This window comes from Bidens hawaiensis, unplaced genomic scaffold (genome assembly GCF_021521415.1).
Source record: "Bidens hawaiensis isolate Kalapana, Puna unplaced genomic scaffold, B.hawaiensis_p1.1 tig00003653_1, whole genome shotgun sequence".
In the NCBI taxonomy this organism is placed as follows: Eukaryota; Viridiplantae; Streptophyta; class Magnoliopsida; order Asterales; family Asteraceae; genus Bidens; species Bidens hawaiensis.
Window position 1 is genome coordinate 495,593 of NW_027491209.1, and position 72,089 is coordinate 567,681.

Below are 72,089 nucleotides of genomic sequence, written 5' to 3' on the forward strand. Positions count from 1 at the left end.
TAAACCCCGACATCTTATTTCACATCTAAATTACTTTACCACTTCACTAAAGAGAATGACCAACCTTTACCATATTAGTAAAATTATAAAAAAACAACATTGATTAACTTCCTAAATATACGTATAAATTATCGAAATAAAATATTAGTGCATTTTAAAATATAAAAAAAATAAAAGAGAAACTAAAACAGCACAAAAACCCAATGAATTTTAATGAAAACTCATGATGGGATTTGGGTCTAATTGCTCGACAAAACATATATAGCCCGTTCCTCTGAGTTGGTTAAAGTAAAAGTTCCTTATTCATACAAAAATACGTTCCATAACAATATAGCGGTCCATATAGTGAATAAACTATTGCCATCACATTCACAAAATACCAATTTTATTTTTTTTCATTATAAATAACATCGAATTGAAGTTTAGTGTATAAGAGCATTCATATCTCTTCCACCATATTTTACCCTATAGTTTAATTAAAAATTATACTTTTTAAATTTTTTTTCATTTAAAAAAAATCCCAACTCTCTATTTTTATCTTTATCATACTCCAAAATACTTATTTGATTATTTTTCTCATTTTATACACCCATATAATTTGATGGGGACTGAAGAATAAGTGTTAATATATAAACGGAGGTTACGGTGGAGGGGATAATGTGTATATGCATCCTACCTTGATATCAAGTATCAACTTGCTTTTGCGAATTTTAATTTGAAGTTGATGTTATTCTTAGTCACATTCACATAATTTATTTTCTTATATAAAAGAAAATTGGAAAAGCAATGATAAAATTGGTTGGTGAGGATGGGAGTAGTTAACAAGTTGATGTCATGTGTCCCAATAATTACAACACCTCAACAACGATCCTACTAATAATTATTTATATATATGATTTTATTATTATTTTTGTTAAAATAAACTCTTAATTATTTCTTTTGTAACTATTTTATCAATTTTGGTCAATACATGTACTAATCACACTGCTTATCCATGTGACTTCACCAAATTTCGTTGATATTTGATTTTTTGTCATTATTTTCTTTTTGAACAACGCATAAACAACTAACCCAATATGATAATTGTTAATGCATTTTAATATTCGGACATGAATATATTTTTTAAATAAAGAGAATTCATATGATGTAGATAGTCAATGGCTTAATTAGCTGGTGACTGAAGAAGGACCATCAATCATTTAGGATTCCTCTGTTAGAAATTAGGTGTGCTGTTGCAAATTAGGTTGCACATTGCTTGATTTATGCATGTGTTTTAGACTGTTAGTCTTCGATAGTTGATTAAGCCCATTCGGATTGTTTTGCGACTTCTAGGCTTTTAAAAGTAAGTCATCCGATAAACTAAAGAATAGCTTGAATTTGTTATCTCATTTTATGTTTCGAGTCTACTATATAAACACTTGTATCGTATGATAATATATATAATATAATTCAATATTTCAGTTAAAAAGACAAAAATGATGCATAGAAAATGAAAGAGAGAATTTGAGAAACATTATTTCACTATCAATCACCAAGTACGTTAAAATCATTAAGTTTTTATGTCCCTAAAATTCACTAGACAATATTTTTTTAATTAGTAAAAATAAGATATTAAAACACTATTCATTGGGTTCTAGTGGATCCTTCATGTAGGGTGTTCCAATTATATCATGTGCAAGTTGAATAGCTTTGGGCATATAACACTTGTTTAATTCCACTAAAATATTAAAGGAATCAACCAAGAGGATTAATGCTTGATTATCAATATTATGTGACAAATTTACCCTTCTCATGTTTACTTGATTATAAACACTATAATTGATGGTATTACCCTATGCTCAAATGTTGGATGGCTGGATACATATCATAGATATATCATCAGCATATTGGTTGGTCTATCCCTTTGTAGTTAATTTACACAAAAAAAAGTTACAAATTAAATCGTTAACTACAGTTTTGAAAAATGACAAATAAAACCGACTAAGTTGGGTGGGTGAATAGGATTGGACAGTTTTAACTGTTTTGGTGGCTTAAGTTTTTATAATTGAAAAGATCATTCAAGTAGAGTAATTATGTAATATCATCATCGAGTAATTACTCGATGATGATATTACATAATTACTCTACGTGTATATATAATTACTATACTTGATTTTTATATTTCGTACGTTTATTTCTTTTGTATTTGATCCACTCTTATAAATATATATTTACAAAGTTAGAAATAAATTTAAAAAAACTAAACAAAAGTTTCAGTTTACAGATCTACTTACTTCAATTCAGACAATTAAATCACTTTTCTAACTTTATTTAGTAGCTAATTCTGTAGATAATAAGAAACTAATAAGATCATTCCATATATTAAATAAAAATATCTAATTACAATATAGAGGTGGATAAGCGAGCAACAAGCTGCCCCGCCTTCCCATTTTGAATGACAAACCCGATTCTACTGAAAATAGTTCTTTGACGTCGATATGTCCATTAATACACGACATTAACAAATATAAACTTGACTCATTAAAGCAAATGTAGGGTAGCAATGAAGGACATGCTTATCAAACATAGTTGTTTGATAAAAGCCATGGAATGCGTTAATGTAATTTTGGGAAAGTGTTTATATTAGTATATAGTTTTCTAGCAATTGGTCTTATGGTCTAGCGTTTAGGTGATAAGATGATTTTATAATGTTTTAGGAAGGCTAATCCAAATATCGTGGGGTAGTCCAAAATGCTATTAAGAAAAAGTGTGAAATTTTCTAGTGAAGGACAAGATTGTAATTTGGATCTAGTGTCCAAATCATGTGTATTGGGATCTACTCCCACTAGGGTATTAAAAAAATATAGCATTTCATTTAGTTTCCTTGATGATAACATTATATAATTTAGTAGAATAAATATTTAATAGAAAAGTCAAAAAGGAAAGGATTAGGTTAAGGTGGTGGTGTGTAGTCACTAGGCATATTAAACTACATACACTTTGAAATTTGAATTGACAAAAAGGGTTAAAAAGCACTTTAGATTTGGAGTTCATATTGGAAGGGAGGTGGATGTGTCCTCACATGTCAACAGAAAGGGAGCACCACTTAAAGGATGCACCAAAAGGTTGTACAAATGCATTGATTATTTGGCCTATATCCCAAACATAACTACAACTCATATTTTAATCTTTTTACTTATATACTATACCGCTTGTGTGTCACTAGAAAGGAGTCATTGAAGCAGACACTACATTATAGAGGTGATGTGCACATAGGATTTCAACTTTGTGACGTGTGTTCAAATATAATCCCAAGCATTTGATCTCCATCTACTCCTTTTTCCAAAAACACTACCTAAAGTGTTACAACACCATATATTAGTACTGAGAAGTTATAATAACGTATATAGACCAAAAATACAAGGATGAAAATGAAGAACTTTAAAATTTCAACGAGGTGAAAAATGACAGATACTTACCAGCACTGACTACATCGCCAACATAGCCTACACCTCCTTCTGGCGTAGCTTATGCCCAGACCTACACATTTTGATCCATTATTATGTTTTAGCTCATGTTGGTTAGCACACTAACTCATACCTTGAGTCCGGGTCAATAGTTCGATGTATTACAAGATGTTTAGTTCATGTTGACCCCGATAGGATACTAATGCTTGATTTTAGAGGCTGTATATTATGTCTATAAATGATTACATGTTGGTGAATAGTGATTCATCGACCAGCGCTACAACTCACAAAGCATCTTGTATAACCATAGAACCAAGACTTACATGGGTAGGGTTTTTTTTAATCATTTTAGCTTTTATGTACATGCAAAAAAAGATGCTCGACAAATGGTTTTTTTGGTAGGGGTGGACCTACCTTTCAAAGAAGGGGGGGGGGGGGGGGGGGGATTTCACTTTTTCTTTATTCATATATGAAATTCCTATCGTTTCTATAAAATTAGTGTTAACCCCTTTACCAACACACATGAAAATAATTATTGAGTTCACCACTGTTTCTTGGTAGCGTTAGCCGTTGCTCCTCCTATGACCCAACCCATGAGTTCAACCTCCCCTACACCCCCCCCCCCCCCCCTGAGTACAATTCCGTTTTCTTTCTATTTCTTTTTTGATTTTCTTTTTGTTCTTTTATTTCATTTTGAGTTTAATTAATTTTTATGCATGACCTATTCTCTTTTTGAGTTTCTTTATGGTTATTTGTTTTTATGTTTTTCAAAAACACGTATCAACATACTATTGATCGTATCATGATTTTATTTATTGAATTTCTTTTCCGATCGCTATACTGAGCGTTAGTATCATACCAATAATGTGACTAACCAAACGGATACTGTCTAAACTGACCCGTCATAAAGCACAAGGTACTAGCTATTAGTTTATATTTAATGAAGACATTAATCATTTTATTACATTTGACTAGATTTCATTGGTTTGAAAGTTATTTATACTGTTGACTTCCTAAATCTTTGTTCTTGCTATTAAAAATTATAATACTTTATAATAGAATTAGGATATAGCCTATGTGATATAAGAGTGATTAAAAAAATAAAACAAAAAAGTTAAATTTAATAATATATATAATAACATACATTATAGATTAATAAGATATAAATAATGATAAACAAATTAATACAATTCATAAATATCTAAAAACCTCTTTAAATACAACATTAAATAGTGTCATGTGATTAGGAGAAAAGTTAAGATCAATATATTTAAACATATTCAAAGGTTAACTTATAACATACTAATAGGATATTTAATGAAATTGTATACGTATTTATTCATCTAAAATATTTCTATAACTTATTTATTGGAATTTTCAAATATAACATAATTGGTTGACTTGATAAAATAGAAAATTGCTTATATGACGTCTACAATACATCCTATGTACAGATCTTAAAATAATATCATGTAGGAAAATCATGTTTTAATAGTATAGTCAGATTAAATTAGATGTTATTTAATTTAATTTTTAAAGTTTTTAACTTTTAATAGCAGAACGAATGAATGATTTGAGTATATTTTATTTATTAAATCAGGCAAAAGACAAAAAGAGTTAATGGAAAGAAAAGGGTAAAGTGGTATTGGTCCCATCCAGAGTAGAATGCAGAGGTAGGATCACTAGTCAAAATCAAGATCCTCCAAATTCATGCAACCCTGCCATCTTCAGTTTTCACATCAATTTCCAAAATTTTGTAACTTGATATAATCTTTTAAGTAAAGCCTAAATCTATAAAAAAATGTAGTTTTTTTAGCTTAATCACTTTAAAAAAAATCATTTCTCCAAGTGATCTAGCAACAGTAATCTGGCACAGATGGGGCTTTGATGTAAGTCTCCAGCAATCAGGGATTCAGGAATAATAATTTGAGGGAGTTGCTAAACTGTTCACACAGTTGGCTGTTTTTCGATAAAAAAAGATAAAAGTTTTTTGAAAGCTATGTTAGTGATTGTATAATTGTATGTTAGACTATTTGGAAAGCAAGAAAAAACAAGATATTCTATAACAAGATGTCATATATTACAAGAATTCTATGATATATAAAGACCAATAGTTTTCTTTGGTGGCAAAATGTAGCAAAACTTCTTGTTTTCGATTGGTCAGGTTGATGTTGTTTTGATTTTACCCAATCTTTTGTATTGATTTTGTTGGGTGTATAGCTTATTACTAGTTTTCCGCTTAGTTAATTATGTATATAGTTCTCGGCATTTAAAAAATGGAATTTAAAACAAATCCAAAATCTATATATTACTACATGTAAGTTAAAAGAAAGCTGTTAAAATAAAAAAGAAGCTAAAAAGTACTCTATTCACCACCTTAACTCCTTAAAGTCCTTAATTGATTTTTTTCTTTTTCTTCTTCTTTTAGACAAATCCTTGAGCATGTTTTATGAAGGGTGCTACTAAACGTACCCCCTTTCTTTAATTTTGCTAAACACACCCCCCTTCTAGTATTTAGTAAATACAATTTAAACCTCTTATTTTTCTTTTTATAATTTGTATACCATATTAGTTATCTTCACCTTCTACAACCACTTTTTACAAATCATCCCACCTATCTACCATAATACATTTAACTTGATATAAATTTGAAAACTCAGAGTCATCTTGGTGATTACGTATTTTTTTAGTATTAATATTATAAATATTAATAATATATATTTTTTTAATTTTAATAGTATATATATTTATAATATCCTTATTTTACCTCTTTATCTTTTACAAAATAAACCCGAAATTCGAAAACCTAAAACCCTAAACACGAACCCTAAACCCTAAACTCTAAACTCTAAACCCGAAACCGGAAACCCGAAAACCTAAACCCTAAACCCGAACCCTAAACCCCGAACCCTAAACCCGAAACCCTAAACCCTAAACCCGAACCCTAAACTCTAAACCCGAAACCCGAAAACCTAAACCCTAAACCCGAACCCTAAACCCTAAACCCGAAACTCGAAATCATAAAAAAAAAACGCAACTTGTAAAAAAAAATATGAAATCTTTGTTTTTGTGCTAATTTGGTAATAATATAATTTCAAGGGGTAATATTAAAGTTGGTTTTTCAGGAGGGGAGGTATGACAAGCAACCGGGGGGGTTTTTCCACAATGCCAAATTTTCGTCTAAAATATGTTATACGATTATCGCATGTGGCATTGCTATATATTATTATTTTATTTACAAAAAACACCGAATGATAAAAACGATAAAAATACATATAAAATTTTAAAACGATAAAACTAAAATAGAACATTGGTATTGCTCTAATGAATAATATGTGTTGTTATGAGAATTGAACTAATTACCTTACTTTTAAAATATATGTGACATACCAACTCAACAAAGATAATTTGTTGTTATCCTTCTCTTTTCGTTAATAAATATGAATTTACAATCTTCCATTTTGCTTTCTTTTAATATACAAATACAAATTATTCTTACTAATATATTTATTTTGTAAAACATGCAATTACCCATTCATTAATATTCATTATGTAATATACTATCATATATAAAATTATAATGTTAATTATGTAATTCATATATGTATATTTGACGTTTTCTATTTTCCTCATTCGTGTGTTACACGGGACACTAACCTAGTTTTACATTATTTTACTTAACGTACGAGAGCTAATTTGCTCACTTATCCCAAATTCGTTACTTGTGTTTATTAAACTTGATTGAAGTTAAGTACAAGACAAAAACATATTATGATAAAAATATAATAAGAGTGTTCGGTGTTCATCCTAGACCCCAAAAAAAAAAAAATCAAAGTATCTTCATATCTACCTTATTGTGAACTTGTGAAGTAATTATTTATCATATTGATGAAGAATATGGATTTAAATCCAAAGAGAGTTGTTGCATGATTGATGATGAAGATTGAAGAATACAACCAACCCTTTTTTTGCATATTTGAATTGCACCAACTATACTCCTATTAATTATCGTATCATCAAACTTGCATGTTGCATGATTGGAACCATTTACCCTAAGGTTAGAGGAATACATCACTATCAGTCTATCACTAGAATGCCCATAGGGACATAACTAACATATTGCTTCTTTGTTTTGAGATAAGATGATTCATTAAGTAAGCTTTTGAGGTTCTTTAGCCTTTAGGTATAGCTGAAATTCTTCTCTTTTTTTTTCTCATTGTACAATGAATGTATACATTTACTATAAAAAATGGGTTGAGTAAAGCTATGATTTTTCGTAAAAAATATAAATATAAATATAAACATAATTAAAAAATTGGATGCACCGTTATTTTTTTCTTGGATAAAACTTCTTAATTTATGTTTAACTTGAACGATGATATATATTTTGAGCTTTTTTGTTCTATCTGTCAAGAATTGATTTAGAAAGAATAATGGTTTTGATTTGTAAATTTATGAAATTTAGTTTTTGATTTATAATATTGTTGAGTTTTATGATCAATCTAAGGTTAATTGGCAAACTTTTTGTAAAAAAAAAAAAAGGTTTATTGGTAAAAAAGGCGATATATAATCAATATGTTAAATAGTATTTTGGTTAAATAAACAAAAAGTGCATACAGTAAAATTAGGGATTTCTCCACAGTAATTTAAAGAAAATGCGTCATCCATGTTCCATGATTTCTAACGTGTCACAAAGACAGATTGTTGACTTTAAGCCCCGGGCAAAAAGGCCCATGCTTTAGATCCCTTTTTCTTAGGCCTTAATTATTTGTTTATTTTCTTTTGTATTCACAAGGGTTTGAAATTAACTAAAGACGTCAAGATATATATATCTACTAGTTTGATCATCTCGTGTTACGTGAGTTTATTCAAGTTTTTATTTTAATCATTTTGCTATTTTATGATGATTTATTTTATTTTTTAACGTAGTTTAGTTTTAATTTAATACATATATATTAGTTTGTTATTTTTAGATTTTTAACGAATAAACATAAACGGACACGCGCATGTTGATTTTTTTAAATGAACAAACATGAACACAGATATTTGTCTAATGAAAAAGGGGATGTTAATTTAGTTGACAATGGTGGGTAGTATCGGAAGTTAACCGGCGATGAATATGATAGACCAGCAACAAAGAACATGTAAAGGAGATAAAATAAATTAGGGTTTAATGATAGTGTAGACTAATAAATGATATCTTATAACCCAATTGAGGGCTATTAGGGTTTGGTAAGACCCATAACCCGTGTAAATTATTCTTTGATGATTAAGGGGTTATTTTACAAATAAATGATATGTTATAACCCGTTTAGGAGTTATCCGGATTTGGTGAGACCCATGACCAACAAAAATTATTGTTTGATTATGAAAGAGTTTCATAAATATATGAGATATTATAACCCATTTAAAGATTATCCGGGTTTGGTAAGACCCATACCCGTGAATTCGGGTCAAATGCATGAGAAGCCTCCATTTAGAAATCAAGCAATCTGGTGGCTCTAGAGAATGTGGGGGGGGGGGGGGGGGAACAATCTGAGAGTGACACATAAGATTTCATAGTAGACAATTATATAGATAGTTAGATAATATATATAAACGAAAATATAAAATTCCTATGTGTCGCGATGTGATCGCTCCCTCTTTTTTTGGAGTCATCAGATTTGCTTGATTTTTAAATGAATGCTTCTCATGCATTTGACCCGAATTCATGGGGTATGGGTCTTACCAAACTCATATATTCCTTAAACGGGTTATAACATCTCCATAAATAAAAAATTATTCTCACCAAATTATTGATGTAAAAATCCTATAAAATACAATATACTAAAAATTAATATCTTATTTATTTTAAAATAGATATATATATTATTTAAATTAAAAAACCAATTTGATAGTAAAAAAAATAAACTGGTCATTGGGTCTTATCAAACCATAAGTATATTATTAACTTTCATAAATATTATTTATAATTAAAAAACCAGTTTTATAGTAAAAGAAATAAACGGGTCTTGGTTCTCATCAAAACCATATAGTTTTTAAATCGGGTTATAACATCTCATTTATTTGTCAAACAATTTATAATCAAACCATAAGTATATTATTAACTTCTATACAATAAAAAAATATAAATACAAAAAATAAATAAATATTAGAACAAATAATATAAAACAACCCCCGTAATACGGGGGATAAAAACTAGTGTATATATTTAGATGAAAGATTAATAAATTAGGGTAAAGTTAAAATACAAAGGATGACACAAATAAAAAGTGTGAGAAGGATTTTTAACAACATAAAAAAATCTCTTAAAAATAAATTTAAAAAAAAATCACAACTCATAAATAAAAAACGAAAAAAAATAATAAAACCAAAATGTTTCCGCCATAATTCCTGTTAAAAAATAAATAAATAAAAAAGAATTGACGAAAAGACACAATGGTGTGATCAAAGACACAATGACGAAAATGAACAAAAGACACAGTTAAAACTAAAAAATAGCACAATAGATCGCAAAATATAACAAAATGGCGAACAAAATATAGCACAATGTTGAGTAATATAACACAATATAAAGAAAAATACACAATGTTATGAAAAAAAGACACAGTTAATGACGAAAATATACACAAAACACAATGATAAACAAAAAGACACAACGACTTTTTTCATTTACCATTGTTTTTTTTGTTTTTTTATGAGAACGAGAAAGACGGTCGAAATATTTTTGTGTTTTTACTTTTTTTGTTTTTTAATATATTTTGAGTTATGATTTTTTATTTAATTTTTTTGTATTTTTTTAGAGGTTTTTTGTATGGCTAGAAATCATTCTCATCATTCTCATTTTTGTTTCACTTTGTAGTATAACTTGAGTCTAATTAATTAATGAGGATTTGTGATATATGAAGTCACAATCTACTCCTTTGTTTTGTTCCACATCCAATATAAGATATACGTTGGTATGCTAGATGGACATGTCTTATCGTTTTATGATGAAATCATCTTGTTGCATTATGTCTTTGTCTTCATACTTAAATGTTGACTTTCTATTACGATTTCACAAAGCAACTATGGTCTTTACTTCTTTAATCTTCACTTCGTTTCTCACGTTCTTCAACTTTTATCATAGATTTCTACCATTCTAACTCAATTACTCCATAAACAACACTTAACTAGTTGATCTTTCAAAAGTTCATATTATTTTGCATATTGGAGTAGTTATTTAGCATCTAATCATCGGTTCATCACACTTCTGTAACACTCAAGTTTGAAAATAGCTAATTATTTTAATGCAGAAATTAGGTCCCAAAATATTTTTTCAAACAGCATAAAAAGTTGTTTTATCAACCAAATAACAACTAATAATACCTACCAAACAAAAGCGTTTAGTTTAATTACAAACATTAACAATATATTACTGAGAAATTGGTTATCCACATTGTAAATCCACGTTTATAGTTTTCCCAAGGGCATTACAACATCATGATTATTGTTATTAGTTTACAAACACCCCCCCCCCCCCACCCCACCCCCTTCCCACCGCCACCACCACACTAGTTTGAGTCCCCTTAACATGTTACGGAGGTTTATTTAGGTTTTTATTGTTTTGCTATTTTATATTATGTAATAATTTGTTTTAGTTTTTAACGTAGTTTTGTTTTAATTTAATGCGTATATATATATATATATATATATATATATATATATATATTAGATTTTACGTTCTTTATATTTTTTTAATGCATGGGCTCTTTCGATTGAGATGTGTAGATTTTTAGTTTTCTTACGAACTAACATAAACGAACACGAACATGTTAAATTTTTTAAACAAACAAACATGAACACAAATATTTATCTTATGAAAAATGGCCGGTTGATGTAGGTGATGTGGTGTATAAAATGTTGATCGGTTTTCACACAAGATCGTGTTTTAAATTTATAAAAATGATTTCTACTAAAAATAAACCACACACGTATAGACAAGTGTAGCTATCATATATGTAGGATAGTATTGGTAAGAATCAAGTATCGATCCATGTACACGAATAATTTCTAATAATAAATGTTTGTTTTAAATTAACCAGAAGTAATGATCATTTAAGGTTGGTTTTGAACTAATTCTTTTTAAATAGTAAAGTAAAATAGGTGAACAAGTAGATGATTTGTAGACGAGAAAATCAATATGTAAAGATCACCATCTAAATCAAGAATCCACTAAACTCTTTTTCTGATGATTAATATGATGAATATATAATCAACTTACTTTAATAATATAAGACTGAATAACCCCTCATTGCTAAGTGAATTTCCCAATAACATAAAAGAAATTAGAATGCATAACTTCATGTCTACCACTAAAATGTCAATTTAAGTAAGCATGTAGTTTAGTGAAGTATAAAGATTAGGATTGACTTCGATTTATCAAACACCAATTTAACAACTTTGGGTGATTATAGTTTATTCACACAACCTCCCATTGGTTGATTTAAGTAGACTATAATTACACATTCCTTTAACATATGATTTCTTTAACTAGCATGGCAGGTTAATCAATCGTATTTAACAATATTGTTTTAAAATTACCAAGACTAAAGAAATTAATCATAGCATGTATCTCATTTTTTCAAAGTCCAACACAAGGAAATATGTTTTGTTTTAAAATATCAAGATTTTCTTTTTATCATTTCTAGTTTTCAAGAACATGATTGAATCGTGAATGATTATAAACATTTTTATTAAAGATTTTAATCATCAATCTTAATTAATGGATTATAATGACAGAACATATTTCATCAAAGGATAAACTGCAACTAATCATGTATTTCATAAAAACTAAATCACATCTTCAATATAATCATCAAATGGAATCAAGTTTCATCATAGATTTAGATACTGAAAATTTGATGATTGGAACTCATGAATCGTTTGAGTATTACCGTTCATTTGAGAGTGAAAGATATAACCAACTAGTATTTAGTCAGCACGACAATGAATCAACAAGTTAAAAACATACATAACTACCACATGTAAAAGGTATTAAAATTACATAATCAACATTCTAAATAAAATTGTAACAAAAAATAATCTCATTGGTTCATCTTATCTTATGATATTAACTCATCCTCTCTAGCTTATGATTTGACGTTGAAATAGCATTATTTCTTGTTGCTTTTATCAAGAACATTGAAAGGTTAATAAGAGTAATACCTATTCTTTTTTTCATGAAAATGTTCCGATTTAAGTTTAGTTATAGTCGAGGCACAAGTCGTTTTAGGCCTTTAAAATTGTTGAGTGGTCCTGAAAAATGATTTTTGTAATTCACTCTTAAATTTATATGGCTAATCATATATCCTTAATTTTTCTATGGTTTCACTAGTTTTTTAGGTTGATATTTAGTAAACATTTAATTTATCAGCAAATCACATGGACTGTGTTTGATGAATGATGAATCCAAGTTGTAGCTTTTATATATGTATCATAGTTTGACAAAGTAATTGTAGCCAGTAAATATAAAATGACCAAAAAAAAAAACTAAAACACACACACTTAAAGGGAGGAAAATTGAGTAATTTAGTAATATTAGTCTTTAGAAGCTCTTTTCTAAAAGTATTATTGATGTGAGTTAAATTTTCAAAGCTCTAAAAATTAGCTTTTGGAACCAAACAAACTATCCAATGCCCTATACTTGTCAAGCATATGCTTAGCCGAAAAAGAATTATATAGTATGATCAAGATGTTATCTGCATTTGATGCAATGAATTAGTGAAAACAATGGATGATCTTTTAGTGCATTGCTTTTGATCTTACTGAAATTGGTAAAATCTCTATAAATGGATCGCTCCTTAAGCATTACGTAAAGGCGATTGCAATCATATCACATGAGATAAGGATAAGGGTCTTCAAATACTTGTGTCTTATTTGTCCAATAGATACCATGGGCGGTTAGCCAGAAAAAAACATATAGACGTTACAATAATCTTTAAAAATGTGGTAAACCAAAACCGATGTTTTTAAAGTTACTACTTGTAACAACTATATTTTATAAATCATTTTATGTGAAACCCCAAATACATTTTTAGAACTTCTTTCAGTATAGTTCTTAATATAAAAAAAATACATTTTTTTCTCTACAAAGCAAAAGATTTCACTAGTAATAGAAAAACAATAAATCCAATATCAAAAGATTTCACTAATAATAGAAAAACATCTAAGCCTTAGTCAATAGCAAAGACGAGATAATAAATATTACAAATTAACATTAAAGTTACACTAATCCTTCTACGAAAGTAAATCGACGTCATCTCCTCCCCTTTGTAAATGTTGTTCAAGAGATGTCATTTCTTGTCTTCCAAGTGAACCACGTAGTGATTAAAATTAAACTTTGCCCGTTATTTTAAACATTTTGATTCCCATATATTTAGTTTCGCAAAATTAAGTTTCTCCTTAACTAAGCAACCTTTCATAACTTCAATTCTGCATCACCCCTTAACCAGTTAAGTGCATCCCAAATTTGTTTTACAAAGCATCAACCGACTAGAAGATGAACTAAAGATTCCGGATCCGACACGCATGGTTTTTACAAAAATGTTTCCTCTTTTTAGGATCCTATCCAACTCGGCTATATTGATCCAATCTTATATTTTAAATACATATTACAAGTTTTTATAAATTAAACAAGAAAAAAAAAACGTATAAAAGTATAAAACGCCTTTATTTATAGCAAAACAGTGTCATTAAAAATGGGATGGGGCATTTAGGTACAGTTAATGGCAGCCGATCTTTCCTAAAATTAAATATATTGACCTCGTAATAAAAACTCTGCCCAAGAAACAAATTAAGATGCAGAGACTCTAATATTTATATTTAATTCAATTGCTCCCTCTACTCATCCAATCCACCTTTTCTATATTCTGCCTTGCCTTCCATCTTCCACTCACAACATTCAGTTTTCACCATATAATAATACATAACATACATTACCCTGTTCATTTCTTCAATTTCCCAAATTTCATCATCAAAATCAGCCTCTTAATCCAGAACCATTTACAAGTGAAATGGTGTTTGGCTGGCGAAGAGCTTTCTGTACATCGGTTCCTCGAGAACCCGATTCTGATTCAATTAAACCTTCCTGGGCTAATAATAATAATACTCCCAAAACTGGTGGCAGATTTGTGTTTTTCAGCTCTTCTTCATCGTCTACTCCACGGCTTCATGTAGAAACCGATTCCGGTCCAAATCTACGATGTCGAACTCGAACTACCACAGCCACCGTACCGGAGAAATCAGCTTCTGTTCCGGTGAGTCCAAAGCTTCATTGCAAGACCACCAACAGCCCTAAGCTGTTTCAATGGTCATCCACTCCTTCGTCGCCGTCGACGTTCTCTCTTCTGAAAGCAAACCTTCGTTTCTCCACAGTAAGATTGGCATAATCATCGTATCCAATTGAATCAACTAATCATTATTATATCATATTCTGATGCACGTGGTTTTGAATTTTTGCAGAATAATAGATGTGGATTATGCTCGCAGAGCGTGAAGAGAGGCCGAGGAGTGGCGATTTTCACCGCGGAGTGTTCTCACAGCTTTCACTTTCCGTGCATAGCTGGTCACGTGAAGGAAAAAGGAACGCTAGCTTGTCCTATCTGTGGTACTGTACAGAATCAGACGTCTGTGTTGTCTGTTAACGATATACAGAGTCAGAACCATCAGTTTGCGGAAAAGTTAGAAAACGATGTAAAGGTAGCCACAATGGTAGCAGATGATGATGTTGACAACAAGAGGAACAGATTCACCAAACAGAATTCGTTCAAGCCAGATTTGAAGGTTTATAACGATGATGAACCGATAGCGTGTTTGACGCCTAAAGGTCGGTTTAATCCGATCCCTGAATCAGATGAAAACTGCGATGATGAAGACTCGAATAGTGAGTTCCAAGGGTTTCATATTGACGGATGCAGTAATGGCAGCAACAGTCCGGTAGATATTGATGCTAGAGGTAACGGACCTAACGGTGACGTGGAGGTAAGATTATTACCGGAGGCAGCTGTGATCTCGACCGGAAGAGGTTACGAGACGTACGTAATTGCTCTGAGAGCAAAAGCTCCGCCTGTACGGAGAACAACAACACGAGGCAGAGCTCCGATTGATCTGGTAACCGTAATCGATGTTAGTGGAAAAATGTCGAACGAGAAGCTCAAGCTGATGAAACGTACAATGAGAATCATCATTTCATCGCTTACATCCTCCGATCGGTTATCAATAGTCGCATTCTCTTCTTATTCCAAAAGATTACTACATCTAAAACGAATGACAGCCTCCGGTCAACGAGCGGCTCGTCGTATAGTAGACGCCATGGCGATTCTCGAAGGTTCTTCTAGCGCAACTGACGCAGTTAAAAAAGCCGCAAAGGTGTTAGAAGACCGCCGGGAGAAAAACACCGTCGCAAGCATATTCTTACTCTCCGACGTGTCCAGCCAGTCATCATACGTGTCCACCACGCGCTACTGTCACTCTCAATCGCACCTAAACATCGTCGTTCATAGCTTAAAACTCACATCAATCAACGAACACGCGTTCGCAAAATCCGTTACAAGTTTATTAACCATACCGATACAAGATCTACAACTACAATTAGGTTTTGTTTCCGGCTCGGCTCCTGCGGAAATCACGTCTGTGTTTTCCTACGCGCCACGGCCAGTAACTTTCGGTTTTAATACTGGTACCAGTACGGTTCGGATAGGTGAATTATGTGCAGTAGAGGAGAGAGAAATGTTGATCGAACTGAAAGTCCCGTCATCGGGTAATGGGGCCCACCAAGTACTACTATCCGTGCGCTGTAGTTATAGGGACTCAGTAACGCAGGATGTTATTTATTGTAACGAGCATGCATTGGTCGTGCCTCGTCCACACACCGTCAGATCATCATCTAACTCCATCCAACGGCTCCGAAACCTCTTCATCACTACCCGAGCGTTAGCCGAGTCACGCTTGCTAACAGCTCGAAACGACCACATCGGCGCGTATCACAAGCTGATATTGGCTCGAGCCACACTTCACCAAACCAGCTCGGGGTCTAGTGAGTTTGTTGTCAGCTTGGAAGCCGAGTTGAACGAGTTGCAAAGACGGCGCCAGGCTCAGGCTCAGGTTCAGGCTCAAACGGAATCCGCAGCTTTTATTGATGAAAAGGGTGAGCCGTTAACGCCGATATCGGCTTGGCGTGTGGCTGAGAAGCTGGCTAAGGTCGCAATCATGAGAAAGACATTGAACAGAGTCAGCGACTTACACGGTTTTGAGAATGCCAGATTCTGATAAATAATTTACAATTTTAGTCCTTGTGGTTTAAGTTTATCCACTTTACACCCTTAGAGAATTAATTTGTGTAATTGAAGTGAGGTGGGGTCAGATTGAGTATATAGCGACAAAGGGTACCCGAAAGAAACAAGAGGTGATGAGATTGAGTTGAAAAAAGGACGGGGCTCTATGTCGTTTTGTTTTATATATAATATAAGTAATAATAAAAACAGAAGAATAAGTTAAAAAAATGGTGAGGGGGTAAATGATGATGATGATTGTAGGAGAGTATCTTTTTGTGTAATGAAATATTATATTTGATTTTTGATTTTTTGATTGTCATGTTGTGGATATATCATCATTAGATGGATGAAATGTGTACATTGAATCTAACCTGAAAAACTGGACACTCGTCTTTAAAATTTGTTTGGGTTCATAAATCCCAAAAATGTAGTCCAAAAGTTGATTTGAATATATTGGAGGCAATCAAATAAAGTAGTATATTTCCAAACTCCAGTTATGTATTTCTATACATATATTTGTTTATTGTCACACCCCGACTAGGTAGTTGCAGAAGCGTAATACGGGAATGTAACAGATAACACTGGTATCAACAACATTGTTTATAAAGAAATTCAAAAACTAATTTACATCATATTACATGGGTTGGTACTATGTTTACAAACTAGATGAGAATCACATAACCGGTTTACGAGCTTTTTATTTAATATTGTATATTTGCGTCTATTCACAGCTATTTAACTCTTCTTCTAACACCAAGCACGTAAGCAAATCATTCCACTTTTGCTTTACCTGAAAAGCATGTTTGTAACATCCTAAAATTTTAATGTTGAATAAAGAAAGTTACGTTTAGTGATTTCGTGTTATTAATTATTTAATATCGAGTAAGGAGCGGATCATGGACTTCGATTAATTGAGATTGATTAAATGAGAATGGGCCTTAGGTCCATGGGATTTAAGGGATATAAATATCCCCTAAACCCCAAACTATCATTCATTTCACCTTATTTTCTAACACTCCAAAACACACACACCACACACCAAACCCCGCCGGCCGGCCGAGGAGAGGGGCGACCAGATCCGAGAGAGAGAGAGAGAGAGAGCGTTGGTTGTGATTAAACAAGTAAACGAGATCCAAACAAGCTCAAAAATGTATGATTTTTGATCTTTGAAGTTTAAAGATCCAAGTTTTATAGTGTATATACGACCGAAAATGGTTGGGAAACGTAGTGGGTGATGTCGAACCATAACAAGGGTGTTAAAATCGCCAAAATGCTTGATAGAAACCAAAACAACGGCTGATCTGGGCAACTTCGCCGCGAACTGGGCAACTTCGCCTTCAAAGCGATAACTTCGCCTGAGGCCAAGTTCGCCTAATTGATAACTTCGCTTACGGCCAAGTTCGCCTAACTGGTAACTTCGCCTAAAGCCAAGTTCGCCTGATGACAACTTCGCCTAGAGCTAAGTTCGCTTGAGGTTTAACTTCGCCTAAAGCCAAGTTCGCCTGATAACTTCGCCTAAAGCTAAGTTCGCCTAAGGTTTAACTTCGCTTAAAGTCAAGTTCGATTATAAAATAAATTAAAAATCTAATGAAAAATGTGTTAAGACAGTTAATGGAAATAAAACAGCTCGACCCCAGCCAGGGGCTCTGCCCCTTGGACCCTGCTAGAGGCTGCCGCCCCTAGACCCCGCTGCCAGGGGCGCTGCCCCCGGACCCCCGTTCGTTGTGGGTCATATAAAGATATAAATACGTTATGAGAAGTGATAGTTAATTGATACGTATACTTGTTATACAGTCAGCCGTGCACAACTGAAGAAAGGGATTACGATTAACGGTGAACGTAACCGTGTTCAGGTGAGTTTCTAGCCCCATTCCTTGTTATGTTTTCGGGGCTGTGTGCATACTTGATGTGTTGTTAATACATTTATCCTAAGTGATAAGTGTATGCCATATGTGATATATGTGATATGTATGAATGATTGCTTGATGGTACGTGAACGATCTTCGGATATTGCACGTACTGTCAGGTTGTAACGTTATAAATAAGGTAAGTATGCTATGTATGTTTATGTGTATGAACGTAATAAAGTTAATAAAAGAAGGAAATGACGGTTGTATGGTTGTATGGTTACGAAAAGGGTACCGAGCCCTAATAATACTCGAGGTATGATGTATGGTTGTATGGTAACGAAGAGGGAATCGAACCCTACTAATATTCGAGAACTAGGGAACCGAACCCTACTAATATTCGAGGAAAGAGGGACCGAGCCCTAATAATACTCGAGGAAAGAGGGTACCGAGCCCTAATAATACTCGAGGAATGAGGGTACCGAGCCCTAATAATACTCGAGGAAGGAGGGTACCGAGCCCTAATAATACACGAGGAATGTAGGGCGTAATGCTCTTTATAACGTAAGATATGAAAGTAAGTTAATACAAAAGAAAGTATGAAAGTAAGAAAGTATGAATGAAATCTAAGACTATGGTCATGTTCTGGGCCTAACAGCTATACCCAGATTATCTATACAGCCCGACTTAGCTTGAACATTGTACTAGTATTAACGATACGATACCGTTTATAGGAATCAGGCTATAAGCGAGGCACCTGACTTATTTATACGTAATTTCCGTGCGAACTACGATAAGGTGAGTTTCACGACCCTCACTTTCTAAACTGTTTTACGAACTTTTGGGGTGAAAAGCATGTTTACATATACTTATATATTTGAAAACGTGTGATGATGTGGATTATCTAAGTACTAACACTTGACAAGTCCCCACAAACACAAGTGATTAACTTCGTGCCGGTGACGTGTGGATAGTACTATCGGTTTGACAAACCCAACTGACAGGGCCGGAGGGGTATGCCGGAACATATGTAAACCCGGTTGCACATTGTCATTATATTTTTACATACTGCTATGTGGTGTTAGACATAGTACATACTTGGGGCAAAGTGGCTGTTAAATGCCAACGGGAGTGCATGGGCAGTGGAGGCCATGCGTTATAGCTTGTTTCGGTTTCACTTGTGGCTTAGTATAATACATCATACACATACATATATACATACACACTATAAACTTTACGAACTCGTGTACTGATTTCATTGATACTCGTGAAACTTGAAACTCACCAACTAGACGTAGTTGACCCGTTTTAACATTGTAAGGCCCCGTCACCGGTAACCCTACTTTCGTGTTGGATTTACTCATAAACGCAGTTCTAAATATCAGAGTTAATTAAAATATTCGCGAAATTTAAAAACTTTCATAAAACATTTCATAACAAAACACGTCTTGTCTTAAAACATCATTTTGTCTTTCAAAATAAACGAAACATTAAACTTAAACGTCTTGAGTCTTTCGATGCCAGCCTCTTATTCAGTGCCACGTGTCTCCTCAAGCGAGCTGCCTCATCCTACTCACCTGCGTGCATACTAAAAGTCAGCTACGCTGAGTGAGTTCTAGTTAATCAAACACTATACAATACACATAAACTTATATTCTTGTGACGTTGTATACTATGAAATGTTTAAAACTGGATTTGGCTCATATAATGTATATATGTGTGAACCCTTGGGTGGGCAAAAGTAAAATTGCACTAATTTTGACGTTATTTTACTAATCACGTGAAAATAACGTTAAAAGTGGCGGAAGGTTAACCAGGCATCATGTGGTGACGTTGATAGCCGAAAGACAAGGGCACATGCACCAATCAGCCAGTGTCCCGATGATTGAGTGTTATGTGTCTTATGTCCAAGGCTTAATTCAAAACTACTATCGAGCCGGGGGTCTCACCGGAAGCAGCCTCTCTATCCCTATGGGATAGAGGTAAGGCTGTCTACATCTTACCCTCCTCAGACCCTACCATAGCATTGCTATTGGTGGGATATACTGAGTACGATGATGATGATGATGAAAATTGGATTTGGCTCAGTTTCACCGTTTCCCGAGCCTAGTCAAGTTGATTGTTTATACGTTTCGGGATTAGGTAAGATCACATAAACTTAAGTAAATATATTGAATGATAAAATGATTTGATTTATGAAAGAATTTTAAGGTTTCGGTATATGGTTTGATCGCAGGGTTCGTTTCCGTTTTCACACGGGTTTGATTATACAAAACGCGCACAATCCACCCGAATTGTCCGGAATTATCGTAAAAAGTTCGTTTTTATCAATATCATTCAAAAATATGATATTTGACCACTTTTGACGTTTTGATATACCAGTCAGTCCGTTAAACACAAAACTGCCGGTTTCGTTAAACCAATTATAATTTAAATCTTTGATTAATCATAACTAAATATGTACTTATATATAAATTATGTAAATTTTTGTAAAAATACATTAAGACATGGAGAATTTTATAAAAATATTTTCAGAAATTTTATGATTAATTATTTATTATAAAAATTCATTTAATAGGTTATAATCTTGTAATAAATGGCCCGTTTATATCAAACGACCTCCAAAAAATCCGATAATTTTTACAAATGGCCTCAATGTTATTACATAGCCCCTGAAAAATCTCTAGAATCTAACTCTTTTGAAAAAATGCCTTTTTGTGCGTTTTTCGGCTGTTAAAATTCGGTTAAACCATAATTGCACAAACCATACTTAGGCATTTCCAATGATCCCCAAACTTTACCAGTGATCTTAAAATCACATATTAAACTCCAAAACCAAGTTTCATAATTTTTCAATATGTTTAGCTATTTTTCCCAAATAAACGGAAATAAATTCACCAATTATTCTCCGTTTATCGAAAAATTACCAAATTTGAACAGAGACTCATTTATATGATCCCTAATGTCCTAGAAAATTTTCACAAGCTAAAAACAAGCACGTCACAACCTAATACTAGACAGCCCCTAAACGAGTGTTACGGGTTTACCTTGTCGGTTTTCGATGAGTTTTGCTAGCTTAAACGACTTTCCGGGTCTCGGGTTGCAAACTCAGTGTATATACATATCATATAACATCAAACTAAGCATAAATCATCCATGTGACAGCCTTGATAATTAGGGTTTCGGTTTTGGGTTCAAACCGAACTTTCTAACAGTAAAAACGTTGTATTCATGTTCTAATCCGCGTTTTTGACCAAAAAAGTATATGTTCCTGGTTTGTAAACACGTTTAACATCAAAACATGATTTTACTTGATTTTTATGATTTTTGGATGGTTAAACATGTTTAATACTAATCAAAACACTTTTATAAGATTATAACTTAGTTAAAAGATGGTTAAAAGTTCATGGAAATGAAACTTACATGTGGGTTTAGGGCAAGGGTTTGGAAGAACAGCTGAAGGGAAGTCTGGTATTTAAGTTTATTGCATAAAATTATGTAGCTTATTCAAGAAGTCTTGTAAAAAATATCTTTGGTGGGTTATAGTGTAGGGCGGCCGCAAGTAAGGAGGGGCCCATTGGGTCTCTTTTTGGCCCAATGGTGCCTCGGTTTTCGTGCCACGCGTAAAATTCGGTCCAAAATTTAGTTCGGGTTCGGTTTTTCGCAAGAAAACTAGTTTGAGTGCGAAAAACAGCTCGAAAACGAGTGTTTTTCAGCATAGTTTTGTAAAATAAGAAAAACGTACTGACTCGTTGTAAAATTCCAAAATATTTTCACGGATTTCTTAGAACATGTCATATAAGTGTTTTATAAATCTTTTTCAGCTTAACGGATGCTACAATGCTCGTTTTGATATTAACGATTGCGTTTAAGCTTATAGCGTATCGATAAACGAAACCTTTTTCGTTTAAAGAGTTTTAAATGTACTGGGGCCTAAATATCAATATGTTAGCCTCTATAATATATATATAACTCGTATATGACCCCTCAGTATGTATACGGGTCATAATTAGTATCAGTCGGTTACTCGTTTAAGCACTACGAATTAACCGATTTATCGTTTACTTGCTACGTAGTGAATATAGTATACCTCGTTTTGTCACGAATGTCACATTTATTCAAATGTAGTTCATATAGATGTTATGTCATATTATACATTAATGATGAATTGCCTTATGCGTTACGTGGTGTCCAGTTAGAGTTATGGTTTTTATAAAAATAGGGTGTAATCATAAAGCCTTCATAATTTTCCATAACTTTGTTTATTTGTTTTTTAAATTCTTGTGCCTTCCACATGCGTTATCTACAAAACGCCACAAAAAAAATAACCAAAACGTCGGGGAGGGGGGGGGGGGTGCCTCCGACTTTATCCACCATAAAGCCTCCAGTGCGCATGGTCTTAATATCTTAATCTTAAATATATATATATAACCGAAACCTCCTTATATTCTCTCAAGCCACCAGATTGTTTTATTTGTTAGGTTTCTCATGCATTTGACCAGAATTTACGGGTATGAGTCTCACCAAAAACCCAAATAGCCCTTAAACAGTTATAACATCTCATTAAATCAAAAATTAATATCACCAAATATTTAATATGAAAACCCTGTAAAATAAGGATATACAAAAAATAGTATACGATTTTTTAAACAAAGATATTATTTATAATTACGAAACGATTTTATAGTAAACAAAATAAAACGGGTCATAAGTCTCACCAAACCCATATAGCTTTTAAACCGGGTTATAACATCGCATTTATTTATGAAACACTTCCATCATAAAATACTAAGTATCATTAAATTCCTTACAATAAATAAAATTAAAATTAAAAATATATATATAAATATTTGAAACGATAATGTAAAACAACCATGTAATACAGAGAATAAAAACTAGTATATCATATTAGGCTATCTATTTCACATTATATTGTTATGGTCTCTAAATTTAAAAGTTTAAAAGGTGATAACGAGTTAACGACTCTCTACGTCATTGTCACATTATCTTGTTAACATCGGTCCTTGAATTAATAAAGTGAAAACAGTTTTCTATGTTATATTAGGCTACCGTTTCACATGATATATTGTAAACATAGGTTTCTAAATTAACAATGTGAAAACAACTTTTTTACATTCCTTCAACTTAGGAGAATGCAAGAAGGTATGAAAAGCTAACATCATGCTCAAAAAAACAAAATGTACTAATGATTGAATTAGAAATGTAATATGTCACTATGGTGGCTAAATACAACGTTTATAGGTATAAAATTAAGAAAAAATAGTAAATTTCATTTTTTTATCATATAATAAGTGAAACTTTTGTTTTGTGTTATTATTTGGTATCATGAGATTTAGAATTGAAGTAAGAGTTCACATGCCATCATAAATGTTAGTTTTGTCACTTGGGTTTTGCTTCAGTTGAAATCTAGTGTGAATTTATGACACTAAACGAACCTAACACGAAATTCAAGAGTCTTAGTTTATTATAAACGGGTTCTGGTCAAATTATGATCGAAACTTGTTTAGCTACATGGGTGGTTTGAATTGACCTAGCGGGTTCGCTAGTTGATTGGTTTAACCGCAAAAGATTTGGGAGCATGAAAACTCCACCCCCCCCCACATCTCAAAAGATTTGGGAGCACGAAAACACCACAACAGATATACCACGCTAGAGATGTTCAAAACGGTTTGGGACTAGGAACCGGAACCGGTTCCTAACCGGTTCCTATATTCAAAACCCCATTTTAAACCGGTTCCAGGATCGAACCGGTTAGGGAACCGAACCGGTTCTCCCACCCTCGGACCCCTAACCTATCTAACCGGTTCTTACCGGTTCCTGTACTGTAACCGGTTCCAACTGGTTACAGTGTAAAATTTTATTTTTTATTTCGTTTTTCGTTTGCGATTTGGATTCTAAACTACGATTCGTATTTGTATAACATGAAAAATAAAAAAAACAATTAACATAAAATTCATTTTATTTACTTTAAGAAGTTCAAAAAAAAAAAGGTTACATGTTTTAAAATCTTCAAAAACAAACTAACAAAACATTAAACTTATAAATATAAAGTTGTGACATATTATTTCTAGAAAAGCCTTCTTGTTCGTCGTAATTATTGAGCGGCGACTTCTTCCTCGGAATTACTTGTAGAAATGCCTTATTGTTCGTCGTGCACTCGAACATCAAGTGGTGTTTCATCTTCGAGAGTGGTTACATGTTGAATACGATCGATTGAGTCCAAGTGATCCTTTAAGCAAATGCACATCTCCACCGACTTCGAATTTAGTCTTGTTCTTCTCACCGATATTACCCTGCCACTAAGAGAAAAAGCGGATTCCGAAGCTACCGTAGAAGCTTGGACGGTTAGTAAATCACGGGCCATGGTGGCAAGAATCGGAAACTCGGTTTCCTTTACCTTCCACCAAGCCAAAACATCAAAGGTGTCATATTCCTCTTCGGATAAACCGGTAGAGTAATCATTTGCACTATACCTTCATAGTTCGCTTGAAGGGGTGTTACCCCTTTGTTTTTTAGCCGTTACGTTGCGAACGGTGTTCATAAGGCCAATCATGGGATCTCGTACTCTAGTAGCACTTGAACTTGATGAAGACCCCCCCGGCATAGACATGTGTATGTTTGACCCATATTTATTTAAATAAAAGTCATACATAAATTTAAAATTCAAGTTAAAATAATTTTTTGCCTCTGTTGAAAAGTTTGGGTCAACTTCATGCATATCTAAGGCTGAAAAAATTTCGTCTATCACACATTCAACCCCCGTAACATTTAACATTGGGTTTAAAGCGGCGGCGCAAGTAAAAACCGGTGGCAACTCAAGAAAGTATTTTTTTTAATTTAAACTTCATTGGTAATATGATGTTTGAAAACATTGGACTTTTATTTTCAAATTCTTTAAGATTGTTAACCATTAAAAATAACTCCGAAAGAACCAAGGGACTTGTCGGATAATACGTTCCCGATAGTTTCGTAGTTGATGTTTTAAAAACTTCAAGAAAAGTCGATAAGTCATTGATAATTTCCCATTTCTCATTTGAAAAGGGATTGCCAAATCATTCTCGGCAAGACTAGAATGAAACATTTGTAAAGTTTCTCTTTGTTCCAAAGCACTTTGAAACATTATGCAAGTGGAATTCCATCGATGAGGTACATCCCAATTAGCTCCCAAAGCTTTTCTTCCCGTATCTTTACAAAATTTTCTATATTCCATTTGTCTTTTTTTACTTTTCTTAAAAACTTCATGTATCATTAGTCTAAAATCGTTTATAACCGATGTAACCTCATCCGAAGCAAGTCCGTCTTGCACGATTAAATTAATGATATGTGCAACACACCTTGAGTGAAAAAATACACAATTGCAAATCGGCGTATATTTTAGTTTTAATTTATCAACCGCCGATGTATTATTCGACGCGTTATCAAATGTCATTGAAAATATTTTATTTTCTAGTTTATAAGTTTTTATAACATAATCTAAAATTTCAAACAAATTATCTCCCGTATGTGGATACTCAAAGAGTTCGAAAGCAATGGTGCGTTTCATCATTTCCCACGATGACGGGTCTACCCAATGAGCGGTGACACAAAGATAAGATTCGGGTAGACCATGTGGAGCCGACCAAACATCACTAGTTAAGTTTATTCCCGTATTTATATTTTCAAAATATGCAATTAGTACCTCTTTGGCCTTCTTCCACAATTTTAAACAATAACGTTTAAGAGTATGACGACTTACGTGAGTGTATTGTGGTTGAAGCGTATCTCGAATCATGGCGGTTAAGCGAGGGTTGTCGAAGTGGCTAAACGACAAAGCTTCTTGAATCACAAACTTCGCCATACGATCTTGAACTCGATCAATTTGGTATGTAAGTATTCCGCCTTCACTATCCATTTGCGTTTGTTGCGAATCGACGTTCTTTTTCAACGCCTTGCAATACGGTTTTTCGATGTGTTTCTTCAAATTTGAATTCGAAAGTGGGTTTAAATAAACCCCACAAAACTTGCACCGAGCCTTCAATGAATGGTCACTCAATTCAACCAAATCCCAATTGCACCAAATCTCTTGATTACGATTATGAGGTACAATACGAATGAAACTTGGTTCGGCGTTGAAACCTTGACCAACCGATGATTGTGAGGCAGCCATAACAACAAATATGAATATAGAAGAAGAGAAAACAAGAGATTAGAGAACTCAAAACGTTGTAATAGCGTTTTTTTGTATTTTTTTGCGTTCGGGTTTGCGTTTTGAGTGTTGTGATGAACCCATGACACCAAATACCTATTTATACTAGTAGTGGGGTGCTTGGGGAGCCAAAAAACGGCTATTTTTGACCCCAACGGTCAAAAAACGGCCAAAAAAAACGATTTCCAACGGCTATACTCAATCCAACGGCTAGAACCGGTTCCGGATGGAACCGGTTCCTAACCGGTTCCGGTTCGGTTCCGGTTCCTACCCGCCCCCACTCAGAAATGCAAGAACCGGTCACGGATCATCGGGTTGAATCAGATAGGGTCCGGTTCCTACAAAAAACGGGTAGGAACCGGTTCGGTTCCGGTTCGGGTCCACCGGTTCGGTTTGAGGAACCGGTTTATTTGATCATCTCTATACCACGCCCCTCACCCATGCCAAGTCCACTCCGCTCACCCTTATCAATTTTCGACTTTCTTATCAAAACCTTTTTGAAAAAGTAAAAGTAAGGTTAAATAGTTAAAAAAAGGGTAAAACTTGGGAAATTGGAACTAGAGGAAGAAAGGTGAAAAGGGTGTTCCTGCTTCCTGAAATCCTGCTATCTTTTCATCCTTGAAATTCAATGGCATCTCATAATTATGGTCTTAGATCAACACTTTTATCTCTCAAATAACATATATTAAAAATCAATCATCATTCATCAACATAAATAATAAACAACTATATACAGAATAAAAGAGGCAAGTGACAACCTTTTTATGATGAAGACGTCTTAACCATTTACACACTATTTTAAAGAATTACGCACAGTATAAACAAGAACATCATAGACACTAAACAACCAACAGTTTTCAACTTCTTTTATAAAAACAAACACACAATCCATACTAAAAGTGCAACTGCTTGCACTGACCCACTTCCACCTCAGTAGGACAATACGGACACTTAAACGGCCTCGTACTATTGTTCTTAGACAACTTGGTAATCGACTGTTAGCACAGCACATGCCCACACGACATCAGCATCGGCGGGTTCTCCTCACTCGCCTGATCCCGGCTCACCGGGCACACAAATATCGAGTGAAACTGAAACTCCTGATCCAAATCGAATGGAACCGGTAACTGCTTCATAGACATCCATTCATGTTTCTTCCCGGTCATCACACTCGCCAGTTTCAAAAGAGTCGGTAACGCGTGAACCCCAGCTGCAACTGTTACACTTAACGGGCTTTGATAAGACTCGCCCAAAAGATTGCAGAATTGTTGGGCTAGCTCGTGGGCCAGCTTGGCCCAATGGGTCGGTGACAGAAGCTCGATATAAGGAGACGATTCCAACTTTCCCGCCCATAAAAGACACGCCATTAGTTTCTGGATTTCTGAGAAATGTTGGTTTGAAAATGGGGAGATGTAAGTTCTAATGTAATGTAACGCTTCGTCTCGGTGACCGAGTTTAAGAGTCTCCATGAATTGTAAACAGTGGAGTTTGAACTCAATGTCAGACCCGTTTCGTTGGAGTTGTCATGGTTGGCGGTGGCCCACTTTAACGCGGGACCGAGGTCACGAGACTTCATTGACTCAAGGATTTGATACATTTCTAGAAAATGAGTTTTGTTGTCGCTTACGGGTTGTTCGTGAGATTCATTTACGAAGCAATCACCGATGTCAAACATGCCTTCACGGTACAAGTGGTGGGAGATTATCTGGTTGACTAAATGAAAGTCAAAGTCAACGTTTCGGTAAGACTTTGATATGTCGGGATTGAATTGTTTCTCGAGGAGTTTGGCGTATTTGGTCATGGCAAGATTTAGCTCCTTTTGGGTGGCTTCTAGTTGACTGAGTGGGGCCATATCCTTTAGCTTTGACTTTAGTTGACCAAGGATTAAATTGTGGTCGGGTTGAGGGGTTGCTGACTGGATTCCTGATACTGCCAGCTCAATTTCTTGGCTGATGTGGTCAATTGTTTCTTGAGATTTCGAGGATAACACCTTTTGCTTCTTTGTGACACGATCAAACGCATCTTTGATAGAATTCAGCTCCATGATTTAAATTCTTAGCACTGGTTAATTTGTTTTGTGTATTAGACAAAAAGCACCTACAATAACAGAATAGGACATTCTTAACTGTCGTGTGATTCAAGCAACTAAAGCTCTCATATCCACATATTGAATATTCAAATAGCAAAATGTTGATTCGATTGTTGAAGAAATTTCTGTGCTATATTGAAAGATGTGCTCTGATTTGCGTCAAAAGTTTTATTTTAAATAATTTGATAAAAGTAAGACTGTATAACGTATATGATAATAAAAACTTACGAAAGATAAAAATTTGCAATAATCCACCCTTACTGCTGCCAAATATTAAGACGATAACTAGTAATGTATATATACATTTGGACAAAGAAGTTGCATTAAAATTAACATTAACCATAACAGTAACATTGGAAAGCAGATTTAGAACTGTCTAATGTTTACAGAAGCATAACTATTCACCAATTCATACCTGGACCACATTCCTCTTAATATTGAATGCTAATATGGCGAAAATAATGTCATATCATAAATACTATTCACTAAAACATACGAACTACGTTTTTCATTGTTCATTTACTAATTTATATCTTTTATATTTCAATTTAAAAACCATAATCATTAGGAGGATATCTTTATGATATAACATTATTTATGTCATATTAGCATGCAATAAGAGGAAGATGGTCAAGATATAATTTTGACAGTATTATGATACGTACCTGGTCCCATAGAATCTATTCCCGCCTAAACCCATGTTACCAAATAAGCGGGAACAGTTTAAGCAGAAATTAGTGGGGCACTTATGTTCTAGAACTGTCAATTAGGTTTAGTAATACTAGGGTTATCTTTGTTTTATTAGTTATGGATGTTTATGTTAATTAGAATTAGGGTTCTTTAACCTTGTAATTGGAGATCACGCCTATCTCGAATGTGGCTATTATCTTAATTTCAGTACTTTAGATTTCCGGTTTCTATCATATTATTAACGCTTCTATAAGAATTGGTCATTCAAAATCTGTTTTTTCGTGATCCTATCACAGATAATATTAATCGTAGTGCAAGTTCTTTGTTTAAATGTTTGCAATATTAATTATCATCTTAGTGCCTGACAGTAATAAGAATGGGAGATTGGAATTAGATATTTTTTTAACCATTCTTAAGTTTTTATCATATACGTTATACAATCATACGTTTTTCAACTTACCCTAACAAAGACTTTTGACATACATCAGATTTCATCATTCAAGTCTATAGCACAAATTTAACATAATTCTATTCTAAAAGTGATTTACCTTATTCAGTCAGTCACTATTTCCTGTATGTTTATACAATAGAGAATGAACCATTGTAAGTCTGTAAAAGACCTTAAACTATGCTTTGTATGTACAAATAAACTACATGTAGTTCATCTCAAAAGAAGCATTATTACAGAAATTTATTCGAGTGCTTAACCATAATTGATCAATTAACACTCAAGCAATGCCAATTTCAAATTATTCAACAGATAAATAGCAGATAAGTTGTGTTATTGGAAGCACTAACACAAAAGGCAATTGAATAACAATTAAGAAAATGAAGATGAAAAATCTAGATAAAAGTTGCTTATATTCTTAACAACTAAGCAGTTAATGCAGAAATTATCGGATATCGGTCAAGGACCAATATATGAGATATCGGTTATCAGTAATTTTAGGGGGTGTTTGGGATTCCTTATTTTTACCTCCTTATAACTTATCAACTTTTGCAAGTTAAAATGGTGTTTGGGTAATGTGATTTTTTTTAAGTTTTTAAAGAAGAAAAAAGGAGTTTTGATAAGTTAGAAAAGTGTAACTTATCAAAAACTCCTTATTTTAGTCAAAAGGAGGTGTAAATAAGGAATCCCAAACATGGCCTTAATATCATGTAAAATTCATATATATAGCAATTTAACACTAATAATTCCGTATACTCTCCTACCATTAACAAATTAATCATAGCAAGTAGTAACTGATTAAGACTTAAAACACTAACATTTGATAATTAAGACTTAAAACACTGATATCGGGAATATCAGTGATACATCGGTCAAATATAGCTGATATTATCGGTACCGATATTTTATTAAGAGAGCGATAAGCGATATCACAGATGGTGATAAATCGGTGATTTCGAATGCTTAGCTTAACAATCACCAAACACAAGTAAAGACGGAAGCGTTTGCGTCTAACCTAACAATAACGTGTAGGAGTTTATCCCTAAATTAAATTCAGTCAAACCTTCTGATCTATAATCAATTATCAGTAACTTCACAAATTCAACAGTAATTAATTAAATCAAAACACGTCCGTGGTAATTAAATAATTATAAAAAATCATAAACGTTCCAGATCGATCGAATCAATCGAACAGATAAAAATAAGAAAACAAAATATTGCAAAACGAAGACAGAAATGAAAGGAAGGTTAATAGTATCTTACCGGGGAGAAGAGATGAAATAATATGTGAGTAGAATTTGGGGATGGATATAATAATATATTTGAGGAGTGAGGAGGGTGTAATATTTTGTTTGTGTTTGAAATGGGGGATATGATATATTATGATATGATGATAATATTTTATGTTTTAGGGCATCTATGTTTTCCAAACTAGAAGGAAAGGAAGGCAATCATGGAGAGGGGCCTGTTTTTTTGTTTCTGGCCTTGTAACTTGCCTACCCTATTTATTTATTTTTATTAGTAAAGTGATTTGTTAGGGTGGAGGGAGTGCTTGAAAGATTAACGTGGCACGGCGCTATGACGTCCATTTTTTAATGACGCAGACGGTTTTGGTGTCAGTTGTGATACTAAGGTTTGTTGTGTTTGATGGCATTATAGGTTTAAGCGTATAAAGGAATTCTGTAGAGTATATACCTAGAAAGATTGTGATTTGTGAGGTTGCTCATTATCGTCTCATCATGAAGGATTACTTTGTTGTGTACCCTTAGTTACATTTGTTGGTGTCCTTAAAAAGTTGTTTGGAATTATAGTTTGAAACCTAGCATGACTAGTGACCTCAAGAAAACTAGAATCATAATCGTAGGTTAAGTTTGTTTTGAACTAATGATCCTTGGTTTTGATAACGACTAAGATTATGTCATCGTCGTCATCATCCATACCCGGTAGAATTCCACCAATAGCTTCGCTATTGATAAGGTCTTGGGAGGATGAGATGTAGACACATCATACCTCTATTTAAAATGATAGAGAGATTGCTTTTAGTAAAATCATCGGCTTTTGACAAAATATGCATATAAAGCATATCACCAATAATATATAATGACATTGTGCTAATGATCGATTCAGGACTACATAAGTAGAAAGCTATCACTAACACATGAATTAATTGTGGTCATATACCACATATATGTTGAATCATCCTAAGTTATAATGATCAACAAATTCGTAAATCTACATACTTTTAGGGTGTGTCAAATGGACGACCGGTCGGAGCACGTTTTATTAGGGGGCACAAAGTTTTTTAATAATTCTTGATGTTATATATGTAAAATACCCGAACATTTATAATCCCACTATTTTATAATACCCTGACACCTTTTCAACCCACTTTTTTAGATTACCCAAAGACATATAGGCCCACTACAATTTGAAAAAAACCAAATGCTTTAATTAATCAATATAAGTTAAATAAATATATAAAAGAAACGTATAGACGGGATAACAGCAAAATGAATTTGTAGAAATGAGTTTTCTGAAATTATAGTTATTAAATCTTATTTTTGATCCACAATACCCCAAAAGACACATAGCGGGTTAGCGATGATAGCTATTGAGAACAGAACATATGAGAGCATAAACTACGAAGAGTTGATTCACCAATTTGCTATCAAGAATGCTATGAGAGCTTTACAAATACTTAATTAATTATTAGCATATTCAGTATGTCATAAACTTTTTCTAACACCATGATTTTACTAATTGCTATGTTTATCGCTATACCTTTAATCGACGTACACAAAATGTGTTTACATTATTTAGTACGTTAAGGTTTAAGGGACATATTTTTTCGGCTTGGCCGGAGAACATAAATTCTCAGAGACGACCCTGTCAATTAGCATGGATTAATGCTCAAATCAACAATATGGCTTTGTTGTGAAGCTAGATAGATTCAAAATAAGATGAAGGCCAAACAAGATTAGTTCATTTAAAGAAAACTCATTCACCCTCTCTAGTTTTCTATAATAATACGCTTCCATTATATTACATAATATGATTTCAAAAGATGAATGTCGACCGCTTTGTCCTTTTCATGAAACCGAGCTTCCAATAATTTAAGAAGGACCATGAGTGAATGAAGATGCATATATGGAACCACATATACAGCAAACACGCTGCAACCTACGAGCATATCTCATGGCACATGTTACACAAGCCTACGAGCATATATTCCATTGTTATAAGGTGAAATTCCTAAAAAGTCCCGTTTATTTTTTTTCAAGGTGAAATTCCTAAAAAGTCCTTTAGTACTGTAGCTCTATGTTTCCTATTATATATAGTATAATATAATGTTTATTTTAAGGTTGGGGAATGGAGAGATGATAAAGATAGGTTGAATGATGGTTTGGGAAGAAATATGAATACATAGGAAAAAAGACGATGTGGTGGTGGTGTTGATGTTGATGATAGATATAGCAAGTGATGGGAATGAGTTGAAGTATGACCCCCATGAATGAATTAAGCGATAAAACAATAGAGAGCCTAAAAAAAAATCTCATCCAGTCAATTAATTTGCTATAAATTTTAGACATACATTACATAATATACTAATATAATTAGAAAACTATACAACTTATAAGCATCGGGTTTGACATAAAATAGCATGCATTAACAACATTCCCTCATACAATTTATATTATACATTATCAACAGAAAAATCTAGTAGTAGATAATGTTGACATAGTTCTCTAAAACCCAAAGTGACTAATATTTACACTATTAGTTATGATGTCTCAAATAAGACCTTATTGACAAAATTCGGGGGGGGGGGGGGGGTGGGAAAAAGAGTACATGTATGATACTTCACTTCAAATTAATATGTATATTCGGTACGTGGAGTCCAATATGTTATGATAAATGCTTGAAATGATATTTATGAAGTATTCTCAAATTTGAACTTTTCAATATATGTTTTTAGATCCTTTTAGCAAGTTTTAATCATAGCAAAATTGAGGATTTTGATTTGAGAGTTTTGAGAACCACAAATACTTAAATTGTTAATCATCTTTATATGTACAACTTTGGGCTGATATAACATGCCAGACATGACACAATAAAACACGATTACTTGTAATGTTAAACACGGACACTAAGACCATGGCTAATGCAAGGCATTTATCTTGTATTTGAGTGACGTGGCACATGCATTTGGAAGACTTGCATTGAAGAGGTGATGTTTGTAGTGAAATGCACTATATGTAGTTAACTATGAGAGGAAAAGAAAGAGAAGAAGGAAGAGAGAGATCGAGTGGAGAAAGAGAAGAGGGAGAATGACATGGCATGGGCAGGATGGTGTGAAATATGCACTTGCGTCTTTGCATTAGCCATGATCTAAATGATAGCTAAGCATGTTATATTTTCCAAACACTAACACAAACTTGTTTAGAAACAACTTAACATGAATGTGTGTGTACCCTTTCCACATACCCATATTGATCAATAAACTGATAAAAAGCTCTTAGCGTATATATGGTCACTCGTTATAATAATCTATTATATTTATTATAATAATCTATTATATTTCTTATCTTAATAAAAATATGTTATTTATAAATGCGAAATATAAGTTCCCTTATTTCCCACACTAACATTCAAAAGATCAAACAAATTGAAAAAAACAACAATGAACAAAAGGTAGACAATGAATGCATAATCTCACCATAAAAATCTAGTCAACTCATACAAAATAAGTTGAAGAACAAACGTGATGACAGTAAACCACTGATCCACCCTGCCATCTCACATCTCAATTATTATTATTTAAAACAAGTAACAAAATTTCCATATATAAGTCGGTGACACCCCAAAAATTCGAAAAATAAACTAAAAACCAAACACACAAAGACGGCAACACTTTCATAAACATCCAAGAAAGGCTTTTAGTTTTAAAAGAAATGAAAGTAAAACTCGAACCCATCCAATGGCCACGATGAGTTTCTGACAACCGATGGTCCAGCTTGATCCTGGCACAGACGATACACTCCTTCGTCGTCTTCTGGTTTCAATTATATTTATTACCCGCGTCAATGTCCACCTTCACCATTTCCTATTTCCAGATTACTCTCCAATGCCTTCACCGTCTTTGTTTTTGTTCCGTACACACGCTTTCATCTGAGCTCGTTTCATTATTATTCTCACAGATGCTCCCACTTGAACTGAAACGGTGTCGTTTCTTCGTTTCTAAGCTATTAATATCATGATTTTACGTTTCTAGGGTTTGCGTTTTCGTTTTTGCGTAGTGTTAGTTGAAATTGAGCAATTGAGATTGAAATTGCGTGTGTTAGGTAGCTATTTGTTAGGTTTTTAGGTTTATGAGTGGAAATTGGTTTGCATTTAGTGAAATTATTGAGAATTTTAGGGTTTTGAAGGTTTTGAACGAGTTTTGTGATTGAATATGCCGAGTATTAGAGCTCCGGCGACGAAGAAAGCTACAACTCTCACTGTAAGTGTTTTGATGATTTGGTTAATTGAATTGGTTTTGAGATGAATAAGATGATTCGGTTTAAGTGTAGCTTATACAGAGTTTTTGTTTATAGGTTGCTGTGAAATGTAGGCCGTTAACGGAGAAAGAACGTGGCCGTGATATAGTGAGAGTTTACAATAATAAGGTGATACTTCTTTGAGAGTTTGTTATGTTTTGTAACTAATGATTGTGGATTTGAAGGTGCTTATTAAGTTAGGGTTTACAATTCAGGGACTGTGTATTGTTTGAATGTTTATGTGATGCTTTTCTCAGGAGGTAGTTATTTTGGATCCGGATTTGTCGAAGGATTACCTGGATCGGATACAGAATAGAACGAAAGAGAGAAGATATGCTTTTGATTATGCATTTGCGCCGGATTCTAAAAATGCGGTATATGCTGTATACTTTATATGTCTTATTCATATGCTACTGTTGCTATGGCTATTGAAAGTGGTTTTACTTAATTAAGGCAAAAGTTCTCAGATTAAAGAATACTCATATAAGAGCTTATTCATGTGCTAGTAGTATGAACGAAAGAATTTGCAGTATGACCAGACTTCAAGTAATTAGATTTCATATTTTTGGTAGTTTCATAGATCTTATGAGTGATCTGACACAAAATCTTGTTAGAGAAAAGGAAAATGCAAAAAGGAAAACTATAGTGATACAGATATGTCTAGCTAAAGTTAGTATGCTTTATGGTGAATGGGGTTGTTGAGGAATTTTTGGGCACATGCTAGAGGGTGAAAAGGAAGTGTGGAGTTGAAGCAATGGATTTTGGATGTTTCACTTTACACTAAGTAGCCATCATCTTGATTATAAGTATCTACTTTTTCAATTTAAGCATCATAAATGTGTAGGAGCCTTTTGTGTTTGACATTTCTGATTTCATGAATTTCTATCGCGTTTTCATTTTTTTTTTGTGTGGCTGAAATAGACAGTTAGTTGCACTAACATTTCATTTACTCTTATTACATTCTTTAACTTGCACCTCATGCTCCTTGAGTTGTAACCACAAGTATACTCAAAAGGAAGCAACCAGTAGTCTATTGTCAACATAATTGGTGATCAACATATACTTAAACTTGTCCTGTTTTATTTAACATGTATGTAGCAGCACTTGCAATGCGTATGTATATCTAGGAATGTACTTACCTGGGAAAAACTGAATATAAGTATTAGCTAAAACATCAATTTCATATAACTTCTAACTCTTGTTCTCTTTCACGCATTAAATGGCATAAAGATGTTAACACTAAAACATTAGAAGAGTTCTACATGATATATTTTCGCTGCTCCAATATTGGTTTCAAGCTATCAGAAGATATTAGACATTGTGTTTCTTCTTTTTTCTTCAATATATTTCCCTTCTGTTTCTAATGACAATGGCCTTAATTTCATGACGATGATGATAATGATATTATGCGCAGGATGTTTATGAGAGAAGTATATCTTCTACAATCTCTGGGGTAGTTCATGGTCTAAATGCGACTGTGTTTGCATATGGTTCAACTGGAAGGTAACTAGAAAATACATTCAGTTTCGCTCTTAATGCTTTGTTGGTATTATAGTTCACCAAATACCAAATTACCAGGTTACCTACACGCCTGTTTTAATAGTGCATGGCCTTTATTGAACCATGATGCCAATGCCATAGCTAATCGGCTTAATAAGATAATGGAGGAAAATCACAAACTTCAAATAAGTCCATTATTAGTTTATGGGCCATCAGCCATTGGCCCGAGGTTAGGCGTCTCTAGGGTTCACCACTTGTATACATTGAGTCCCCCTCGATCGTTTCTATTCAGATATTATTCTATTCACTTTTACATTGTTATTACATTAGTTTGTTATCAGAAAACCATAATAGGATGAGTAAACCTACAAAACAATCTTTTGAATCAATTAACTTTATCTGTTACAAGAACCGAACGAAGATAGGTACGATACTGAATTAAAGTCAATGGATGAGTAAACCTACGAAGCAACCTTTTGAATCAACTAATTTTATGCAGATAAGTACGATACTGAATTGAAGTCAAATTTTATTGTTTGTCCTATATTATCTTTTTTTGTGGATGTGTTTTGGAGGTAGTGATAATCTTTACTAGTTAGTTCTTATTGTTATGCTGAGTGTTCACCAAATTTGTATCTTGGATGCAATTTGTGATATAGACTAAGGGAAAATATAGGATAAAAAGGGTTTCTTTTAGGTCTATTTTTGGTCCATATATGGAAATTACAATGATAAGTCTTTGTTTCAGTGGAAAAACCTATACAATGGTAGGAACTGAAGGTGACCCAGGCCTGATGGTTTTAAGTCTACACACAATATTCAACTTTATAAAAAATGATAAGAGCTCTGATGTATTTGAAGTTACTTGTTCCTACCTTGAAGTCTACAATGAGGTATTAACCTGCTAATATCTTACCTTAAACTTAAAGTCTAAAACTATACTCTCTTTTTCTATATAAAGAGGTTGCAAAGATTTGACCTTATCTGGTATGAAAATAGGTTATCTATGATCTACTTGAAAAATCATCCGGTCATTTGGAACTCAGAGAGGACCCAGAGCAGGGGATAATCGTAGCTGGCTTAAGATGTATCAAGGTTAAAACATCTTAATAACATGATATAGAATGCATTAATTCTATTTTGTAGTTTGTTGTAAATCTACCAGTTTGAATGGTTGCAGGTCAACTCAGCCGATAAGATTCTTGAACTTTTAAATCTTGGCAACAGTAGGCGCAAAACTGACAACACAGATGCCAATGAGACATCATCACGGTAAGTCAAGTCAGCTGATAAGTTTCAATTTTTAGTTTCAGTTTATATATTTGTTATGTATGTTCTGAATACGCATTTTTCTTTTTTAAAATAGTTCGCATGCAGTTTTGGAAATAACCGTGCTTAGAAAACAGAAAAGAAAATATCATAATCAAGTTATTCGTGGTAAACTTGCACTCGTGGATCTTGCTGGAAGGTTGAAACTTTCTCCATATATACTTTTATATAATTTCAAACTGTTTGCTTGTAAAAACTTAAATATACAAATTATGCTACAGTGAACGGGCTTCTGAAACAAATAATGGTGGCCAGAAATTAAGAGACGGTGCCAATATAAACAGATCACTTCTTGCTTTGGCAAACTGTATTAATGCGTTGGGAAAACAACATAAAAAGGGTCTAGCATATGTACCTTATCGCAATAGGTAGTATGTTAACACGTAGCTTTAGCATAGGTGCATAATTCCTTGGCATCGGTTGACTGATTAACTAATATTTTTCAGCAAGTTGACTCGAATCCTTAAAGTTGGCTTGAGTGGCAATTCTCAAACAGTCATGATTGCAACTATTTCACCAGCAGATAATCAATATAATCACACTGTTAATACCTTGAAATATGCAGACCGAGCTAAGGAAATCAAAACACACATCCAGGTAAAAGTTGTATTATGTTTTTTACTTATTAGACTCTTTGTAAATAAGTTAATAATAGTTATATATGATATGCCTTTTTTCAGAAAAATATTGGGACAGTTGATGCTCATGTTTCAGATTATCAACGTATGATTGACAGTCTTCAGACAGAGGTTAGTCAGTTAAAGACACAACTAGCTGAAAAGGAAACACAACTAAATACGAAACCTACTGAAAGACCAGTGGATGATGAGTTATCTTGGTTAAACACTTTGAGCCAAGAAACCAGTGAAAATGTCCAAGAACGAATCAACTTACAGAAAGCCGTATTTGAACTTGAGGAAACTAATCTTAGAAACCGAACCGAGTTACAACATCTTGATGATGGTATTGCAAAGCAGCAGGCCATTGAAAATGATGGAACAGTTGTGCAGGCTTTAATGTTAAGGAGACAACTTGTTCTGGACAATATCCGTGACAATGACAAGACTGGTGTCATTTATCAAAAGGTGCCCCACTCTCCTTTGACTTGGGTTTTAGAATGTTGACTAGCAAGTTGGAAATGTTGAATTTTCCACAGGAAATTGAAGCCAATGAGAAACGCCGATGTCAGTTACAGGAGATGATTGACGAGGCCATAAGCAACAATGCTAATAAAACCTACTTGCGTATTCTTAGTCAATATAGACTCCTGGTAAACATATATTATTATTTAGAACAAGCACACACACGCACATACATGCATATAGATAGGTAGGTACTAGGTAGATAGAAAAAAAGTTCAAATACAAAGAGTTTATAATGTAAAAAGTGTTAGAAGTGATCTAAGCCATTGATGATACTAATCAATGGTTGAGATAATAGAGGTGTGCCACGCCATGCGTACAAAATAAAAGAATTAAGTGTCTGGAAGGGCAAAAATTGGAAAAGTCTTTGTTGTTTACTTTTAATCTAGTTCAACCCCTTTTTTAAATGTGAATAACTTTTATGCACTATATCATTTTTTTCTTAAATTTATGTCATAAATTGAGCATTTTATTCTTTTTAAGTTGAGCAATATTGCGATACTTATGAAAAAAACAACTTTTTTTCTAAAAAACGTCGACATGTCGTGTGTTTAATGTGGAATTATATCTATTCGTTTCTATAAACATAAGTTGCATAATTTATAAATATAAGCTGCGTAATTGTTTATAAGCATTGCATAATTTTGTGCATGATTAGTTATATTTATGTTGTGTAATTATTGTGCGTAGACCATAGTATGTTATATATGTTACGTAACTTGTGTACGTAATTATTTAATAGCCGTTAAAAATTTAATTATTTAACAATGTGCGTAATTATGCGCGACTGCAAATACCCCTTGTCCTAAGACACGTGTCTCATTCTGGTGGCTTCATGTGTGTGAGTATGAATATATTTTAAATATAAAAAGGTTAAATATAAGAGTTGGTTTTATTGTAAATGTAGGGGATGACTAATACTGAGCTTCAGTTTGAAATGGCAATGAGGGATCAAGTGATACACAATCAAAGGGAAACACAAAGAAATCTGTGGAACTTGCTAATGGGATTGGGGTTAGATGAGAAACAGCTTCTTAAGCTTGCTGCAAAGCAAGGTATAACAATCGAAGACTGGGCAATGACACCCCAGTTGGGTTTGACAGATTCATGGAAACCAGGACATGAAAGATCTTCTCGTGTATCGCAGTCATATGCTAATCCTTCCAGAACATTTCTACAAAACCAAGAATATGGAGACTTGGCCCACACGTATTGTAGGGAGGAACACCATTCATCATATTACTTTATGTCGCATAATTCCCCGTCTACGTATACGAGGCTAACTCGGAGTAGCGAGAATTGGCTTGGTCATAGGAGGAAGGTATGAATTCAATTTAAAAACACACACACACACACACACACACACGTATATGAAAATGAGTGGATTTGTTATATGAGAATGCAGGATGAATGGAGTAAGGTCTCACCCGGTGGAACTAGTTGCAGTGAAGATCCCTTAAGAGGGCAGATGATGAACGACAACAGTCCTACCCAAGGTATATTGCCACAACCCAGTGTGATAGGTGTGTCCAAAGTTTGTTCTCCATATAATCAATCACAAGTTGGTAGGTCACCTGTATAAATAGGAGATTCAATTCTTTTCGTAATCAACTTCAATCCAATACAAATGTGCTTCATTTTGATTTTCTAGGATTGCATATTGGCAGTTCACCTTAATAGACAAGACTATTGATTTTACACCACCCAAGTTAACCGAGTATGCCTTTAATAATTTTCATGAAGTTAATCACTGTAGCATGTTGAAACTTTTAACAATCAGCATGTTGAAACGAAGCAATATGGGTTGTTTGAGATCCAAGCGATTTGATTTGCGGTGTAGTTTTGGTGGTTTAATGGTTTGGTCTGGTTTTGAATATGGAACATGCGGTGTAGATGTAGTTGCGTATATGTATTACTAGACGAGTGCTCGCGCGATGCAGCGGGTGTTTAAGCGCGAATCATATTAATCACGTAACAATTATGAGTGTTCATGGTTCGGTTTAAAACCTTCAACCGATCATCGGTTTGGTTTCACCGCTGAGTTTTTTACTTTAAGTCGGTTGTTTTTTACTTCCTTTATCATTTCAAGTATCATATTTTGACTTAGTTGGAATTGATGATACGGTTAAATTAATAATCATTTTAAACAAATTTTATTATCAAAGCTTAAACTGTTAAACCAAACCAAACCAAACCAAACCAGAACCGGACCGTTAATAACAGTTTGGTTTCAATTTTCAATGGTTTAGTTTTGGTTTTGGATGTATGACAAAAGATGGGTACTAACGATTGGACTCACAAGCTTATAACTTAAAAACAATCAAAACCGGCATTGAATATCCTTACGTAACATATTAACTTTTTTAATGGAAAAAATTATAACAATATTATACTCAAATTAAAGAGAATAAAATACTCGTTTTTATGGTGCAATATTTTTACAAAAATATTAACGTATGAAAAACTTATTGTCGTTTAAAAATCGTGGGTGAGAAGTTGGTTTAAAATTCTAAAAAAAAATAGTTAAAGATAAGGGGGCAAACTTGTAAGTTGAGTGATTTGTGTTTAAAAGACAAGTATATCCCTAATTACACATGTACTTTATGTATTAACATTTGTAAAACTCTTAAAATCAAGTGTCTTAATTTGTCCTTGTTTGATGTATTATATATAACTAGACGGGTGTCCGCGCGATGCAGCGGAGAATACGGACATTGGTAATTACATTATAGATTTATGGGTGTTCGTCGTTTCGTTTGTAACTGTGAAACCATTTATTGGTATATGTAGATTCGTAGTTCTTATTTTAAACTTATTTTAATATCGAAATACAAACGAAACGGAACCTAATCATTGTTAATGGATTTTGTTGGGTAATTTTCAACGGTTTAGTTTCAGTTTTTGGCGACCAAAAGCCGTTAATAATGGCTTGGCTCATGGTTTAATTTAAGACCATTAAAGCCGGACGACAAACGGCTATATGTAAAAAAAAAATTTAACTGAAAAGAAACTATGACAATATCATACTCAAATTAAAGAGAATTAAATGTTTGTTTTTAAGGTGTAATTTTTAAAAAATAATATTAACGTATGAAAAAGTTATAACCGTTTAAAAATCGTTGGGGTATTTGGGTTAAAAATGAAATTATGAAGAATAAATAGTTAAAAGATAAAGGACCAAAGTTATAACTATTTCTTAAATTTTCAAAACATGATTAAAGTTAAAGGGACATTCTTGTAACTATTTTGGAGAATAGATTTAATATTAGAATGACCAATTTATCCTCATTTTAAGTTGTACAATGTGCTTGAAAGTTTGTAAATCCTTAAAAATTCACCGTCTTAATTTGCCTATGTTTGTCTAATTATATATATAGTATAGATAGTCATTAAACAACTTTGATATTTATTTTCTTTTTTATGGGAAGCAATGTTAAAATAGGTTCAAACCATCAAAACGAATCATAAAGCGTTAAAATTGGTAAACTAGCTGGTCTGGTAGAACCACATAATCTAGCTGGTTTGATTTGTTAATACTGGAAAACGTAGTTGCCTGATGGTCTAAGCAAATTTTTTTTGTTAAATCCAACCGAATTGGACCTTAAACCCTCCATTTAGCTTCATAGTTTGAAACCAAGTCAATGTTCTTTTTGCGTAAATGAAGTTTACGGAATCATGACCGGAATGTGTAGATATAAAATTTGAAGGAATATGTAGAATATAAAAATTTGAAGAAATAACTATTGAAGGTGTGAAAAAATTCAAGATAATAATTGTATTTTTGATAGTTTTAATAATGATTATATTGTTAAATAACTAGTCATTACATGTTGGGCTTTAAAAACATTCCACTTTTCTCGAAATAACTTTTATACGGGACTTTATATCTAATCACGCCCCTCTAAGAAGCGGCTCCATGTCATCCACATCGTCTCACATACGCTAAAGAGCATTCCATTGGAGATGACCCACCAGTGTTATTAGATGCTCATAGATTGGTGGTTTTGTATGTTGTTAGTGCCTTAATACCTTACTTAAATGACATAATATGAAATTTAAGCGAAACATAAATGAAGACAGCCGTAATTTACTTTTACATCGTTTTAAAATCTTTTTAATTTATGAATGAAAATAATAGAAAGTGAATGGAGAAAAAATGAAATGGAAAATTCATTCAACATTTGTTGGTTATTTTAATAGTTACAAAAGTGTTCATACTCTTTTACCACCCATCTGCCGAATATAAAGTCTCGGAAAGAAACTCACCAAAATTTAAGTTTACTTTTGTTCATCTTTTAAAAAACAAGAAAACTTTAAAGGACAACTTTTTAATAATTTCTTCTACTTTTCCTTGCTCTTTTCTAACAAGAGCTACAAAATAACATAATACATTTCTTTAAGTTTAAACTTAACCTATAGAGATTTAGAATTATAACAATTAGTTTTATCTATATAACTTTACAAGAATATTTCTTCAATCCATGTGTTCTTTAAAAGTACAATAAATAATTTGTGTTAATTCTGATACGACATAAATCTAAGTAGCAATGTTACCCGTGCGTTGCAGCTGTGCGATCTGTGTTTGGTTACAAACATCTTTTTTACTTTTGTGATGTTTAGGTTTTAATTACATTCAAACCAATCAGAGTAAGCTTTAATATGATGTGTTAAATACAATAGTTATATTTGATCATATAGTTTATATAAGCTATAACATTTCATTAGTTATGTAACTTAATTTGATAAAAAAGGATAATGCATATGCGTAGATATGTGTCTCAGCGTCTAATCACTAATGTATTAATATTACTAACAGTTGCATGCATAAATATTAAACACTTCTAAATGTTGAATATAATATAACACGAATATAACAACACTTACATGTATAAATGCATTAAACCATTCCACCTTGGTGGAGTGGCCAGGCTGATGAAGGATAAGAACCTAACCTCCTTGGGGTCTCAGGTTCGAATCTAGAGGTCGTCCCGAGTTATCTATAACAATGTATTTACTCAAGAGGGCTTGCTCTTGTGGAGGGTACAACATCTGTCAAGTGGCAGGTGGCTGGAAATTTTATCGGGGAACGCCTAGCCAAACTCGGATGCCAAGCATGGGCTCGGTTAAGACAACATAGTCTTGGCCCGAGTGGGGCAGTTGGAGCTCACGACTTTGGAGCTGCGGTCAACTTAACTGTGAAATTCGCCGTTCAAAAAGAAATGTATAAATGCATTAGTATTGATATGTATAAATGCATTAGTATTGATATTTTATTATTACAACAATAGTTGAAAACTGATAGTAGACATAGAAGATGAGTGGTTGAGAATTAATTTAATAGTTTGATTACTAATAAATTTAGTGATAGGAGAAATGTTGGTTTTTGATATATATGCAATATAAAATTATGGGTTTGAGTTTATTTTAAACATGTTGGAATCAAATTTGAATTGAATCCATGAACACATCACACATGTGGTTAGAAGAGTTATGTTAGAATTGACCTCTAAGCTGTTAGTTTCATAGTGTGACTTGTTAATTTTCTTTAATTAATATATGCTATTGAGTTATAACCTGAAATGATTGGATAGATTATGTCAAAAGACTTAAAACTAAAAAGGGGGTGTTTGGGATTGCTTATTTTCATCAACTTATGACTTGTAAACTTTTTGAAAAGTAATAAGGTGTTTGAGATTGCTTCTATTGTGAAAAGAAAAGTTCCATAAGTTACACTTTTGTAACTTATTAACTTAATGGAAAGTTATAAGAAGGCAAAATAAGGAATCCCAAACCCCCTAAAGATATGGACATCAAGTTTTATAATTTCAACTTAATTTCTTTGGTATATTTTAGTATTTGTATTTATTTTTTTAGAATTAAATAGTCATGCTCGTGTCATATTCGAATTGATATATCTAACACTTTTTTAGTGCGTGTCAAATTTGGAATTTTTTACATAGCACTTACTTACTATGTGTAGTAGCACTTACTTACTATGTGTAGTAGACAAGATGAAATGCATGTATCACTGTCCTATGCCCCTCACCTGTCTTGAACCTACAGTGTGACATTTCCGCCCCTCTTATAGTTCCTTCGTAAACTTTTATTCAAATTAAGATGGCATGTGGTATTAAAATTGCGTTACCAAAGGCTCTGAGGAATTATTTCAACACGACACCACTTTGCCACCTAGCTAAAACTAGGGGTGAGCAATAACCGAGCTGTTAATCAAAACAAGACTGAAAACCGATAAAAGCAACCCTTAATTAACCCAGAACGAACAAACCGAAACCGATTAACTGAAGATTAACTGAAATCTGGGTATCGATTTTTTCGTACTCTCGATTAACCGAAGTGAACCAGATCATTCATATTTTCATATAATTTTGGCTTTTATATATCAATTTCATGCATTTCTAGATTAACCGAAGTGAACCGAAAATTGACAAAGAAACCGAATAACCAAATGGTTAATAAATATATTAACCGAGGCTTCCGTTTAGGTTTAGATTCATAGCCGAACCGAATCAAAATGTGCACACACCTAACTAAAATGATTCCGCCCGGTTGAGTCATTCTTGCACTTCATCCTGGCTATTTTCTTTTTTTACCAAATCAAAGAAGAAGTAAAACCCGGGATATTAATTTGAAGTTACCGTAGTGATATTTGTGGGCAAGTGGCAACCGACGAATGAGAGCAGACCCACGTTCTTTGTCGCCTATATATTTAAACCACACCCTATTCCTATTCCTATCTCACCCATTTGAGTGGCGTCTTGATAAACGCACGCCCTTCGAATATCTCTCTATTCCTAGATCTCCGATTCCATATTATATTTTCATTTCAACCGACAATGAGAGAGTGCATTTCCGTCCACATCGGTCAAGCCGGTATTCAAGTTGGCAATGCCTGCTGGGAACTCTACTGCCTTGAGCACGGCATTCAGGTATTCTTCGTTTTTTTAATCACCATATATTATTTGTATCGATTATTACTACTATTAGCTTTCAGATTTTATGTGCAGTACTTTCAGATCTGTGTGTTTTATGTAATGTTATATGAAATGATAATGTGAATTAGTCGATACTGCGGTTTTAGATGCATGTTTGATGCTTAGATCTATGGTTCATGATGCTAATTTGTATAGATCTTATCAGCATTTGATAATTTTATGTGGATTTTTCTGTTCTGGAGATAGATGTAGTGTTTTGATACGATAGATTGTTTAGATGATTACATTTATGCACAATTGATGTTTTTGTGTGGATTCCTTCATGTACTCTGTTTGCTGTTTTGAAGGGTTGATGTAATTGTTTATTATGCGTGCATCTGATGACGAGTTTGAATGTAATTTTTTAAACTGATAATTGATTAGTTTAACAATGAAAAATAAGGGTGGATGATTTTGTTGGATATGTTTGTTTTAAATCTGACTATTTTTATGTGGTTATTACAGCCTGATGGCCAGATGCCGAGTGACAAAACTGTTGGAGGAGGCGACGACGCCTTCAACACCTTCTTCAGTGAGACAGGCTCTGGTAAACACGTTCCTCGTGCTATCTTTGTGGATCTTGAGCCCACTGTCATTGATGAAGTCAGAACTGGAACTTACCGTCAACTCTTTCACCCCGAGCAACTCATCAGCGGGAAAGAAGATGCCGCCAACAACTTTGCTCGTGGCCACTATACCAGTAAATACCTTACCAGTCTTTTAAATTATTTTTATCTTCTTAACTAGTTAGTTTAATAATATGTTACTGATTATGTTTCTTGTTTTATAGTTGGAAAAGAGATTGTTGACCTTTGCCTTGACCGCATCCGAAAGCTAGCTGACAACTGCACTGGTCTTCAAGGCTTCCTAGTCTTCAATGCTGTGGGTGGAGGAACCGGTTCTGGTCTTGGCTCTCTTTTGTTGGAGCGGTTGTCAGTTGACTACGGTAAAAAGTCGAAGTTGGGTTTCACCGTGTACCCTTCACCCCAGGTTTCAACATCAGTTGTTGAGCCATACAACAGTGTGCTCTCCACTCACTCGCTCTTGGAACACACTGATGTTTCGGTGTTGCTTGACAATGAAGCAATCTATGATATCTGCAGGCGTTCATTGGACATCGAGCGCCCCACATACACCAACCTCAACCGTCTGATTTCTCAAGTGATTTCATCGTTAACCACTTCTTTGCGGTTTGATGGAGCTTTGAATGTGGATGTTACTGAGTTCCAAACTAATCTTGTACCTTATCCAAGAATCCACTTCATGCTTTCGTCTTATGCACCGGTTATCTCAGCTGAGAAAGCATACCATGAACAGCTGTCGGTTGCTGAGATCACCAACACTGCGTTTGAACCGTTGTCTATGATGGCTAAGTGTGATCCGCGCCATGGTAAGTATATGGCTTGTTGTTTGATGTACCGGGGTGATGTGGCACCTAAGGATGTGAATGCAGCTGTGGGGACTATTAAGACCAAGCGTACCATTCAGTTTGTTGACTGGTGTCCGACTGGGTTTAAGTGTGGTATTAACTACCAGTCACCGACTGCTGTTCCTGGTGGGGATTTGGCTAAGGTGCAGAGGGCCGTGTGCATGATTTCAAACTCTACGAGTGTTGCTGAGGTGTTCTCGAGGATTGACCACAAGTTTGACCTTATGTATGCAAAGAGGGCTTTTGTTCATTGGTACGTTGGTGAGGGTATGGAAGAAGGTGAGTTTTCTGAGGCTCGTGAGGATTTGGCGGCTCTGGAGAAGGATTATGAAGAGGTTGGTTTGGAGTCTGGCGAGGGTGAAGATGAGGACGAGGAGGAATACTGAGGAGATAGGTGGCAGCTTTGTTATGTTACTATTACTATTGTGTTGTTTTTAGTACTTGCTGTTTTCGTGCTGGTGTCTATGTCATCTTTGTTGTGGTTGGATTGCAGACTCTTTTTGTTATGTGTTTTGAGACCTCTAGTATGAATAAAAGTTTTTGATATTATGTGTTAAGTTTTTTGTTATACTTGGATTTTTTTAATTAGGCTTAACCCAAGCAAGGTCAACTAAATTTTATTTGTTACTGCAGTGTTCTATATTGCTATATCAAAATCGTAGGGCACTGTGAAAACCAAGATATTGTACCTTGAACTGATGATGTTTGCAAATCGTTGATGCCAGCTAAATATATTGTACTTATATAATCCAAAACTACAAATTTTCAGAATATAACAATATCCTAGGCTTGGAAAAATTGGTGGCCAGCAAAACTATTCCCGAGTGGTCAAGTGGGTATCACTAAAGGTCACTTGCTTTGCTTGGAGGGTGCCGTTAAATAGGATTATGTCGTATGATGCTTTAGAGGTAATAGTAGTTTCACAAGTCGATTTACACAACTCTTGAACACAGCATATTAGATTATCTACAAATCAAGATGAGACTGTAGAATTGTACTATAAAGAAAATACAACTCAACACTACTGTAATGTAACATTAACCTGAAGATGACAATAAAGATCTATAGCATACTCGCCGAGAACACTAGAGCGTTTAAGTAACAATTTAGAATTTTGATGTAAGAGAAGATTGTAATGTATTATATAAGCCAAAAACTCAAGATATTATATCCTCTTTTCTCATGACCTCCCAATTTGACCCTTACACTTATAAGGAGATCATTTTTAAACCTTCAGTACTCAGAAGTCAGAAAGCCCATTCACTGCTACACTTTGACAACCCACGTTATTTTCTTACAATCCATCTTAACACAAGATCCAATTTCCCGTTCTAGACGTCTAGCAGCCTCATACTTGTTCTAGCTCAATTTCATTTCAACCTCATTTAGACACCATAACACTTCATTAATATAACAAATAAATTACATAATTACCAACATATGTTTTATTGTATGGACAATTGGATATTATTAACAAGAGTTCTCATTCCATGTACAAACTGCACACTACTGACCATTTGCTCATTACTTACATTTTCTCAAAACATATTTAGGATCCGATTCTCGGATACTTGGTGGAAGTAATTCTAAAGACTCCAATATCATCATTACAAACTGTCTTAATCAAAATGGCTATTCAAAGTGTTTTCTTATCCATTATTCGGTCCATTTGAAAGACGCGCTATGGTAACCTCCATCTAAATCCAAATTGAGGGATCTCATTTTATCGAGAGATTCATTTGTCCCAATTATATTAAAAGGCTAGACCATATTCAATAAAAATAAAGAAAATATAAGAGAAATACATGCAACATATTGTACAGTTCACTCATATATATAACCATGTTAACAAGTATAACTTACCTCTTTTATATATTTTTTAAAAAACTTTCCATTTACTTTCTCATTAATCCCTATATATTTAGCATAAATAAATAAATAAATCCATTTGTTAACATCTGAAAGAAAATGGCTTCGGCGATTGTAAGGACCAGTCTCCGATCGGCTCTTCGCGGTGGTTCTAAGAGATCGTTTTCTTCCGGCGCATCGGCTGAGGAAGAAGCTCGTACGATCCTTCTCTCTTTCATTCTTACCAACTATAATTTATTCGCTTTTAATTTCAATTTGATCATATTTGAAAATTTGATGTTTATTCAAATCTGGTTGTTTTGATTAATCACGTCAATTACGTTAGACCAATTGAAATTTAGGGTTTTGTTTATGTCGATAGATACGGTGATTCACGTATTTCGATTTTAAAATGTTACTTTACTGAAAGAAGTGAATTGTTTTTACCCATTTTTGTTCCTAGGTGTGTGCGTTGGTCGGTTTGGTTTTGGGCTAAAACCAGGCCAAAAACCGAAATGTCTGCCTTTGAGTTTTTGAAAACCATTCGGTTTCGGTTTTTTGTTTGGGTCTGTTCGGTTTTGCCATTTGAGCTTGAAAATTAAAAATTTTGGGTAAAAGAAAAGTTACCCCAAAAATAATGAATTTGGCCTAAGTTTTTTAGTTAGTTAATTGATTATTATACATGCTGGCTAAATTATTTGGGTTAAACTATATATTAATCTATTATAGTTTACTTAAAATTTTAAAATAAAAATAATAATCTATAAGTTCGGTTCGGTTCGGTTTGTTCGATTTTAGTTACACGCATAACCGAAGCGAACCGAAAGTTTGGTTTTTATGAAGTTATAAAAACAAACCATCGTTTTTTTTTTGTTTCGGTTCAGTTATTTTGGTTTGTTTTTTGTTTTTCGTTTTTTTTTGTTTCGGATCGGTTTTTTCGGTTTCATGCGCACCCATATTTGTTCCATTTGTGTACTTTGATCTGGAATTTGGACATGCCTTGTTGATTGCTGTTATGGTTTCGTTTCATGTACACAGGCGAAGCTGCAAAATGGGAGAAGATTACGTACGTTGGCATTGTTGCTTGCTCTATTCTTGCATTTGTTAACCTATCCAAGGGCCATCCTCATTTCGAGGAACCACCTGTAAGCTAAATTTATGTTTTGACAGTTTGTTTAACACTCATCAAACCCACAAAGCATATGGTGGTTCAAGTATTTTTATTGTTATTACAACATTGTTTCTTTGATCTGTTGTTTGTTGAGCTCTTATGTGTAATTTTCAATCTATGTTTGCAGCCATATCCGTACCTGCACATTCGTAACAAGGAGTTTCCATGGGGTACGTCTTTCAGCTTTTACTTATTATTTATGGTGCTTAGTTGCTTGTACATCTCATGTGATCCTTTTGCGACTCCCAAACGGTCAGTTAAATATAAGGGATAAATGAGCTTAAAGGAATTAGAGCACCCAGATTCTTGGTTAATTTTCTGTCTAGGCAACTTGTTCGATGTTTAGCACATTAGGATTAGTTAAGCACTTACATGTCAAAATGACTCAAATGACCCCTGATTAGAAATATGCTCACTACACCCAAAAACTGGAAGCTAATTATCAGTTAAGAACTTAAGACTGATAATTTTTATGAATGTTTTCTTTGTTAATCGCAAAAGACAGAAACCTGCTTTCTTACCACATAAAAAGCGTAGAGTTTTGAAAGTTTTAGAATTTTAAGCAAGGGTGGTTAACTTTATTATTGCTTGTAACAATAAAAAGCTTTATTATTGTTGCATGTGTAGCCTTTGGACTGCACAAAAGCAAGCATGACTTTTGGGTTCACTTTGTCATGACAGTATACTTCATATTATTAAACCGACATGTACTCATTTTTTGTCAAAGTTCTAACCGAATCCAAATGATTATTTCTTAAAATGGCTTGTTCCGACTCGTTACCCCGCCTGACCCGGGCCACCCGTTTAGCTAGGTTTAACTATTACAAGGTTATATTTTTCAGGGATTAGCTAAAATGCGTACGCAGAAGTTGAACTGTTAAAAGGAATCTTGGTTGATTTACTTTTTAAGCAATTTTTTTCTTGCATCATGTGGGGTTTCTTTAAAAGCTGGCATCTTTTTAAATTAATACCTATCGGATCTTAATTTATATGGGTTTCTTTTCAGGTCCAGATGGTCTCTTTGAAGTGAAGGAACACCATTCAAGCATTAAGGCCAATACTGCATATTGTGGGGGATAAGTGATGTTCACTTTTGTGTCATTCAGCTGGAATTGTCTTTCTGTTAAATCCATGTACCGTGGTGATCACTTTTATCATGCCAAAACGCTATATGTTTTACAAATAAAGAGTTTGTGAATGCTCTGCTTCCTTTGTGTTACTTTCTAACCAACTGAATAAAAACGGTCATTAAAGAAAATCCGACTCAATTATTGAATCAATGTTTCCTAATACAAAACCTTAGGACTAAAACGGTGGTGCCACAAAACATATCTCAAGAGGAAACACCGATACATACATTATACAAGCTTTGCAGTAAAGCAAACACAAAAGAATGGGACATAAAAACTTTAGATCTTATAATGTGTAAAACGGGTAAAACACATAAAGAGATTCTACTCAGCAGCTGCGGTATCATGGCTGCTGCTTCCTTCATTTCCGGTCTCTGGCAATGTTCCCAGATCTGTGCGAGCATCCTTCTCATCTTGTGTTACTGACGTACTCTCATCAGTCTGTTCCGACCCTGTATTGTTTGATGAAGTATCTTCACCATTGTTGCTTTCATTTGAGGCTTGTTGTCCATCATCTTTGTGTTCCTCAGCTCCATTGTTCTCATTACCAGTTGAGTCTGTGCTACCATTGTTGTCTGTGCTTTGAGTTTGCTCGTTGGACTCGGTCTGAGTTGACTCATTTTCTGCTGAATTTGATCCATTATTGTCTGTGTTTTGAGTTTGTTCATTGGACTGAGTCTGAGTTGACTCGTTTTCTGCTGGATTTGATTCAGAACTTGCTCCATTGTTGGTGGTGTCTGTGTTTTGTGTTTGCTCGTTGGACTGAGTCTGAGTTGACTCGTTTTCTGCTGGATTTGATTCAGAACTTGCTCCATTGTTGGTGGTGTCTGTGTTTTGTGTTTGCTCGTTGGACTGAGTCTGAGTTGACTCGTTTTCTGCTGAATTTGATTCGGAATTTGCTCCATTGTTGTTGGTGTCTGTGTTTTGAGTTTGCTCATTGGACTCTGTCTGAGTTGACTCATTGTTGTTGGTTTCTGTGCTTTGAGTTTGCTCATTGGACTCTGTCTGAGTTGACTCATTGTTATTGGTTTCTGTGCTTTGAGTTTGCTCATTGGAATCCGTCTGAGTTGACTCATTGTTGTTTGTGTCCGTCCTTTGAGTTTGCTCGTGGGACTCTGTCTGAGTTGATTCATTGTTGTTTGTGTCTGTGCTTTGAGTTTGTTCATTGGACTCTGTCTGAGTTGATTCATTGTTGTTTGTGTCTGTGCTTTGAGTTTGTTCATTGGACTCTGTCTGGATCAATTCGGTCTGTGATGAGTTTGAATCTGAATTTGCGCTGTTGTTGGTAGTGCCTGTTTGCTCCTGAGTTGACTCATTTTGTGCCGAGTTTGAATCAGAAGTTGCTCCATTGTTGGCATCTGTAGTTTGAGTTTGCCCTTCAGATCCTGTCTGGGTTGACTCACCTTGTGCAGTGTTCAAGTCTTTATTTCCATTTTGCTCTTCGGACTCGGTCTTTGTTGACTCATTTTGTGATGAGTTTGAATCCAAGTTTGCTTCATCATTAGTAGAGTCACCGTTCACTATTTGCTCCTTGGACTCTGTCTGCGTTGACTCATTTTGTGCTGAGTTTGACTCTGAGCCTGCTTCAATGTTGGTAGAGTTAGCATCTTCAGTTTGCTCCTTTGACTCTGTCTGAGTTGACTCTGAACTTGCATCATTGTTGGTAGAGTTAGTATCTTCAGTTTTCTCATTTGACTCGGTCTGTGTTGACTCGTTGGAGTTTGATTCTGTACTTTGACCTTTTTGCTCTTCGTTACGCCCCGTTGACTCACTTTGTTCTGAATTCAGGTCAGAACTTATGTTTGTAGAGTCCGTAAATGTGGTCTTCTGAGATTCATCAACCACTTCACTCGACGCATCATCTCCTTTTCTACTATCAACACTCTGCTCATTTCCATCACTTCGGTTTTCACTTTGCCCCTCACCATCACTTCCCACTTCCTTAATATTATTATCTTCTTCATTATGGTTATCTTCGACCTCTCGTTTGGTCTCTTCACTTCCATTCTCTTCATCACTCTTCTCATCCGTTTCTCGACTCTCTTCACTCTCATTCTCCGTCTCGTTCATCTTCTCAATCCCATCCTCCTCTTTACTCTCGTCATCATCTTTACTCTCACCATTCTCCTCATCGGTCTTCTCCTGCTCATTCCCTTCATCCTCCACACTCGCGTCATTATCATGATCCCGACCAAGCTCTTCCGCATTATTCTCATCTACATCTTCATCTTTCGTTTCCTCCACTTTGGGATCAAGATCCTTTCTCCCTAACTTAACTCTTTCATCACTCTGCAACCGCTCGGAGACGGTCGTAGCAGACACCGCCTTCTTATTACCCGTGTGCTGGATCTGGTACAGCAACCACACACTCACACCAAGCAATACCAAAATCTGCAACACATGCTTTATCTTCAACCCTTTGTTTCTACCGTTTCTCCGCGGCGATTGCCTGAACATGATTTACCTCAACACCAGACGAATGCTAATAGGTAACAATTCAAACTGCTAAAGTAAATCATAGATCTGATTTAATAATAATAATAATAATCTAAACTGTATAGATCTGAATTAAACTAGCTCTAACAAATAAGAATAAATAATAAAATTAGAGTATGATGAAATGAAAAAAAAAACGGAACGGAATCAGTTAATCTAAAGCGAACTAAAAGGTGTAAACAAGTAACCGTTTAAAAAGGCAAATCTAATGAGATCTAAATCGAAAATGAGAATAACGTTACCAGATTCAAATAAAATAGAAACTATTTATTTACACAGTTTAATTAATGTTGAAGACGAAAAAACGAAGGAAGTTTACCTTGAGATTAGTTGACACAGTTGCAGAAACTGAGGGGTGGTTAATTAAGTGGAAGCTTGAGATTGAAGTTGCGTATTGTGACAAGTAAATTGATTGACTGATGAATCTAGAAATACACAGGAGTGACTTTTTGGTTCACAGGAACACACAAACACAAATACACACTCTATCTGTATGTGTTGGCAGTATTTAGATCCGATCTATGAAAGTGTGCTGTATTTAACACCTATTTGAGGTCAACTCTGTCTATTATCTATCTTTCTTTTTTACTCCGCCGACGACCATTTTAGCTTTATATATATTTCTTTATTTGTATTTTTTTTATGTTGTAAGGTATACAATGTAATTCTTTTGTTTTTGACTTTTAGTGTGACTATACCCAAGTTAAGTCGGTTGCACGATGGAATGCAAATAAATGCATATATTTGCCTACTTTCATATGTGGGTTTTATATTATATGTGATTTTACAAAGCATTTTTAAATTGTGTGTGAACGTATCGTTTGACTCAAATAAAATGCCTACTTCTTTCTGAGTTGATTCATGAATCATTTTATGAGAGTTTTGTTTATGTTTATTAAATAAACAAATAAATGGACGTTAACAAGGTTTAGAGGTTTGTTTGGATAAATAAATGAATAGGAACAAGAAACAACACATTTTGAACATTTATATCATTGTAAGTGACGTTAACTATTTGTTTATGTTCAACTGGCATATATGTGTTTGTGTGTATGCGTTTAGTGCATAATCAATTTTAGGTAGGAAACCATACAAGCATTTTTACGTACGGCATGGGACATGATAATATGTTAAGGGAAAAAGAGATACGATTAAAAACCATTTGATGTATAGATTCAAAAGAATATGTGTCTGGGTATGTGCGGTGAGTGAATAACATTTTTATAGCATAATTCCTACCTGTATGCTAAAATCTAATTTAAAATCTCTAAAATTTGAGATCATGTGTATGACAATGTGCATTGATTTTCATTTATTTTTAGTTAAATAAAACATTAACATGGATGACAAATATAATTGGTCTCGGTCTTGTCTGTAACAATTTGCTTCAAGTTGAGTCAAGAGGTTCTCTCAGTTGTGGATTTCATCATGAGTGGGTGGATGAGCCGGGTCACCATGTTCTATTCTTCGGGCAAAAAGTGAAACCATTGTCAATGTGAAACCCTGAGCATGCGGGCATTCGTTGTTTAAAAAAAATTAAAAAAGAGCAATACGTGTGGTCACTACGTTTGTATATCAAGTACAAAAAATGGAAGAAAACTAAATACATATTTGGCTTAGGTGTAGTTATCAATTAAGTAGTTTCAACTTTTAATTTAATTGAGCTTAAAGTAGAAAATTATTAAATTATAGGGTGAACACTATCTTTCAAAATTCATTGCTAAGTTACACAATCATTAAAAAGCCTTTTATTACTAATGCTTATAAAGGTACGATGTCATTTCATCTTGATTAGCTGATTTCATCATTTTTCATATTTTTACGTTACTACATCATTCTCTCAATTGTTTAACATAATAAGTTACATTTACAAGTTTGTTCGGTAATGTAAGACTGTTGATTAGTTCTTCAAGTAAGTAATATAAAACATGATAAATATTTAACCTATGAACCTGTTACAGCATGGAGAGTAGTAACCGCAACAGAGAAGGATGTAGACGACATGGTTGTCAGCTTGGTCGAGTTCCCCTTTAGAATGTATAGTTAAGGATGGTGTTAGGGTTCTTGAGAGGAACCCGATTTTAGGAGAGAGGAGGCACACAAATTGTTAAGTGTGTATGATTAGGTTATGATGTTAATATTTATCTCTTTTTATATACACCCAAGGGAAACCCTTTATTAGTTAATTATAGGTAATATGGCCCATCAACAATTACCAAACTAATATATAATAAGGTATAGTTAATATTTTGATCTATTATAATATAAATGATTATAATGGCCATATATAAATAAATATTATTACATATTATTCTTACATTTTCTCACTTGGCCGAGTAATCATTTATTATGAGTATTAGATAAGCCTGATCAGGAGTTAACACTCATTTTAGCTTTAAACTTAAACTGGAGCAGAAAAATATAGTCATTGAATTGAACATCAACTCAAGACCCCCATTAATCATACTGCAGTCCTTATTTAAAACCTAAGTAGTTATGATCAAAATTTTCAAGTAAGCCCTTCAAACGTTTGATTTGTATAATAATTTGTCTATATGTCATTATGCATGCAGAACATATTAAGAGACATACAAATCAAAACTGATAAGGAAATTTAATAGTTAATCATTCATAGTATGATATGCAGTTGCGCATAGTCATCAATAACCCGTCATTATTATAAGCGCTTTCATAATATTTATGGGTGAGACTTTTATTATCGGATCCTTAAGCATATCATGAATGTATTCGATACGAAAATTTAGATTCCTCAATTCGTTCATAAACGAATAATTAATTTCATATCAAAAGTTAATGCAGCACCTCTCAAACTGTTACTGTTTGAGAAAACATGGTAACTGACTTTATCACAATAAGTCTTCTATATATAATTTATATGGAGTTTAATAAACTTATAAGTCCACTAATAAATGTTCAACAACATTTATTGACAACAACGTTGTGATTAATCAACATATTATGTCGTTATGACTTAGATTGTTGTTATCAGTTCATTATGACTCCTCCATGAGATAGATTTGTCTACTGACATAAGAATATATCCCGAAAATTACATTTTCTTATCTTTGAATATGACAAAGTTTAGAGTAATCTACCGGTTTGAATTCTCACTTCTTCTTTTAAATTAAGTCTTTCGTTTCTTTTAAAGATATCTTAGTATTCTTTTAGATGCTTCACATTAATCTAGACATATCTAGTGTGTTGCAATTTTGAGTAATATCTAAACGAGTATAGATTTGAACTTATATAAGGCTTATACTTAATGAAGCATAAGAAAATAATCTATGTGTTCATATTATCCTCTAAAGTAGAGCAATACTGTTTGTTACATGTGTAAGGAATATATCTGATATCTATAATATCAAAGTATGTGTGAAAATGCTTTGACTCATGTAACATATACTTGTCAGAAGAATGTCATCTATATAAGGACAAGTTTGTTTTTTAGTTGCTCCCACTCATCTTGAGATAGGTACATTAATCCACTTGTTTTTGATGAAAATAATTGTATAAATATTTTATCCTATTTTGATGTTTGCATTAACCCACATATGGATTTATTGACTTATAAACTAAATGTTCTTTGACATTCAGTTTATAACTTTTAGGTTGTTTTATGAACATATAAATATGTAAGCCGATGGTTAGGGAAAGTTGTTTTAATGTTCATCTAATGTAGCTCTTAACTATTGTAAGCTACTAGAACAATAACGATCTTTAAAGAAATCTTTTGTAATATAGGTAAGAAGATTCTTTGATAATTGGTTTATCCTTGAATATAACCTTTAACAATCAATCGTGCTTCTTATTGTCTTAACGTTTCGTATTGGGATTTAGTTTAGTTATGAACACTCTAAGGTGATTCAACCAAATCTCAAAATGTTAACCTGACTTATGGAGTCAATTATGATTGATGCTAATGGTTTAATTATAATGGGTAGGATCATTAAACTTTCCAACATCCATTTCAACTTTAGTTAGGGAGGTTACATAATCATCAATGTTAGTAGGTTTTAAAACCTAGATGGCCTCCTGAGTTGATTATTGGGTAATTTTAAAAGTCTCGATTTTATAGATTAGCTCTTGGTTAGGTTGCTATCATTTTCAGGATTCTAAGTGTGTAAGAGTTGGTGCAGTATGGTGTACAAGAGGTGTAATTGGAGTTAATTTTGGAGTAAAATTTAATAACTCTCTTCCCCCCGCCTCTTGTACTTCTAACAAGTCATTGTAAAGACTTTTACTGCTCCCACTTTAGTTAGGGAGGTTACATAATCATCAATGTTAGTAGGTTTTAAAACCTAGATGGCCTCCTGAGTTGATTATTGGGTAATTTTAAAAGTCTCGATTTTATAGATTAGCTCTTGGTTAGGTTGCTATCATTTTCAGGATTCTAAGTGTGTAAGAGTTGGTGCAGTATGGTGTACAAGAGGTGTAATTGGAGTTAATTTTGGAGTAAAATTTAATAACTCTCTTCCCCCCGCCTCTTGTACTTCTAACAAGTCATTGTAAAGACTTTTACTGCTCCCACTGACCTTAGAAACCTTTAGAAAATTTACATGTTTATGGCCAATATTTAAAGACCAATATATTCTAATAGAGAAACAAGTTAATAATATAAATTGTAGTTTCTCTTGATGAGGATTAGTTTATTAAGAAATCTGAATATGCCCACGGTTAAGCAACAATGAAACTTTTGTAAGAGTAGTAGTAGTAAATTCTAAAGAGTTGAGTTTTGATAAAATATTGTTGTGATGGAGCAGTGTCTTGTACAAGAGGTGCAATTGAGATATATCAAGTTCACTCCCCCACCTTTTGCAAATCTTGTAAGTTATGATTGAGACACTTAAGGCTCCCACTAATCTTTAATATCTTTTGGAAAAATATAAGAGAAATTTCAATGATGTACGTGATGTGGGAATTTGCCATATATATGAATTGATCTCTTTAAGACCGTGGACCATAGAAGACAGATTAGATACAAGTAAACAGCCTTTTAAATTATAAAAAAATATGTCTGAATATTCCGCTAGAATAAGTTCCACGAATACAAGTGAAATATAACTTTTGGTGGACCCATACTTATTTTTTAAGCCAAGCAATGTTTAAGGCATCTAACACATGATTTAAAATCACTAAGAATGAGATTATATGAAAAATCACCCTCATCAACCATGTCATGATTTCTCATGAAATTTGGTTTTAATGGATGAATTTTATAGGTCTCATTTGTCTTTTGTTAAATTTTTATTTGGATGATAACAAAAGTTGTGAAAGTATATAGTATTATCTAGTTCTATTTCATAAATGTTTCAATCCGGATATTGATAACAAATAATGTGAGAGTTTAAGATAAGAGTGACTTTATGTAGGCTATGCAAACCTCATAATTGTCATGATGCAACTTAAGTATTGATACTAAATTCTGATTAATCTCCAGAATATTTAAGATATCATAAGGCGTAATTAGAAGACAGTTTATCATGGTTCTAATAACCTTAACATTTAAATTTGTCACTAACACTCATGTTAGTTATTTGTTGATTTCGGGTAAACATATAGAACTAGACTCAACCAATCACGTGTTAATAGGAATACTAGGATTAGCATACTTAAATATCATTAATATACAACTATCAATTTTAGCCAGTTGTTCTTTTGAATTATGGATAGTCTTGTTGCTTATGCAGTTATGCCTAATCTAATGACATATTTTTGCAATGAGACTTCTCTTTAGAGAACTTAGAGCTGTAAGTAATACTTGTATTTTGTCTATAAACCTTAGAATTATCCTCTTTTAGGTTTTAGTGGTAGTGAGTTGAATAACATCTTATTTCCAGTACCATACATTTCTTTTCTTGTACATATGTTGCTGATCAACATACTCAGATTCCTTTGGTACTTCTGAGTGTTATAGTTGATTCTTAAGGCACCAAATTATACTATTGAAAATTTTAGTATGTAATGTAATATAAAAGTGTACTTATTTTCATGTGTGAACCCTTAATTTTATGGGTCATAGATTGTACATTATGATGTATTCAGGGATACCATTTAACCTTATAATTGAATTTAGAAGGAATGCATGCATCTTATGAGTTATTTTGATTAATCTTAGAAAAAAACTAAATCAAAAATAACTCTAGTGATAACATTTATTTAAATAAGTTTTTGATTATCATTATCATAGGAGACATTATGATTGACTCATCCCAATTGTTATGCTCTAGTTTTCAATATAATGATTGTTATTACAATGAGCAACATGATAGTCGTATCATGTCTTAAAGGATATTAAAACTGAGAAGAGCTAAATATTATTGGAACTCTTTATGATGTAAAACTTAATATTATGTTTTAATATTAGAGTGGATGATTTGAATTAGATAGTTATTTATAGAAGAAAATTATAGTGAGTAATGCTATGGGATATTAAAGCAAGATAGATTAAAGTTTTATGATCATTAGATTAATTAAAGGGCATTAATTGAGGATCATTATATTTTATTGAAGATGTGATATGTCTATTATTAACATCAAACTAATAGACAATAATTAAATGTTCTACTTAAACAAAAAATAAATCACCTTTGGGCAGAATTAAAATTTATTTAAGTATGTGTGCAAAACAATTGTAACACATCACCTTTGGGCAGAAGTGAGACAATTATTTTAATTATGCACATGCTAGTTTTGCTAGTTTAAAATGTAACACATCACCTTTGGACTAGAGTGAGACATTTTTATCATGTTAGGCAAAACTAACAAAAGCTTTAATTAGACTTGAAAGATAGTGTAGATGTAACAAATCACCTTTGAGCAGAAGTGATACATCAAAAAATTCATTCAAGTTAAGCCTTTTTATGTTTTGTAAATTGTTTATAACATTTAAGTGTTTACAAAACATTTAATTAGTTAATAGCAATAGTATGTTTAGGGGTAAGGATTTTTAAGTTTCCGGTAAAACCTTAATTCTCGAGAATCGTCAGTTCCCGGCTTTTAGCGGGTTTTCGGTATTTGGGTGTTTACATGATTTTATGGAGTTTTCGGGAAAATGTTGATTCCGGTATTAGTGAGTTTTCGGCTTTATGGGTTATGACCCAAGCCCATAAACTCTTAGAACCCATAATCTATTTTAGGCCCATAATACATGATTTTATTTTAAATAACCCGTAAATTGGTTAATCCTTTAACCCATGATCTTTATTAACTAAATATATAATGATAAGATTTTGTTCAAATCTTTTTAGTGATTAACAATTATATCTGTTTATTATTTTAAGGGGATTCAAATCTTTTAAGAAAATATTAAAAAATACTAAGTTATCCAAGATTTGAAAAAATATTTCCCTAAATTAACAGATTTTAAACCAACATATGTATAATTTTTGATGATTATGATGAACACGAAGAACATTATAAATTTTTTTAATAATTTTGTTTTACTTACAACACATCGAAACTACATATACACGTCTTTAATTTATTTTCTTGTCATCAATTCTTAATCTAATATTTAACTCTATATTAAATACATAAGCAAAAATAAGAAAATTCAGGAAACAAAGAATTAATTAAATTCTATTAATAACTATGCAAAGAGAGAAACAATTCTTATGATGTGACAGAAGGAAACGACGGCAACCATAAATAATTTCTTTTCCTTTTAACACACAAAGTTATGATCTAAACAGTTTTTATAAACCTTTTTCGTGATGAAAAATAAGTTTTAGAACAATCAAAACTGTTAAGAAAAAATAAGGTTTATCAAGTTTTTAGTTTATGTCTTCCTTAGATTTATGGAGAACATGAAGAGCTGATTAATCAACATCACTCTGATGTCACATGTTGATCAGTTTTTCATGTAAGTAATATAAAACATGATAAATATTTAACCTATGAACATGTTATAGCATGGAGAGTAGTAACCGCAACAGAGAAGGATGTAGACGACATGGTTGTCAGCTTGGTCGAGTTCCCCTTTAGGATGTATAGTTAAGGATGGTGTTAGGGTTCTTGAGAGGAACCCGGTTTTAGGAGAGAGGAGGCACACAAATTGTTATGTGTGTATGATTAAGTTATTATGTTAATATTTATCTCTCTTTATATACACCCAAGGGAAACTCTTTATTAGTTAATTATAAGTAATATGGCCCATCAACAATTACCAAACTAATATATAATAAGGTATAGTTAATATTTTGATCTATTATAATATAAATGATTATAATGGTCATATATAAATAAATATTATTATATATTATTCTTACAAAGACGATTCAAAACAAAAATTAAAAGTTTCTTTTTCTTTTGATAGTAGCAAGGCCCGGACAGCCAAACATCTGTGATCATCATGGCAAATGATAGAAAAGCCCATGGCTCAAATTGTAACAAAATGCTCCACGTGAGACTCGATCCCACGGCCTTTCATAAGAAAAAAATGATAGGGCTACCGCTGAACCAATTCGTGTTTGGTCTTTAAAAGTCTGTTAATAAACTTATATGATGCAATTTTATAAACGTTCCATCATTATAAAGTTTTAAGAGTTAATTATAAAGTAATATAGATGTTGTATCACTATTCTAACATTACAAGTATGATATAGATAATTTGTCAAAGTGTTCAAATGATACCTCTTTCAAATGTTGGACGTTGGGGTGGTAAAACAAACCCAAATGAGTTGTTTTGGGTTAATATGGATAATTTTTTTAAATTGAAATAAGTTAGGGTGAATCAAAAGAATTTTCCATGGATGTCAAGATGGGTTGAGGAAATGCTACTGACTTTTGGTTATGGGTTACAATGGGGTTTGTTTATGGGTTAGAATAGACTAAAACAAGCTCAATCCAATTTTATTTCAAACAAAACCCACAAAACCGAATAGAAACCGAGAAATCGAAACTAAAATCATTGAAACCGAACATATAACAAAACTGAACCGAAAAAATCGAACGTGGACCAATATAAAACCGGGCTTTTTGTTTTTTTAATGATGAGGATGATGGGGAAAACATTTTTGTTATTTTACATTTTGCATTTTGAATTTATTTTGAGTTATTATTTTTTTGAAATTTTTTAGGGGTTTTTGAAACCTTTTGTATTTTAATCTTTATTTGAATCAAGATGAGTTAACCTTACCCATCTTGACCCATACTCATCCTATAAAAAATCCATCATAACCCATACTTATCCTAAAAAAATCCATCCTAACCCATACTCATTCTAACCCGTTAATCAAATCCAACTCAGCTCATTCACGTTGTCACATCTAGTTGAACGTATTGATTTAAAAGTAGGTATAAGCGACGCATCGTGCAAAAAGTATATTAGGCAGGAAGCCGGCTATAAGATGTAGTCAAAGTAAAATAAATTAGGTAAAACGTATCACCTGCTTTTATGGATTCATATCCACTTGAAAAAGAATGACCAGAATTTAAAATATGGTGTATATTGTTTATTATTATGTTATGCAAACGATTAGAGCATAAAAATTACACTAAAGATCCCAAAGTTTGAACATGTTACGTAAGCAGTCTTTAAAATGATTTGTTTTTTTAACATAGTTGTTAGGTATTTCAAAATGTGAAATATACTTTTCTTGTAATTGCTATCAAACACGCTCTATAGTTAGTCTCTCTCATTGATATCATAAAACCACCTAATCAGCCTTACCAAATATATCATCCAACAACCATAAATCAAAATCATTTTCAATATCTTTAATTGTTGAATCATACAAAGTCAATTTCATTTAATTCCCGCTAGTTACTACGTATATGACTTAAGATCCTATTTAAATAACTGAATAAAAAGACAAAATGTGTGTTTTTCCAAAGAAAAGAAAACATATGTTTTACTTTTAATTATAATAATTAAATCAATAATATGAAATTTTATAATAAAAAAATTATAAATTAGTGAAACCATTCAACCAATAATAGTCCTTTCAAGTATCAAGTATCAAGTATCAAGTATCAACTATCAAATGCTTTCTGACCCTTGGGTCTTGATACTTTGGGTAATTGTAGGCCACGTTTTGGCCCATTGAGTATATCAAAAGCCCAATTCGCTGAATAGCCTATATTTGTGATTGAAATATTGACTCATGGGTCCCACGTTAATATATCATCATTGGTACGTATAAAAATTATTTGTTGTTGTTTCACGTAGATGTTGAATTTTTATTGTTATTATGTTCGTGTATTTACATTAGTTTATGTTTTGTAGAATGTGAATTACATATTGTTTTTAAATATTTTCACAAGCATATTTTGCATGGCTTACAAAATCTGTATCCAAAGTTTGTACATATATTTCACCATAAAATACAAATAATAATGAGAATTCCGAAATAAGTCATAGTTCTTGAGTTTTTTTAAAGGAGGGAAATAAAAGGAAAACTAATGATAATTAAAAAATTGGTGTTCTTGACTTTTTTTTAGGATGTAAAGGAAAAGAGTGAGAGAAGTTAGGAGGGATTAAATTGATGTTTTTTTCTAATAAATTATCTTCTAAAAAATGGGATGATTACTAAGGATAAATAGTTATCATTTCCTTTCCTTTAATTTCCTTTTAACTCAAGAACACACCTAATTAAATAAATTTCCTTCCATTCCCTTCTCTTTCTTATCTTTCTCTCTTATTTCATTTTCTTTCATTGGTTAAAAAACTCAAGAACAAGGTCTCATTTTCTTATTAAAAACTGATTATCAACCATTTATAATTTAAAATAAAAAAATTACTGCTTTTTAAACTAAATTTGAACATACATCTGACTGAAAATTATCTAAAAAGCCGGTCAGTTGAGTACTATTCTATCATCCGCATGTGGTCAGCCTGATCAGACCGGTTAAACCACATGCCGCTTCAATAGTTGGACCTTATTTCTCTTTCTCTTTCAATTCATACTTCATATATTATTTATTCCGGTCTCATATTTTGTTAACAATGTAAATGCACACCAAAAATTTAAATATATTCATATTTTCTTGAATCTATATATTTTGTAGTCCACTTGACTAATAGACGTTATTTGATATTCAATCCGGTTATAAAAATATAATATATATATAAAAAAGAGTGAGAAAGAGACTCATGGTTGTGGCTGGTTTCTACTTTCTAGGATTTTGGGGGATGATGGTGCTACATCATCACACGTGATGTTACTTGTCAATTTGTACTCAAAATCATAATTTATTCCACTAGCTTATATGATGCCAAATAGTTATGTTTATAACTATTATTTACGTCCTATTATTTACGTCCTCATGGTGCGACTGAAAACACGAATTGGTTTTGAATATAACTCATCTTATGTTGACATTCGGCAAATTCGTAAAATAAACAAACTAAAATAAAAGTGGGCACAAGGGCATATTAAAGTCGTGAGAAAAGAACAATATTTTACTATGATACAAATAAGCATGTAGCAATCACAAATGAATATACATTCTTGTGTTTCAAATAAACGGAAGAAAAAAACCTTAGAAGCAACTTTGACAATTTGTACGTTGTGTTTTAATGATATGTACATTCTTGTGCACAACTCCGTTTTAAAAATGAAACTAGCATTGAAACGTAGATAAAATGAGATTATGATGGTATATTCAAAATTTTATAAAACAAATTTGTGAGTTGTTTGAGAAATTTAGGTTTATGAGATGTTTGAATAACTTATGGATTGTTATAAGTGGTTAACTACTTTGTTCAACAAATCAACATTATCTTCAAGTCCGGTAAGATGCGTGGAGGAGCAACGTCGTAGTCCCTATCTATAAAAACAAATGAGATGCCCAAATGTTGTGGGAACTATAGAGGAATCAAGCTACTAAGTCATACGATGAAGCTATGGGAAAGAGTTATTGAGGTTAGCCTTAGACGAGAAACTCAGGTTACGGTGAACCAATTTGGTTTCATGTCAGGGCGGTCCACTACGGAGGCAATTCACATCCTAAGAAGATTAGTGGAAAAGTATAGGGAGAAGAAGCGTGACCTGCACATGGTATTATTGACCAAGAAAGGCGTATGACAGTGTGCCACGTCGAGTACTCTGGGAATGCCTCAGGTCCTGAGAAAATACATACAGATAATTATGGATATGTATGCAAGGAGTGCAACAAACATTCATGCGCTCGTGGGAGATATTGAATTCTTCCCAGTGGAGGTATGCCTTCATCAGAGGTCAGCGTTGAGTCAATTGATTCAGGAGACAGTCCCATGGTGCATGATGTTTGTAGATGATATTGTGTTAGTTGCTGAGAAAAAAAAGATCTTAACATGAGGTTAGAAGGACGGCGACAAAATTTAGAAAGGAAAGGTTAAAAGATCAGTCGCTCTAAGACCAAGTATCTCCACTGTGACTTTGGATGGCTAAACGAACATGAAGACAACCAAATCACCATTGGAGGCCAAATAGTTCCGCATGTAACGAAGTTCAAGTATCTAGGATCGTGTGTCCAGGGAAATGGGGAATTAGATAGTGATGTGGCTAATCGTGTCAAGATAGGATGATGTAGATGGAGAGCATTTACGGGTGTTTTGTGCGACAAGAGGTTCCCAATTAAACTAAAGGGAAAATTCTATAGGGTTGCAGTTAGACCTGCAATTTTATATGGAACAAATTGTTGGGCCATCAAGAAGACACATGTATGTAAGATGGAGGTTGTAGAGATGAGAATGCTAAGGTGTATGTGTGGGCATACAAAGTAGGACCGAATAAGAAACGATGTTTTTCGGAGAGATTAGGGGTGTCTAGCATATCAGATAAGATACGAGAGGGGAGATTGAGATGGTTTGGACATGTGAAGAGAAGATAGACGACGACTCTTGTTAGATCTGTAGAAAACATTACTATAGAGGGGAAAAGAGGTCGAGACCGACCCAAATTGACTTGGGATGAGAGGATTAGGAATGATATGATAGAAATTCTTGGTGACTTAGGAAAAACGCTAAGGAGTTTTAGAGAGAATGTATAGTTTTTGGTTACAAATATCTTAGAGGTTTTTTTTACCTTATTTTGTCATATGCCATTCTGATATTTCATTTCCTTACTCCGTACTTCTTCGAAGTTTATCTATTTTGTATGTTATTTTTATTTGTATTCTATATCTTTTTCTGTACTTATTTATTACTTTTTAATTTACCATTATCATTATTATTCGCAGTATTCTTATATTAATAAAAAGGTATATTAATTTAAATTGATTCATTACTCAAACAAATATCGCCAAGTCAAAGAGAGTATGATTGTTTGTTTTTCATGAAATAGTTTAATATTGGGGTGGATAAAGAATGAAAGTGAAAGGACATAAAAAGACAAAATATGAGGGGGAGGTTGTTGATGAAAGATCCCATCGATCTTACCCTTCCATGCCTATTTTTGTCCACACAACATTTCTTCCCTTCCTAAAACTAGAGATTCAAATAATTCATGCATAAAGTTATAATTATTATACCTTTTCAAGATCTTCTTTACCTCATAAAACATATAAATAAAATAAATGAATTTTTAAATATATTCTCTCCCTAAGAGTATTCTCATTCAGTCCATCAAATTTTATAAGAGAAATTTTCATAATTTACAGAGTGATTTATAATGTTGTGAATGAATGACAGTAAAAATTTAGTGATTTTTCTGTATATTTGAAAAATTCTTACAGCACTCTATAATTTTTTTAATATTTGTTAAAAATAGTTGTCAGTGGATGAGAGAAAAAAATATATTGATAAAAGTATAAAAAATAATATTTAATTAAAAATGAAAGAGAAAATTTGTGATTTTTGATGTAATTTTGAATTTAAAGATAGAGAATTGGATATGAATGCTCTAAGCCTCTTAATAACATATTCCCTAATGGTTAATTTACAATTACATATATCTCTTTCTAATATCCATTTATCCTTTTACCATTCTCAATCAACAACACCCCCAAATTGCCAGGCCTCTCCATTCAATTGTATTCATGACATTCACAAGATTCTTATTTCTTCGCCGTTCGATTCCTTGTCCTTTTTTGTTGTTTCTATAAGTGGAGGACGATTTGAGGAGATGTATAGAAATTAGAAAGCAAAGGTAAAAACAAACCTGAATGGAGATTGACTTATTAACGCCAGTTGTATTTATTAGCGTTCGATATGCTCGTTTTAACACCGACTCGGTTTGGGTTGAAATTCATATATGTGTAATTGATATTATAATAGGGATATATGTAAACAGTCCTTTATTTAGTTCACTAAGGGTAAAACAGCCATTTAGTTGGTTCATTTTAATTAAATAGAGAGATATGCAATATATGTGCTTTAAGGAGGGGAGGTTTTAACAAGATTATCAAAGTCATATAAACCCATTAATATGAAAAAATGCAGCGGATTAATAAGTTTTAAATATTGTTATTTAGATTAATATAAAACCGGTTTTATATATAAAATCCCAAACCCCGAATCCATATACGAAATTACATGCTTATCAATATAAACAACCATAGTTTGTTTATGTAATATACCTTCAAGACTCCAAGAGACGAAGGAGATGATGGTTGAATAGATAGCCTTCAAGAGAGAAGTGTCTCAAACTTGTATACCCCCAAGCCACCAACAAACACCTTGTCTTGCTAGGATTTGATAAAACTTGCACAAGAAAGTAAAGCTTCCTTGTGTTCTTCTTTGGCCGATTTCAAGGAGAAAAGAGAGGAGAGATTTTCAATATTGCATGTCTTTTGAACGACTGTCCCTTTTGTGTTGTATTACAAGAAAAATATAGAGTCATAATTAATTTAAATAAGTGGGTGGGAAGTCCCCCCCCCTAAATGGCTGGCCCTACCAGCCCATTTATTGTATTTTCTCTTTCTTTTCTGGTAACATACTAATACTCCATGTACTAGTCACATGACTAATACTCCATGTACTAGTCGCATGTCTATTGAAACTTTGTGACATTTAACACTTTTGACAAGCTATAAGTTTCATGCAATATATCATAACCGTTATCATATATATATATATATATATATATATATATATATATAATTTAACCAACTTAAATAATATCATAAGATAATCTCTCTAAATAAATTATCCATATAATTTATTGATTCCTCAAGTGCAAATATATAGAAATCCATTTTCTAAATATCATAAGTGTTAATATATATTTGTTAGATCATATCTACAATAAATATCATGGTGTTTGTCTAGCTTGTTATTGAGTATGGTGGATCATAACGTACTAGCCACATCAGTTATAATATGTGTCTTGGGCAGACCGATTCCAACAATCTCCCACTTGCACAAGATACATAGAAGATTGATGCAAGTAGAAAATACCGTCTAACAACGGTTTACTACCCCTAATACGTATGACGAAGTGCCATTCGATAGCATCATCCCCTTCAAGTCCCTTACTTTAAATGATTTAGGTGAATCTATCATTTATCATTTTTCCACAGATGTCATGTCAAATCCAGAGACACAGAGTGAGCATTATATGTTGATCTAACTTAGCAGGCCTTAGACATCTTACTCTCAACGAATAAGAGGGACAAATCCCCTTTTGACTACATACGTCTCTCACAATCACCTTGTATTGCACTTGATCTTAGCCTTATGTACCGTCATGTTTCAGAGCATCAAAGAACTAAGTCAAAGAGTAATATTCGGTGAATATCAAGACCCAATATGTGTCTCAGGTTGGAGGATAATATGATAATCGCCTTTACTCAAATTTACTTATGATCAATCACAAAGATTCCATGTAGTAATATTTGAGAGCGAGTCAATCCAATATTTATATCCCATAAATATCTATGAACCTTGGCAACAAACCCTTGCTCTATATTCATACCTTATGAATATCCACCAATCCAAGTTCATAATAGTCTTACATTCATATTTGTTCCCACAAATATGAACGATTACGGACATTTAAAATAATTAACTTAATTATGGATTTAAACATGCTAAAATGGAACATAACTCAAATGTCATAATCATAAACCATAATCATATGAATGAGTAAAAATAACAATTGTTTCGATATCCAAACACAAAATAGATCAAATCCAATCACTATAATATCGAAGTCTTAAGGCACAAGTGTGACCTTCATGCTTTGGCCTTTCAAGGAGCTTCGTGAGTGGATCCGCAATGTTTTGATCGGTGTGAACTTTGCGAATACATAGCTTTCCTTTTTCAACTCCATCCCTTATGTAGTTGAATATCCGCTCAATGTGCCTTTTCTTTTGATGTGCACGGGGTTCCTTGATTTGAGCAATCGCTCCCTCGTTGTCACAAAAGATCTCTAGAGGGTCTCGAATGGTATGGACTACCCCTAGATCGGCAATGAACTTCCTTATCCACGCATCAATGAGGCGGCGATGTATTCCGATTCAGCGGTGGACAATGCTACCGCATCTTGTTTTGCGCTCTTCCAAGAGACTGCCCCACCATTCATAACGAAAACATATCCCAATTGTGATCGAGAATCATCTCGATCAGTTTGGAAAATCGCATCCGTGTAACCCTTTACAATGAGTTCCTCCTCACCAGAGCCATATATTAGAAACATATCTTTAGTCTTTCTAAGGTATTTCAATATACTCTTTACCGCCATCCAATGGCTACTTCCCGGATTTTGTTGGTATATACTTGTCATGCTCAAAGCGCATGACACATCCGGTCTAGTTCATATCATAGCATACATGATGGATCCTATAGCCGAAGCGTATGGGATTCCTTTCATTTTCTCTTGCTCATCCGTTGAGATTGGACAGTGAGATGCACTCAATATCGTTCCTCTTTGAATAGGTACCAAACCTTTCTTAGAGTTCTCCATCTTGAACCTTTTCAAGATTTTATCAATGTATACACTTTGGTTTAAACCTATCAACCGCCTTGATCTATCCCTATAGATCTTTATTCTCAAAATATAGGCGGCTTCACCAAGATCTTTGATGGAAAAACAACTCCAAGCCAGGCCTTTACACCTTCCTTGGTTGGAATGTCATTTCCAAATAGTAGTATGTCATTAACATACAATACTAAGAAAGTAATGATGCTCCCATTAGCTTTCTTATACATACTGTGACATTCGTCAATTTCGGGTCTCGATTCGTATTCGTTTTGTAAACTTTATTGATGTAAACCGACCCGTTTTGTAAACCGAAACCTTGGATATAATAAAAATGATGGATTTTATGTTACAATATTGTTTTACACTTGTTGGGTCTTGAAAACATTCATTTCGGTTTTTAAAACGCTTAAAAATCACTTAAAACGAACTCCGGGGGCCAAAACTGCCATTTTTGAAAATTGAAAATATCAGACCTGCACCCCATAGCGTAGCGCGATGGGGCACCCTTCTATCCGTCGCGTAGCGTGACCATACTGCAGATCAGCAGCTCGTTTTTTGGTTATTTTTATGTAAACATGTGACCAAAACACCCCATTTTCATGCAAGACCCT

At 33.4% G+C, this 72,089-nt stretch overlaps 5 protein-coding genes and 1 pseudogene across 8 annotated transcripts; 4 read left to right on the forward strand and 2 right to left on the reverse strand.

Moving 5' to 3' along the window:
• Nucleotides 1-14,257: 14,257 nt before the first annotated feature.
• LOC143624060 (E3 ubiquitin-protein ligase WAVH1-like) lies at nucleotides 14,258-16,805 on the forward strand. The gene is made up of 2 exons (XM_077094807.1): nucleotides 14,258-14,860; nucleotides 14,949-16,805. The coding sequence occupies exons 1-2, from the start codon at nucleotides 14,501-14,503 to the stop codon at nucleotides 16,752-16,754; spliced, it is 2,166 nt and encodes a 721-aa protein (XP_076950922.1). The 5' UTR covers nucleotides 14,258-14,500; the 3' UTR covers nucleotides 16,755-16,805.
• A 10,578-nt stretch (nucleotides 16,806-27,383) lies between these two features.
• On the reverse strand, nucleotides 27,384-31,492 carry LOC143624061 (protein RMD5 homolog pseudogene; annotated as a pseudogene). The gene is made up of 2 exons (XR_013152031.1): nucleotides 31,303-31,492; nucleotides 27,384-28,909 (listed from the first exon to the last, which is right to left on the reverse strand). The product of XR_013152031.1 is annotated as a protein RMD5 homolog pseudogene (transcript).
• Nucleotides 31,493-34,717: 3,225 nt separating this feature from the next.
• Nucleotides 34,718-41,259, forward strand: LOC143624062 (kinesin-like protein KIN-8B). Its single transcript, XM_077094809.1, has 14 exons — nucleotides 34,718-35,539; nucleotides 35,634-35,705; nucleotides 35,834-35,950; nucleotides 36,991-37,079; nucleotides 37,825-37,969; nucleotides 38,076-38,171; nucleotides 38,257-38,348; nucleotides 38,443-38,544; nucleotides 38,627-38,773; nucleotides 38,852-39,002; nucleotides 39,086-39,490; nucleotides 39,562-39,675; nucleotides 40,455-40,868; nucleotides 40,953-41,259. The coding sequence occupies exons 1-14, from the start codon at nucleotides 35,492-35,494 to the stop codon at nucleotides 41,127-41,129; spliced, it is 2,169 nt and encodes a 722-aa protein (XP_076950924.1). The 5' UTR covers nucleotides 34,718-35,491; the 3' UTR covers nucleotides 41,130-41,259.
• A 5,054-nt stretch (nucleotides 41,260-46,313) lies between these two features.
• Nucleotides 46,314-48,525, forward strand: LOC143624063 (tubulin alpha-4 chain-like). Of its 2 annotated transcripts, XM_077094811.1 has the most exons (4): nucleotides 46,314-46,494; nucleotides 47,005-47,239; nucleotides 47,330-48,159; nucleotides 48,245-48,525. In XM_077094811.1, exons 1-4 carry the CDS (start codon nucleotides 46,402-46,404, stop codon nucleotides 48,404-48,406), a joined length of 1,320 nt encoding a protein of 439 aa, XP_076950926.1. In that variant the 5' UTR covers nucleotides 46,314-46,401; the 3' UTR covers nucleotides 48,407-48,525. The 2 variants fall into 2 exon arrangements, with proteins under 2 accessions (XP_076950926.1, XP_076950925.1); XM_077094810.1 differs by having other exon boundaries at nucleotides 47,330-48,525.
• A 1,396-nt stretch (nucleotides 48,526-49,921) lies between these two features.
• Nucleotides 49,922-52,214, forward strand: LOC143624021 (cytochrome c oxidase subunit 6a, mitochondrial-like). The gene is made up of 4 exons (XM_077094778.1): nucleotides 49,922-50,033; nucleotides 50,855-50,961; nucleotides 51,115-51,157; nucleotides 51,994-52,214. Exons 1-4 carry the CDS (start codon nucleotides 49,937-49,939, stop codon nucleotides 52,065-52,067), a joined length of 321 nt encoding a protein of 106 aa, XP_076950893.1. The 5' UTR covers nucleotides 49,922-49,936; the 3' UTR covers nucleotides 52,068-52,214.
• Nucleotides 52,215-52,263: 49 nt separating this feature from the next.
• Nucleotides 52,264-54,609, reverse strand: LOC143624064 (uncharacterized). Of its 2 annotated transcripts, XM_077094813.1 has the most exons (3): nucleotides 54,136-54,609; nucleotides 53,767-54,090; nucleotides 52,264-53,697 (listed from the first exon to the last, which is right to left on the reverse strand). In XM_077094813.1, exons 1-3 carry the CDS (start codon nucleotides 54,572-54,574, stop codon nucleotides 52,442-52,444), a joined length of 2,019 nt encoding a protein of 672 aa, XP_076950928.1. In that variant the 5' UTR covers nucleotides 54,575-54,609; the 3' UTR covers nucleotides 52,264-52,441. The 2 variants fall into 2 exon arrangements, with proteins under 2 accessions (XP_076950928.1, XP_076950927.1); XM_077094812.1 differs by having other exon boundaries at nucleotides 53,767-54,609.
• Between the last annotated feature and the right edge of the window lie 17,480 nt (nucleotides 54,610-72,089).

Bases quoted from the DNA above. Each gene is read 5' to 3' on its own strand.
- LOC143624021 (XM_077094778.1), top strand. From the start codon at position 49,937: ATGGCTTCGGCGATTGTAAGGACCAGTCTCCGATCGGCTCTTCGCGGT. The intron at 50,034-50,854 runs GTACGATCCTTC...TCATGTACACAG, and splicing joins ATCGGCTGAGGAAGAAGCTC to GCGAAGCTGCAAAATGGGAG. The intron at 51,158-51,993 runs GTACGTCTTTCA...GTTTCTTTTCAG, and splicing joins TAACAAGGAGTTTCCATGGG to GTCCAGATGGTCTCTTTGAA.
- LOC143624060 (XM_077094807.1), top strand. From the start codon at position 14,501: ATGGTGTTTGGCTGGCGAAGAGCTTTCTGTACATCGGTTCCTCGAGAA. The intron at 14,861-14,948 runs GTAAGATTGGCA...GAATTTTTGCAG, and splicing joins CAAACCTTCGTTTCTCCACA to AATAATAGATGTGGATTATG.
- LOC143624063 (XM_077094810.1), top strand. From the start codon at position 46,402: ATGAGAGAGTGCATTTCCGTCCACATCGGTCAAGCCGGTATTCAAGTT. The intron at 46,495-47,004 runs GTATTCTTCGTT...TGGTTATTACAG, and splicing joins GCCTTGAGCACGGCATTCAG to CCTGATGGCCAGATGCCGAG. The intron at 47,240-47,329 runs GTAAATACCTTA...CTTGTTTTATAG, and splicing joins TGCTCGTGGCCACTATACCA to TTGGAAAAGAGATTGTTGAC.
- LOC143624062 (XM_077094809.1), top strand. From the start codon at position 35,492: ATGCCGAGTATTAGAGCTCCGGCGACGAAGAAAGCTACAACTCTCACT. The intron at 38,774-38,851 runs GTAGTATGTTAA...AATATTTTTCAG, and splicing joins TATGTACCTTATCGCAATAG to CAAGTTGACTCGAATCCTTA. The intron at 39,676-40,454 runs GTAAACATATAT...TTGTAAATGTAG, and splicing joins TTAGTCAATATAGACTCCTG to GGGATGACTAATACTGAGCT.
- LOC143624064 (XM_077094812.1), bottom strand. From the start codon at position 54,574: ATGTTCAGGCAATCGCCGCGGAGAAACGGTAGAAACAAAGGGTTGAAG. The intron at 53,698-53,766 runs GTTCAGAGTCAA...ACATTGAAGCAG, and splicing joins CTCTACCAACAATGATGCAA to GCTCAGAGTCAAACTCAGCA.